This window comes from Protomyctophum bolini (genome assembly GCF_963924005.1).
Source record: "Protomyctophum bolini genome assembly, chromosome: 19".
Taxonomy (NCBI): domain Eukaryota; kingdom Metazoa; phylum Chordata; class Actinopteri; order Myctophiformes; family Myctophidae; genus Protomyctophum; species Protomyctophum bolini.
Window position 1 is genome coordinate 8,902,371 of NC_137880.1, and position 72,089 is coordinate 8,974,459.

Genomic DNA, 72,089 nt, shown 5'->3' on the forward strand with positions numbered 1-72,089 from the left:
AGAGAAGGAGAGCGGAGCAGAGGCTGCGTCCGTTTTGCTGTGTGATCTAAAGTTTTAACTTTACGATGTAAAATACTATTTAGCTGTACTTTCTCTGTGTGTGTGTCTGCTCGACAACTACAGTGAAGCTGCAGTAATCACGTGTGGACTCGGACTGAACGTCTACACAACGTTTTATACCGTGATATGCAGCATATTATGCTGCGTGTGAAGTGATTATCAGTGCTTGCTAAATCAGCGAGGGCAAGTGACTTTTTTTTAGCCGCACGTCTCACTAGCTCAGAGAGACGTTGTTTGGGCTAGAGACCGTCAGCCTTCAAGTCTCTGCTAACGTCGGGACGGGAGGAGAGATGTTTCTGCGGTGAGCTGCCTGCCTGCATGCTCTGAGGACATTCTTCTGCTGTTCTTCGTTTGGACTTCGGCTTCGGGACCGGTTTGCTGCTGGAGAGGAGCTCTGAACTGTTGCATCACCCACAGACACTCGTCACACGAACGAAAGGTACCTTTTTGTTTTCCTGGCTCAGGAGAGTGAAGGGGCCATTCCGTTTTAGGCCACAACGCACCCGAGCATCTACAGACCTGCAACGGGGTTTAATAGTGATTAATTCCTTATCGTCAGGGTGTAAGGTGTGAAAGGCTGTGGGCCCACATTTAAGTATTACCAGTTTCCATTGTTTAATTGTGGTTGAAATCTAAAGTTCTTTGAACAAAGTGTTTTTCTTTTATTTAAGGTAATACACCGGGTTAATATTAGTCTAAACAAGGTTCTTTGTCATTTCATATTTAATCTTAAATGTGTAGTAGGCTAATGTTACAATGTAACCTTACTACACATTTAAGATGAAATGCTATTTTAATGTAACCGTTACATTAAAATAGGATTTAAATTACATTTACAGTCTAAAAAGGGTTTAAATTAGTATTAAAATAGGATTCTAAAAACAGGGTTTTAGTATAGGCCAACATAATTTAAGTAATTTGGTATAGGGTTTAAATCTAAAAGGTATATTGTTTACACTAGTTGGTACTAATACCACAGGTATTTTTCTGGTCGGTGTTATTGTTATTTCTGACTTTAAAGTTTTACAACTAGGGTTGTGATTTTTGAGTTTATTTTGTATGTTATTGTCAGTTTTTTTTGTTTGTCTAAGTAAATATTGTTGTTTTATTATAGGCTACTTAGCTGACTGGACATCTATTTCTTGGTAACAATATTAGTTGAAGTATACTTACCTGTTGATCTGGGGATTAAGATACTTGGCGTTCTAATTACCTGGAGGAAGAGTTATTTACAGTAGGGACTGTAGGGACTGTGAATTAACTTAATTGCTAATACTTACCGGCGTACACCTGAAACACAAGAGGTAAATTAATCTAAACGTATTACGTATTTTAAAAACCTAATGATAGGAACTCAGGGCCCTGCCCTTATTCACTAGTAGGGGAAGGAGCGCTACAATGTCATTTTGTTTTAATGGCTTTGTATTTTGTTTTTAGAATTGCTCTGTTTTTTACACCAGTAGCAATTAGGGGCTGGCGAGCCATTTGAGCCATGCATCTATTCTGTGCTGTCATTGAAGGAATTGTCAATCAAGGCCTTGGTTACCATGGTTACAGGGAGGGGTATTTATCTCTGGCCCTAATCAGGTGCAGGTGTTGCTGAAATGCAGAGGCAAACAGTTTTTAGACTGTGTTTGGAAGGCTCATTGTCTACCGGTATATTCTTTTGACTTATATGTTTATTTATACGTAAAAGTTTAGGGCTTTGGCAGCTAATAAATATACTTCAACTGAATGTTCATGGACTTTCTGGAGCACATAACGTCAATCCTGGCTGTTGGCAACCAGACAGTAACGCCTAATAATGGGGTTTAGGCGCTACACTTACCTTGAGAGCTGGTTTCCGTGTCAGACTTCTTCCTGGTTTCTTTATGATGTATTGCTCTTTTACCTGGTTAAAACACGAACCTGAGTGTCCATTTAAATTTAAGAGTCTAATTGAGGACTTGCACCTCCCCAAAGCAAGTGGCGTAGTGGGCTATACAAGACATTATTGTGTCTCACAGTATACATTACATGCACACGCACTTTAAACAGTGCACTTTAGATGTTACTGTGTTGCTCATGATGTTGTTCCATTGATCGTTTCTTGTGACTTAATAATCGGCCACCGGTCACATATAGGCACTTGACAGAGTGCAGTTCTAGTTAGGCCTATGGTCGAATATGACATCAACACATTTGAGTAATAAGTTGCTAACGCCACCCCGTCCCCTTGGTTCCACACAAATACTTCTGTCCCTCAAATTAACAGTTTGTATTTGATTCTGGTCATCCTAAAAGGGCATCAGCAGCTACAGAACAACAACAGGTAAGTGCTTGTCTATGAAGTCTATGTATTAGTGGCTCTGCAGTGCAGGGTGACAGGTTTGAACTGCATGACCAAATTGTGTTTCTTCATAGACGGAGCTTGAAACAGAACCTGTATTCTCAGTTGAGATTCTGGTTGGTTTACATTACTGGTCAGTAGTCAGACTGCATTCAGGTGTTAATGGCAATACCAAAATAAGTCGGAAGTCCATGAGCCAGAGCTCCAAATTTGGGCTCCTAATCTGAGCATTATATGAAAATATGCCAGAATTTGCATAACTTTCCAGAATCAATATGAGGATATAAGAGGCAACCTTCTTATTTAATTTTGTTTACATGTTGGAATCAAAGGTTTTAAGTAATATGTTGCTACCCCGCTAGGTCGTACCTGCAATCAATTCAAATACAATAAATTAAATCATGTTTACTAAAGGGCAGATGACTAAGGCTGGGACCGAGGCTAACTAAAGGATCAGGATTATCAGGATGGGGCGAGGGACACGTCAATCATCCTGAAAACGACCAATGGGAGCGTTGGTTGAGAGCAGCAGGCCACTCCTATACTGCTCCTACAAGACGTACCAGTGAGCTTGTAGGTCTGCTATTGACATGGGACGTTTGGACCTGAGAGAGTGATTCGGTTAGTGTTGGTTTCTTTTTCCTACATATCTTAGCAAGTCGGTACGCGTTATGCGTTAAACTTAACAGACACATTATTTTACCGAGCTGTCTGTCAGTGACTCATTTTGAGTGACACCTGTCACAATAATGTCACTGTTGAAAGAAATAAGAGGGGTTTCGCCGGATGCCGCTGCTGCTCTGCAAAGTAAGTATAACGACTGACTGACGGTGGAAGTATTAAATCCGTGGCTTGCATTCACTTTTATGATCTTTTAAAATTGTATACATTCTATGAATTTTCTGTCAACAAATTATGTTCTTTTGAGGACTGCAACATTATATCCACTTTGAAAGGTTAGCATCATTAAGTGAGATTGATATTTTAGTAGGATTGTATTTAATTTTGCCTTTAGAATTGTACCCAGCTCGACCAGCAAGTTTGAGTGCTGATCGTGCCCCGGTCGAGCGCCACTCCTCCGGCCAAACTGATGACCACGGTCAAGGTAAGGTCATTTCCAATTAGAAAAGAGAGAAAAAACATTCTGCATGTGGGGTTTTTACCAGGGTAAACTCGGTTTTATAAACTTGAAGCCGTCGTATTAGGCCTACTGTAAATCGGGTGGAAAATCTCAAAACCTCAAACTGTTACTTTTCAGGATTCAAATAAAGAAATAGCAACAGTAGCAGATCTACAGACTACAGTACAAGTACAAAACACCATAGACCCGCCCTACCCGTGTTTGATTAGCTTCGTGGCAGGAATATAGATTTCCTGAGGTTAAGGCTATAAGTTTAAGGTTAGGTTGAGGCATAGTCAGTTACTGTAAACTTCTGGGAGTGCAGGAGGCCTATAAGGTCTGGTCAGTGTGTTTGATCTGTGACTTAAAGTTCTCAAACTCGACCAGGCCCGACCAAGCCCGGGGCGAGCCTCGGGCTCTGTGATTTTCCGCGATACATATATTATAATAATACATTATTATTACATACATCCTTTATTTTGAGTGTTGATTTTGAGACAAGGTGTGCCCCGGTCGAGCGTCAGTTCCACGGTCAAGGTAAGGTCATTTTCAATTAAAGCTCAGAACTAACCTTTCGTGCTGCCCAGGCTGCTAGACAGCGCCTACGTTCTTCCCATCAGAGGATCAATGCGCGCGCCTCCCATAAGGATCCACTCATTGTTGTTTCTTTGCTGCTTGTTTTCTCCGGAAAAAAAAACATTCTGCATGTGGGGTTTTTACCCAGGGTAACTTTCTTCACATGGGGTTTTTACCCAGGGTAAATTCAGTGATAAACTTGAAATGGATGTAAATCGTCTCTGTCGGATTGAAACACAAAACCTCCAAAGCCGTCACTTTTCAGGATTCAAATTCAAAAATAGAAAAAGTAGATCTACGCGCTCAACACGCGTCGCTTCGCGCCATGTTTTCGAGCATGCCGATCTCTTGCCGATGCTTTTGTGTTACGTGTAGTGTGATCAAGAAGGGCCTACATTTGCGAAAAAACTAAAAGTTTGAATACAGCGTTAAGAAATGTCTGCTGTCTGATGAAATGTACAGTAGGTTTGGTACTACCTCCAAATGTGTCTCCCTAAAACAGTGTTCCATTTTCAGGGAGCGTCGCAGCTCAGAGCACGGTGAGGGTCAAAGTGATTGTTAAAGATCAAACCTTCGACTGTCACCACACTCTGTTGCAACGTGTGAGGCAGCTGGGTGGACTTCACGTAGACGAGACCGACAGCGGCCCGGAGGTCGTCATCGTCTTCTGCCCGGTGAAGACGAGCTACATGACAGACATTAAGGCAGCAATGAAAGACGTCGTCCCAGGTAATAGCAGATACGCTTTTCAGTTTTGTTTTATTTATTTTAAATCCCTCAAATTAGTTTTACGGAATTATTGAATTTCACTCGCCATCTGTCACTCGCCATCACTCGCCATCTGTCTCTGCACAGCGAGATTCAGAGTTAATTCAAATTTCAACATATCTCGTTATCACATAAGCATGTGTGTATGAATTAATGTGAGTCAAGAAACTCACCCCATTGGCTTCATGGATGCAAAATTATGGATTCCACCAAGGTTAGAGAGCGAGTGGAATGGAATTACGGACATCACAGAAAAACCCGGCATAACCTAAAGCCCAAACCACACCAGTGGGTCATTTTTCTTTGTGTGCTCTGTGCTGCTTCAATTAATTATCTGTTCACCTCTGCCCTTGTACACTACTGCAGCTAATCTAGTGTTGCCAGATTTTGCTGTGACTAGGCTATGTTTTACCATTACCATCTTGTCTTAAGCCCTAACCACACCAAAGGGTCAAGACGGTTTTAGCGTTGTCCCTGTGGTGTGATATGTCCTGTTGCACGTTGACGCACGTCGTTCCCACGTTGTCCCAAGTGATTCAACACATGGAATTCAATGGCCCAAACCACACCAAAGTGTCACTATGCAACCCCTTGCAACCGTTTGGACCCAAGGAGTTGCATGGTGACCCTTTGGTGTGGTTAGGGCTTTAGTGTTCAAAAACACAATTAAATCGTTAATCGTAATTATTAGTTTGACAATTTATCATCATGTAAAATGTCATAATTGTGACAGCCCTATGTACTCAAATTCTACTATAGTTACTTAGTTTATCTCGGTCATGGTTTCTCTCTCTCTCTCTCTCTCTCTCTCTCTCTCTCTTTCGTCTTCTCAGGAGGGGCGGCCGTCATCCTGGTAGTGATGCATCACACTCACAACGTTGATTACCCGCCTGTGCGGTCGCTGGGCGCCGACCGCGGCTGGGACTTTGTCAACGTTCTCTACCACGAGACCGTGCCCGGCCTGCTGACGTGCGCATCTAACAAGCAGGCAGTGGCACAGCTGCACAGGACGTTGCTGAAGCACAGCAGTGTTGTGAGCCCTGTTGCTGCTACCGCTGCTGCTGCCCAGTATGTATTATGGTAGCTATGGTGGAGGTAGCTCTGGTAAAACCAAAGGTGGTGGCGGCGGCGGTGGTGTTTTCGGATGGTTTGCTGGTGGTAAATGATAAACTCGGGAGTCTTTTTTTTCTTTTTTCAACTTTTTTTGTTTTGCATGTGTCTATGGAGTTAACATTACTCTAATAGACGCCCGGGTGTGGCTAGAATATTAAAATATGTCTTCCCTGTGTATTTTTGGATTCTTCTTGAAAGCTGAAAGCCTTTGAGTCAAAAGGCCCAATCAAAAATACACCGCTTTAGTGACACACTAAAATCCTCGCCCCGCCTCCCCTAACCCCTCCCCCATTATCATACAACAACAACTGTGGGCGAGTTCAGGTGGGGAGTGCTAAGGTAAAAAGAAAGGTATAAAAACTTCACTTTAACACTTTCTGTAATCTGTACACTTTTTTTTATTGAATCTTCCTTTTTTATTTTGCTGTAACCCTACAGGGACTTCAATCCCCAACAAGACGACGGGCGACAACCTAGACACGACCAGCTACATCCCCCCACACCCCCCTCCCACACCCGCGGGGGAGGGGTGTATGCCGAAAAGCAAGAGAAAGGTTAGGATCTTTTCATTTTTTACGATTTATTTGGGGGATTTTATGTCTTTATTGATAGGACACTAGGCTTCTTGCTGACAGGAAATGGGGATAACAATTGGTCTGCGACCCAAAGATGGGTCTATCTCTGCCCAGTGTTTGTACAGTAAACTCATAGAGTTACTGTAAACTTCTGGGAGTGCAGGAGGCCTAAGGTCTGGTCAGTGTGTTTGATCTGTGACTCCCACGGGCAAATTACCCTCCTCACCGAAACATTTGCCTTTAAAATTTGGAGGCAAATGATTAGGCAAATTTATTTTGCATTATATTTTTTTCTTGATCGGTGTAATGATAGTGTTGATAGCTAGGAGCAGTTGAAATGTATTTCTTATACATTTTGGGCCCGGCCCATAAACGTTTGGTCGATTGGGGTCAGAATTTGATGTGACTATGTCATGTTATTTTGAAGACTTTTATTCATGAAGCAAAAGTCTTATTTTCTATTTGAAAGGTTAGCATCCTTAATAGATATCGATATTTTAGTATGATTGAATGTAATTTTGCCTTTAGAATTTCAACCATTTATGCAAAGAAATGTTACATTACTTTTGTCAGCCCGACCCGCAAGTTCCAGTGTTGATTTTGAGACAAGGTGTGCCCCGGTCGAGCGTCAGTTCCACGGTCAAGTTAAGGTCATTTTCAATTAACACGATTTACGCCAAAACGCTTCGGAACCCGTCAGATTATGGGTTCAGATTTAACCCTGGAGGTCGCTGAACCCGTCAGATGGCGGGTTGTAAGGTTTATATCAATACCAAGCAGCCAAAGCTCAGAACTAACCTTTCGTCCTGCCCAGGCTGCTAGACAGTGCCTACATTCTTCCCATCAGAGGATCAATGCGCGCGCCTCCCATAAGAATCCACTCATTGTTGTTTCTTTGCTGCTTGTTTTCTCAGAGAAATACTCCAAAGTTGTTGTTTTAGTCCAAACTGCCCGACGTTCAGATGTAAATAGTGATTTCTTACTGCTTGTGGTGAAGACTAAGGTCACATTCACGCCAGAGAGCTTTGCTGCAATTAAAACGAATCCTGCTCAAGTGGGTCTGTGAGCTGTGCTTTAAAAATGTCTACAGAGGCAGAGGGCCTAAATTTGTGAAAAAACTAAAAGTTTGAATACAGAGTTAAGAAATGTCTGCTTGACAGCGATGAAATGTACGGTAGGTTTGGTACTACCTCCAAATGTGTATCCCTGAAACAGTGTTCCATTTTCAGGAAGCGTCGCAGCTCAGAGCACAGTGAGGGTCAAAGTGATTGTTAAAGGTCAAACCTTCGACTGTCACCGCACTCTGTTGCAACGCGTGAGGCAGCTGGGTGGACTTCACGTAGACGAGACCGACAGCGGCCCGGAGGTCGTCATCGTCTTCTGCCCGGTGAAGACGAGCCACATGAGAGACATTAAGGCAGCAATGAAAGACGTCGTCCCAGGTAATAGCATATACGCTTTTCAGTTTTGTTTTATTTTTAAAAAATCCGTCCAATTATTTTGACGGAATTATTGAATTCCACTCGCCATCTGCCAGTTGCATTCTCCTCCTGCACAGCGAGATTCAGAGTTAATTCAACTTCGTTATCACATAAGCATGTGTGTATGAATTCATGTGAGTCAAGAAACTCAACCCATTGGCTTCATGGATGCAAAATGATGGATTCCACCAAGGTTATAAGAAGACCCACCCTACCTGATTAAATTCCTGGCAGGCAAAGTTTTACTCTGGTTAAGGTTAAAGTTAGGCATATTTTTACTGAGGTTATGGTTAAGGTTAGGTGGAGGCATACAGTAGTTACTGAGGTTAGGGTTGTAAAAGGATAAGTACTTGCATTGAGTCTGTATCTGTAATTCTGTGTGCATATTCCACATACAGAAAGTTTAGTGTTTTGTTCCATCCATACAATAAATGCATTCCTAGAGAGCGAGTGGAATGGAATTACGGACATCACAGAAAAACCCGCCATAACCTAAAGCCCAAACCACACCAGTGGGTCGTTTTTCTTTGTGTGCTCTGTGCTGCTTCAATTCATCATCTGTTCACCTCTGCCCTAGTACACTACTGCAGCTAATCTAGTGTTGCCAGATTTTGCTGTGACTAGGCTATGTTTTACCATTACCATTTTGTCTTAAGCCCTAACCACACCAAAGGGTCGAGACGGTTTTAGCGTTGTCCCTGTGGTGTGATATGTCCTGTTGTACGTACGTTGACCCAAGTGATTCAACACATGGAATTCAATGGCCCAAACCACACCAAAGTGTCACCATGCAACCGTTTGGACCCAAGGAGTTGCATGGTGACCCTTTGGTGTGGTTATGGCTTAATTAAATAATTAAATCGTTAATCGCAATTATTTATTTGACAATTTATCATCACGTAAAATGTCATAATTGTGACAGCCCTATGTACTCAAATACTACTATAGTTACTTAGTTTATCTCGGTCATGGTTTCTCTCTCTCTCTCTCTCTCTCTCTCTCTTTCGTCTTCTCAGGAGGGGCGGCCGTCATCCTGGTAGTGATGCATCACACGCACAACTTCGTTTACCCGAACATTGTGCGGTCGCTGGGCGCTGACTGCGGCTGGGACATTGTCAACGTGCTCTACCACGAGACCGTGCCCCACCTGCTGACGTGCACGTTTAACGAGCAGGCGGTGGCACAGCTGCACGGCGCGTTGCTGAAGCACATCAGTGTGTTTAGCCCCGTTGGTGGTGATAGGCTCATTTGACTGGCTGGGTAGTAAATTATAAACTCAGGAATTGGCTTCTTTTAAGATGGAGTGCAGTGATTTCTTTACTTTTTCTGTTTCGTATGTGTCTATGGAGTTAACATTACTCATTTCTAAGGTTTTTACCCAGGGTAACTTTCTTCACATGGGGTTTTTATCCAGGGTAAATACGGTGATAAACTTGAAATGGATGTAAATCGTCTCTGTCGGATTGAAACCTCAAAACCTCCAAAGCCATCACTTTTCAGGATTCAAATTAGAAAATAGCAAAAGTAGATCTACACGCTCAACACGCGTCTCTTCGCGCCACGTTTTCGAGCCACGTTTTCGAGCTTGCCGATCTCCTACTTTTGATGCTTTTGTGTGACGTATAGTGTGATCAAGAAGGGCCTAAATTTGCGAAAAAACTAAAAGTTTGAATACAGAGTTAAGAAATGTCTGCTTGACAGCGATGAAATGTACGGTAGGTTTGGTGCTACCTCCAAATGTGTCCCTGAAACAGTGTTCCATTTTCAGGAAGCGTCGCAGCTCAGAGCACGGTGAGGGTCAAAGTGATTGTTAAAGGTCAAATCTGAATCTTTGTTACAAACGCACTCGTCCTTGTCTCATATGTGTTTCTTTAATAATTGTCATTATTTTGAATGAGAACCGCTCTTCTTGTAGCTTATGTGTTTGAATAGAAAGAACACTTTGGCCGAGGCCAGTTTATCTAAGTTGATCTAATGTTCCAAGTTTATCTAATGTTCCGCGTTGCACATTTTCTCATGGATTTATTCCCAGAATAAAATGTATACTTTCTCATTGTTATTTATAAGTAACCTATATACGCTTAATTTGTATTGGATTACTTAAACATTACCTTTGGCAACCAAAGGTTATGTTTACTACATAAGTTTACCACATCATGTAAATATTCAAATATTCTTGAGAGAGAGAGAGAGACCAGTTCCTGTTGGTGCACTAACATTTTTCAGCAAAGACTTAGAATTAAAAGCTATACAGAACGGGATAAAGTTACTGAAATTAACAATCAATCACAAAAAGCACAATATCAAAAATATGGAACATGTTGTGGGAAACAGGCGTGCTCAGAGTTGCCAGGCCACAGACACAGGACCCCCCCCCCCCAAAAAAGGGGGGTTTGAACGTTGAATTTATTGGCTAAATGCTTCAGAGTTTGTGCACTTTGAAAAAAGGCAAAACGATAAACAAAACAAAACACCAGAGGCTTTTTTTTCTTCTTTTTTTCTTCTTGTTCTTCTTCTTTGTCCAGGGCATTTGATCCATGGACAAACCACACCATGTTTTGATCAAATATGAGGTCCTCTTCCCGTAAACTGTTGTAACAGTTCTCCCAGGCCAGGCACACCAAAGCCCTGCTGTCTCCGTACCAGTAAACACCACAGTATCATAGCAAAAACATAGACATCACTCAATTCATTGATTGATTGATACTTTGTTACGTTTGCAAATACAAGCACATGGAGAGTATATACAGTTCAATAGAAGGTCTGTTAAGAGGATTTTAAAACCCAAGAAAGCCATTATATGGTTTCCATACTCGATTCATCAAAGTGAACAGTGTGAGTGAACACTTTCTGTATCTAAAGGTATTGGCTCATTGCCATTTCCACAGGGGTCATCATCAATATGTCCCTACAATGTGTCTGTGGCAAAGACTTGGACTTGTCCATGGCAAAATTGAGATTTTACACACTAGGCCTACTATAGTGTATTTTGAATAAGACCCCATGACTGAATGTCAAGTCTCCAGGTTCTCTTCAGAATATGTATGACACTGGTTTACTACAACACCTGCATGGCACATTAGGAGTCCACTGGGACAGTGGTTCTCTAATGTTATTATTTGCAAGGACCCAGAGGCGAAATGTTTTTATAATCGTCATGGGGGCTTGGATGGTTAGAGCTGCGCGTTTACATACAAAGTCAATGCAAAGACGATAATTGCGCGAACGGGCGCGGCGCGACCAGCTGGCGCGGTACAAACGGGACGAACCGACTATAGGTGAATATACTGTACATATTCGGGTCTAATTCATCATGGGGGCTCGAGCCCCGCGCCCCCCCCCCCCCCCCCCCACGGAGTCTTCGTCACTGCAAGGACCCCCTTAACTCTGTGCAAATGGAACCAAATGGACCCATATTAAGGGTCCACACAGACGGGTCGAGACCGTTTTCAACCCATTCAGGACGGGAACCCATTTTGGTGTTTTAAGCATTATGTCATACTTAAGCTATTGAAAAATAGCCGATCTACAAGCTCAAAATAAGTAACCTATTTCACGATTGGAAAAATCGTGAAAATGTGGCTCAAATCTTTGAATATATATATTTTTAGCTCAAATCTTTGCTTCTGGGGGAGTCCCTGGAACAACATATTTTCAGATGGGGGTCTGCAGCCAAATACTGATAATTCTGGGGGTCCTTGACATGAAAAAGTTTGAGCACCACTGAATCATAGAAACATATGTTTTTCAGAAAACTGTCAGGATTTAGAAGACATTCGGGCCTGAATGGGTTGGTGAACCACACCAATGTAACTCAAAGTCATTGAGTTGCATTGGTGTGGTTGTTAAAACGGTTTTGTAAGGAGTCCCTACCGGTGTTTGTTTGGCCTTAGGGTCGCTGCATGTAAACGATTCCACGACAAAACAGATATACTGTACCTTGTGAGCCAGATAAGATATGCTTAGGCTATTGTCACTGTATTCAGAATCAGAATACAACATTTTGTTTAGTGCACCCCCGCTTCAAATAGCAGCCAGAACAGAATATAATGCCATGAACTGTTCGGTCTAACGTAAGTCAACTCGTCAAATGAGTTTGTACACCACTGATCCGTCTATATTACTCAATCTATTTAATCTAGTTTAATCTAGAAAATAGCCGAACTACAAGCTCACAACGCGACGCGTGAGCTTGTAGATCGGCTAGAGATTCGGACAAAGAGATTTTGTGTGGAGAGAAATGCTAATGGTACTACAAGTACATTTAGGGTTAAAGTGGTTAAAATAAATACCAGACTCTACAATCTCACAATGCTCTTCTTTACAACTGGGGGCCCCCTGAGGCCCAGGGGACATGGGGAAACCCTGTGGCGTACAGTATAACATCAACCATTTCAGACCGCCACGCCCCCAAAATGATCATATTTGAACTAGCGACCCCCACACACACACGCACGCATGCACACACACACGCACACACCCTGACAATCACTTGGAATGTATTGAGGCATTACATTTAGTTTGACTCTGTTGCACAGATAAATATAACAATAATTTGGGCACCCCCAAATGAGGGTCCCGATCGAGACTCCCGACCCTCAGGTTGAGAACCAGTGGCAACCAGAGGTGCACATACAGTACAGTCAGGGATGGAATAATGATAATAACAATAAAAGCTGCAGATTTATCCCCAAAGTCGCTTTAAAAGAAAAGGAAGGAATCAACTTTATTAGGAAAACAACCAGGAGAAAAGATGAGTACAAGACTGCAGCCGATAAGAGGTTGAGCATGGCTTGACTCAACTTCATCTTAACTGGAGCTCAGCTGGGAAAAGCAATTTAAATGTGTGGGTTTTGGGTGCGGCTTTGAAGGAAGGGATGAAGGGGGGGCGATTAAGATTTATTATATACCCCCATCCCCGACATAAACTCACTTGTAAGGCACGCACGGATCAAGAAAGCACCTGTAGACGTTCATCATACAGTATTTACAGCTAGAATATATATTTCTTTGCGAGTAATAAAAAGAAAACCTTAAACATAGATTACTTGTCTGCCAGTGTGCTACAGACGGACGTTAGTCAGACGGTTGTAAAGGAGGGTCCTTGCACGGTATAGATTGAGGGGCCCCACAAATACCGCCGTTCCCTATTATTAGAGTAAACAAGACCTGTACATGCCCGTCACAGTCGGACTTGGGAACCTAATGATATGACATACGTTGCCATGGCACTCGTTTTAACATGTCAGCCGGTGTCCCACATGGAGATCTGCGTATGTGCCCGTGTGTGAATTAAGACTGCAAATCTGAAAAGTGTACTTGGCAATCAATTGGGCCCACTGGCAGAGCCTGATTGGTTGAGCCTCAATTGGCTGAAATTTCACAGGTGAAATGAGTTGGCCTCATTAGGCCCACTGGCAGAGCCTGACCAGAACCCTTTTTGGTGGTTCTGGAGAACCGTGGGTCCGACCGACTCGACACCTGGCACTGCACTCCCTGTGGGGTGGTGTGGAACGCGTGTGTCGAATGTGAAGTCGGTGGGTCAAACGGTTCTCGAGTTACGTGCATTACAACCACACACACACACACACACACACACGCACACAGAGACATGGCGCATTTATAGTAGGATTGTTGATCGGCCTGCATGGCAGCTGTGGATCCCGGGCACTGCGAATGAAAATAGTAATGATACCGGATTGGCCACGGACGGTATAATTACTAGAGCGTTGCCCGTTGGGCACTGGCCTACTTGGTACATGCAAGTGGGAAATGCATATTACTTGCGCAAGCAGAGCACGCAAGTACTGTGGTCGGCTGCGCATGTACAGTATGGTATGCATGGTATGTACAGTATTATGTACGGTGGTCCCTAATTGGCTGTTGATGGTGACGTAATTAAGATATGTTCCAATGTTATTGGCTGTTGATGGTGACATAACTAGGGTACGTTTCAATAATATTGGTATAAGGTCAATAACGGGTCTAAAGGATTTAGAACAGCAGTTGCAATGGACATTAGTTAGTAGCAGTACTTAATTGGGCGCTCTGCTTGTGCACAAGTAGGCCATGCATGGCCTACTTATGTGCGAGGCGCAAGTTTGCACCTCGACATAGTGCATTTCTAGTTATGTCTACCTGCATGTGTCCCTTTTATGACTATATATGGAGTTCTTTGTCAGGCATGCCCAAATATCTGTGCAGATGTCAGCAAGACATTGTGGCGTCAGAACAGGCCAGCTCCATATTATGGGGATCTAGGGGCGAGCAGGTGTGATCATTTGGCCGATTTGAGCCCTGTCCAGAGCCTATGTAGGCAGGCAAGGCGACTCAAGGCCGGGCACTGCACTCGCTCCCTGCGGTGGTTGTGGAACGCGCGTGTCCAATTTGAAGCCGGTGGGGAGAGCGGCTCTCGAGTTACGTGGATTACAGACGTCCGCATGCAGACGCACAGAGACATGGTGCTGGTGCATTCATATAGATATATTGCCATTGCTATTGCAGCACAATACTGTGTGGACCTCACACAAACTGCATTTGTACACACACACACACACACACACACACACACACGTGCACGCACACACATGGCGCCAGCAAAGATTTAATAGCAAAGAAAGATGTCGGGCCGACGTACGTCTTGCCATTATACTGTGAGAGATTTAGGAGTGGGACAAGTCATTAATCATCAACACCTGTTGATGATTTAGGCCCGGCCGAGACGAGACGCTTGTCCAGCTATAAGCTCCACTTTCTTTCTCGCAGATAAATCACATGCTCTGTAATGTGCCGCGCAAAGCTCCCGCTGAGTCCTCCTTTGACACGTATCCAGGCAAGGCAGGGCAGGGCAGGCGCAAAGGAAAGGTACTATGTTTACCCAGGGTAACTGGACTAAGCTCAAGAACTTGTTTACAGCCAGGCCCTGCTCATAGAACATTTCATGGTAGGGGTTCAATGCCTTGTTCCAAGGGCACTTCAGCGGTGGTAATTTTAACGTGCCGGTCCGGGGATACGAACTAGCGACCTTCCGATATCAAGACCGCTCCGCAAACCGTTCGGCCACCGCTGCCCGCAGAGAACCAAGAGAGACACAGTTTATGATGATGATCTTCTGGTGAAGAGGAGATGATTTCTAATATTCATCAAATGTATTTAAATCTCTTAAATTAATATAAAAATGCCATTGCAAATATTTAACCAATGACTTAAAATGTATTTATTATCGCACATGACTAAACGGTAAACACTTCTTGTGCATTGAATGATTATTTTTAAAATCTATTCTGGTTATGTTTGGTATTTATGCATTGTTATACCTGCCTCAAAATGGCTTCCCAATCACTTGATTGGTTTTTCCTGATGACGACCACACCCACTATGGAGTCAAGCGAGCAAAATCTGTGAGACCCCACCACAAAATATGGCCACCATTAACAACCTATGTAAGGCGACGTTTTCTACATTTCATTATGCTTTAAGTAGCATGTGACGTGTCAAACTAGGGGGCTAATTCCGTGATTCTGAACGCATTCCAAGCATTAGTTTTGCACGGAAAACACTCCTCGGGCTAAAAACGGCCAGCCGCCAAATGTGATGACATCATCACATTTGTTATGACGGCTATGGCCAATTTGCTCGCATTTTTGCGAGGGGCGTGGGAGCTCAATTTGCTATTTAACCTTCATAGATGATATATCCACTGAGAAACGGACCTGTCACGGAAATATCAGAAATGTATCGATAGATTTTAACAGCGATACGATACTATCACGATACATGGTTGACGATACGATACATATGGATGATATTGGTTAATTCATGGTGATACTGTTTGATTCAAGCAAAAGTATCTATACCACTCTATAGAAATGCTTAGTTATGCTCTGTCTGGTATTCAGAATGAAAGTTCCAAACGTTAAAGTGCTTATTTTTGCAGAATGTCCCAGTTTTCAAGATGTATGAAAAGCTTTCTGCAAGCGCACAATGCATCACATCGCAACACATTGTGGGCTTGTAGATGAGATTTTTCAAATGGTTGAAATATACACCGGTATAGGGCTGAAGTGGTATGCTTTCTAACGACAATCAAAATCTACAATGCGACTATTAGCTAAAGTTTTCAAGTAATTGTAGTGGAGTAAAACAAGGTACAATATTATTTGCCTCTGAAGTCAAAGTATTGAAAATTGAAAATATTCCAGTAAAGTACTTACTATAGCCTACTCGCAGTGGTTCCCAAACCTTTTCATGTCAAGGACCCCCATTTGAGAATTTATGCCAGGGACATAAGAGAAGATGTTTAAGGCTCTAGCAGTGATTTTCAACCATTTTTGTTTCAAGGACCCCCCCCCCCCCCCCCGGTTTGACCTGAATTAGGCTACGGACCCCCATTTGCGCATTTACATCTCTGGGAATTACGGTTAATTTAACTCTGAGTGTAACTGTTAATGTAACTCAGGGAGTGTACAAATGGAACCAAATGGACCCTATAACCGGTCCATTTGGTTCCATTTGTACACTCTCTGAGTTACAGACCCATTTGGTTCCAAACTATCATTTAGCTATATATAAAGGACCCCCTGGAACTCCCTCAAGGACCCCCGGACCCCACTTTTGGAACCACTTGGCCTACACGGTACGTACATACTTAATTACTTTCCACCTCTGCCAAAGAGCTCATCTGATATTCTGCAGTGAAGAAGAGACACATGGTTCAGAGCGCCCGTACACCCCCCCGTCCCCCCCGTACACCCCATCCCATCCTACCTCTCTGCTTATCCATGCAGTGAGTGAGCATGACCTCGTTTGTAATGCCATGCTTTCATTTGTCGTTTTTCAATATCAACGCGCAGAGATTGACTTACTGCCCGAGCCCTCAAACACCATACAGATGGCTGCAAATCACCCAAGAGAGCAACGGGATGAAGCAGGATTATGCTGCTGCTGCTGCTGCTGCTGTTGCTGCTGCCGGGCAGGCAGAAAAGCTTGTATCTCCATTTTTTTTTTCATAAATTAAATGAAGACCCCATTTTATGCTTTGCCGTATGACGTCGCCTGGCCCGCACGCATGCACACCAAAACAAAATGCTGAAAAACAAGTTGAAATTTGAAAAGTCTGTGTGTGTGGGTTGCATACATATTTCACTAATGAAAAGGATTAACGAGAGCTTGTGTCAAAATGATAATACATTGGATCCAGTGCTGTGGAACGTTAACGGGTTATTTCTTTCGCCCCCCCCCCCCCCCCCCCCCTCATTTCCTGAAAAGTAAACAGTTTTGTCCCTGACCATTCTTTGTGTACTGTGACCAGCAGGCATAACATTATGTGAATAATTGAACAATCACAAACTGTGTAATGCCTCAGTTATGCTCCATCGCGCGTCGGAGTATGAACAAGGCGTAAGAAGGCAACGAGGAGAGCGGAGAGGACTTTGAGGTATACAGAGGTCTTCAACTTTTTCTGGATCAGGGCACTTGAAAATGTTAAAGATGGAGTGCCGTGATTTTAGCCTCTGGCCATGAGAAGAAAAAAAACCCACACCTTTTATTTACAGTATTGCCAATGACTGGTACTGGATGCCAATAACGGATCTGTCTGAAGTTGAACTATACTCGCCCTTTGTCTTTTTTGTTCACACCCTATACTAACCACAATTACATTTATTGACCCTTGTTATTAATTATTTCTTTCCCATGTCCGTATATAATATATATCCAGGAGAGCTCATGTCCTTGGTGAATCTTCTGCCATCCAAATTTTGGATTTAATTTGTGCCTTTGTACCGCTACGCTCCCGCCATGTAAAAGCTTCTGACGAAAGGTAAACAGTGTGTGCTTTTTGCAATGATACTCAAGTGTGTGTATAGCGAGTGTGTGTGTGTGGGGGGGCCGGGCAAACTCTGACTTATAAAGTGAGCGTGTATGGTGGCACCTGGAACTGGGATTGAAACAGCTAATAAATTAGTTAATTAGAAGCTGCCTTGCTCTCACGTAGTGGTCTTCTCAGCCACAGCAGAACCATGACCTAACTCCTAGGCACGATATATCTATGGTCTTCTCTTCTGAGACTGCGATGCTGATGAGTATGATAAAGATACTAGTAATATGAAGTTGGCTGTGGCTCAGGAGGTAGAGCAGGTCGTCCAATGATCCCTGCAGGTCGGCGGTTCGAATCCCGACTCCTCCTGTCCACATGTCGACGTGTCCTTGGGCAAGACACTGAACCCTACATTGCCTCCAATGAGTTGGTTGGTGTGAGCTCGCCACCATTGGTGTGTGAATGTGGGGAAGTGAGGACGCTGGCGTCGACTGTTCGCCGCTTCACCTCCCAATGTATGAATGAATGAACCATTGTAAAGCGCTTTGAGCAATGCAATTCATTATTAAGTTAAAAATGACCCAAAAATCTAGGGCTGAGACCAGAGCTATGGCTTGGCTCTGGTCTCAGGTGCCAATGCCATGTCATTGTTCCGACCTCCCATTGTTCCGAAGTTACTAACAACAATTCCCCTTATAAAATCGTCACTGTTGTGGATTGAAAAAAATAAAATAATAATCATCATGGGGGAAAACAACATGTCTGTTCCATGAAGGGGGAAATTCACTGACAAGTACCCCATCTGTTTTGGAGAAAGTGGCTTGAGCATTGTGGAACCACACGTTTTTCCCCAAAACATGCGATAGCGCATGCAGACTGCGATCCCAAACAAATGTTCCCTCTGGAAATCCAAAAACCATCACCACATGTCAGCGACCCTCTTGACGAAGAGCCCCGGGATCTCCTCACACCTCCGGCCTGGAGTGTAGTTTTGCGCTCCATCGGGATGTGGTGAAATCACTGCTTTTCATTTGAACCGAAGACGTTAGGAGTCCACTTGATGACAGAAGTTTGGGTCCGACTCCGATGCAGATTTTTGGAGAGTCAGTGTTTCTCAAGCTATTTCCATTTCAAGGACACCCAGATTTAACCCATTTAGGCCTGACATCGACATTTTAAAAAAAAAAGCCTTTTTTAGATTTTATTTTCTGAAAAACCTCTTGTTTCTACTGTATAGGCTATATCAGTGGTTCTCAATATTTCATGTCAAGGACCCCAAAAATGATATGTAATATGCCGCCGACCCCCATCCTGAAAATATGTTTGTTCCAGAGACTGAAAACTGAATCTCTGAAATATTCAAAGATTTGAGGCACATTTTCACGATTTAAAGAAAATAGCTGATCTACAAGCTCATAGCGCGGCACCGAGTCCCACGCTATGAGCTAGTAGATCTGCTATTTTTCAATAGCTAAAGCATAACCTAATGCTTAGGTCCAGATATGCGCAATGCGTGCACGCGCGTGCCGTTTCTTTGTTTACAAAGTCACAGAGAGACGGGCAGCAAGCCTTATAATTTTTATCCCACGATTTTGTAACCCATTTTTTCACCCTGCCCTGTGTCAATTATCTAATGTGATCCTGGGCTCTACACACCCTCCGCCAACCTGGGGAGAGCAACGGACTTGAACTCATATGCTTCCTTCATGTCTGAGTGTGCAAGTTGCTCCTTATGTTGCTCCAAGCCTTATTTCTAACCTAAAATGTTTTCAGATACATATTCTAGCGTGCTGATTAAGTTTAAAATGAGTAATACACTGGCTGGATGTCATTTTAATGAGATTAATAATAACTGAGTAGTTCTGTAATCATCATCAGCTGTGTTTGGACCGACGCGCCAAAATGGGAATCAAACAGGTGAATGAAATCAAGCTTCATTTGTATTCATGCAGGACGTCATCACGCATCACGTTTTCAATCAAAGGAAGTAATTAGAATTATATATTTATTGACTTTTGATATAAAAATACAAACTTTCCCATTGTTTTGGCATCCATTGTTACTAGGTATGCCCATATGATAACCACGGATATGGTCTGAAAAGTGTGAAAAACATATTTTTCATTTCACTAGGTATTTAACTCTGACAGCGTGTATAAATGGAACCAAATGGACCCTTATGTGTCCGTGTGGTTCCATTTATATATTGTCAGAGTTGCACACCTGGCTGCAACCTTCTGTAATCTTCATAGAATTGGTCCTCACTTAATGTTCATTATTGAGATGCCACCATTTCTGTCTGTTCAGAAACCTGCCTATACCAGTGACATCATCGATAGGGATTCCCAGCCAATAGAAACTACAGCCGCCTATAACCCTAACCTTTAAAGGATGAATTCATGGCTTCGTGCAGGGTGTGTATAGAAAATAAGTCATTTAACGTTAGCATTCTGAAATAGAAGCCATTGTTCTTGCGTGAATAAATCTAATACAAGTTTGACAGTGAGTGAGTATAGACAGAAATACACTGAGCATTATGAGAAACGATGGTTGTATATGAAGACGAGGTCGATAATGGGTGATGCGCGGTCCTTTAAGCCCTATTAAAACAAATCACAAATATCCAGTCTAGTCCAAAGCTTTCGGCACCATTCGATGTTTCCCTCACAGAGCCCCGGATATCTTCTCACACCTCCGGCTGTGAGTTCTGTTTTCTCACTGGGATATGATCACGTAACTGGTTTTCATTTGACATGAATACATCTTTAATGAAAAACACACACACAACCCTTAAGCATGCAGCAGCCTGGGCAGTGGTGGTAAGTAACTAAAGTGCATGCACATTTAAGTACGTGCATATTGTACTTGAGAGTACATTTTGAGGTACTTTTACTTTACTTCAGTATGTCACTTTTTCAACATTTTGTACTACTCAACTTTCAGAGGCAGATATTGTATCTTTTACTCCACTACAATTACTTGACAGCTTTAGTAACTAATATAGACACATACATCTCAGTTGAATACAATGCATTAACCAATCAAGCAGCACCATTTCATACTTCTACAAGCTTTAAATATTTGAGCTTGTAGATCAGCTATTTTCCAAAGAAAATGACACATTTTGAAAAGCAAAGTTGTGCTTTCACGTTTATCCAGTAAGTACTATACTTTTACACAAGTAAAGTGTTGAATACAGCTCCTTTTACTATAGATGGAACGGAGTATTTCTACATTGTGGTATTGATCGTTTTACTTGAATCTGAGCAGATCAACTTCTCCCACCAGAGGAGGGTTTTAACCCATGCAGTAGACACGGGGTGGACCAATGAAAGCAGAAAGTCAGGGGCAAGTCGGGAGATGTTGGCTATAGCTTTAGATGTGGGTCACAATAATGGAGCGTGGGGGCTCATGGGAATTGCAGTTTTTATGCTGTGGTATTTGGGGTTTCTGCCCTCAAATCATTTTACAACTCAATCCAGCTTGCATGGACAGATCGAGACACTGGAAGGCTATTGTTGATGCTGTGATCACAGATTCTGTACCTCCAAAACATCTCCTTCAGTTTAAACCATTAAATCTGGGAAACCATATATGTGCCATTTTGGACTTTAGCTATGAGTGTGTGTGTGTGTGTGTGTGTGTGTGTGTGTGTGTGTGTGTGTGTGTGTGTGTGTGTGTGTGTGTGTGTGCGTGTGCGTGTGCGTGCGTAAAAATGTAACCCTAACCCTAATGCAAATGTTATACTTTAGCTATTGAAAAATAGCAGATCTACTCTGTAGCTCGTAGCGTGCCACTCGGTGGTCTGAGGTCTGCTATTTTTGAAAAATCGTGAAAATGTGGCACAAAATCTTTGAATATAATATTCTTTCAGAAGACTTTTTTATTTATTTCGACGTCAGGCCTAAATGGGTTTAAGTTAATGGCAGGGTGGTAACTAGCCGCAATTTCCCATTGACAGCCCATACATCCAAACAGAAAGGTCCTCTCTGATTGATTGTATTAATTAAACAACGTCACGCTCACCGACATTGCAGCTGCATGAAAAGCCTGAATGATCCTCTTTCTATCTGCAAAATGTTTGCTTCATATAAATCCACGTAGACACGTAGCAGCAGTGACATCACCTCTCTCCCTTTCTCTCCAGCTCTCAGTTTGTATTGTTATCTCTGAGCCTATTAATAACCACTTAAACTCTTAAACTATATATAGATCGCTTATACCGGAGTTGCTCTATACCTGGTCCGCTCCCTTTTTCGCCTTATATATATTCGCTGAAAATGGCCGATATACGATCGACAAGCACATGCATGCAGGTCCCATGCAATTATTGAATGGTCAAACGGTTTTCACCACAGGTGAGGAAAAAAAACTGCCGGAATCAAATTCAATATGCTACCTAAATGACAATGTTAACATTGACACAGATGAACAATGGACCTATATGGCATCTGTCTAAATAACATGGTATCTAAATTACATTTGGTCGAGAGAAACAAACCTATAAGAAAGAAAACATATGAGAATAACGAGTGACCAAAGATGTGTCAATCTGCATGGTATAGCCATCTTGGGTCAGTCTTTAACACCAATCAAAATAGAAGGCATCACCCCTGTCTGTTTCCTTCTATCCACAGGGAAAAGTGTGGGTGAGCTGGGTGAGCTGGATTCAGAAGAAGTGAGTCTTCAGATTAACACTCACTCACTCACTCACTCTCTCTGAGGTTTCTTCCCGACCGTTAAAGGGGAGTACGTGTTTTCCTTGCCAGCAAATGCCAGGTGCTTGCTCAGTCATCATCATCAGGGTCACGTAGAGCAGTATCTCAAACTGCTCATACGCGTCTAAGTGTCTCGGCGTGACTTGTTAGGGTTTGGCTGGCACTATGCAAAATAAACCAGCTCAGTATGGCCTTGTGGTGGAGTGTCCGCCCTGAGACTGGGAGGTCGGGGTTCGATCCCCGGCCGGGGATCATGCCAAAGACTGGGACCCAGTGCCTCCCTGCTTGACACTCAGCATCAAGTCCCTGCGACATACTAGCGTCATGTCCAGGGGGTGTACTTGTACATCAAGCTGCCCCATGGCTCGGCAAGGATGCAAAATAAACATTCAGTTGGTTGAAATTGAACCCGGAGAGTGTAAGAATGGACCCGTATGGGTCTTTAAGTGTATATATGTCCCTATTCTCGTCGCGGACATTATAGCATGTTATAGCGGATCCACAAGACCACGCGGCCTCACAACAAGCCGCGTTTGTGAGCTTGTGGATCTACTTTTCACCAAAGAGATTTGGTGTTGAGGGGAAAAGCCAGGGGAGCTACTGTATAGACACCTGTAGTATATGGTTTAATAACTGGTCAAATCAACACTGTCACTGAGGATTTTACAGTCACAATGGAGGTTGTGGTTGAGAAAAGACCCAGAGGGGTTGCAGGGATTGGGAGAGAGAGAGAGAGAGAGAGAGAGAGAGGGGTGTGTGTGTGTGTGTGTGTGAGTGAGTGTGGGAAACGGCACAATCTCACAGCAGCTATAACCCAAACTCCACGTTTGATCCGTGTTCGCTACTATCATGATAGTTTCTCCTATGTTTGCATTCCTTATTATGGCATTCTACCGGCTTGGCTGATCTGCATGGAATGCACACGCATGGGACTCTCTTTTCTTTTTTTCTCTCCTTCTCTTCCCAAGCAACAAAACATTTGCTCCGCAACTCTATCCTCTATTAATTGCTCCTTAGAGTTAGGCTATAGAGTTCCTGCAGGGATGGTTTCTTTTGTGGTGGTGGGGACTCATGGGGGGGGGTATAATCTTGGTTTATTCTGTTGGAATTAACACATTATATATAGGATGCGATGTAGCGTGCCATCACCATTGAGCGTTTACTGCAGGAAAATGCTGCAGGTACTGCTTTTCATTTGGATTCTGCACTTGATGGAATTCTGCAACGGCCAAGATCATCACGCAAACATTCTGCGATACAAACGTAAGTATTAAACCATTCTTGGCGGGAACCCCTTTTGGTGTTCTTAGCAGTATGTTATAGGCTTTAGCTGTTGAAAAATAGCAGATCTATACATGTAGATCTGCTATTTTTGAAAATGTGAAAATGTTGCGCACATCTTATATGTATATTCTTTCAGAGTGAACATTTTTAACTCAAACCATTGCTTCTGTGGGGAGGTCCCTGGAACAACGTATTTTCAGATGGGGGTCGGCGGCCAATTATATAATCTTTTGGGGTCCTTGACATGGAATAGTTTCAGAATCACTGATATATAAACATAGGTTTGTCAGAAAACTGTCAGGATTTGAGAAGGCATTTGTAGAATCGTCCTCAGGTCTAAAGGGGTTAAAACAATCCCCATACATACAACGTTTTGTATAATTCATCCCGGCAACTAGTACGTGGAATTCATTTTTCATGTTTTTCCTCTGCATGGTATATATACACTGCAGAAAATAAGACTTACATGTGGAGACAATAAGTGTGCTGTTTCAATTCTTGGGGGGGGGGATGTAAAGCTCAAAAGGAATTCCACGGGTCTCATAACCACATCCAAAACAATAAATTGTTGAAAACATCATAGGTGTAAGGAGGAGAGCACTCTGACATGGCGATAATCTCGGGACTGCCATGCTTTAAAGCCATGCGCATTATTCTGTGATATTTTACGACGGGCTGTAAATTTAAGACAGGCAGAGCAAATCAAGGGTTAACCATGCAGTTAAACCCTATAGGCTATAGTTCAGTGGTTCCTAAATGTTTATGTTCAGTCGTGGCCCAAAAGAGAGATTAGACATTTGCCCAGGACCAAAATGAGTGAAAATAGCTGATCTATACAAGCTCAAAATGTGTGCTTCGCACAGCGTTGTGAGCTTGTAGATCGGCTATTTTCACTACTTCTTTAAACATTAGTTTTCTAACATAGCCTACATGGAATTCCTTCTATTTTTCTTTGATTTCTTCATGAAATTACAAAAAAATAATGAATGAAAATGTTTGCTTTTTTTGGGAATGTTTTTTGAAAATGTTTTGAAATAATAATAATTAAAAAACGAAATGTTGTAAACTAAAATAAATATAGGGACCCATAAAAATGTCTCCGTGACCCACAAATGTAGTCCCGACCCACTGTTTGGGTGCATTAGTTGACCCAGAGTGTAGACTAGGAGAGTGGCGACACGCTTTGATCTCGCGGCAAAGCGGGTGCCTATGGGCTATAGTTCCAAACATTGGAACTATCCCATTGAGATAGAACGAGCACCTTCGCATTCCATTGTTACAATGGGAGTCAACGCTAGTGTCGCCACTCTCTTACTATATTACTCTGAGTTGACCAGAGTCACCTGCACTGCTCTATACTACTATAGGCCCGAAGCTCCTTTTAAAAGTCTTGTATGACATGACAAAGACCCGTCAATTGGTCGAAACGTTGTGTCTTATGCTTTAATTAACAAAGTAACCTGGGAGCTTCAGAACAGTGTGCGGACTGCTTTCCTTTTTCAATGTACGTATCTTTTGTTTTGTTCAGCACCTGTGGAATTGTTTTGAGATGTGTGTGCATGCTTCCCTTTGGACTCTTATTTTAACCAGTAGGACTTTAACTTTACATTCTCCTGCTCTTCAACAAACAGAATATACATTTCCAGGTGGGCCAAGCAGGAGAGAGTAGCCATTTATTGGTTTGAATTTTATAGGTTTCTGTTCCAATTTTGAATGCTCATTAATTCCGTTTCATTACTTTGGTATGTGTTCTCTCTCTTGATTGGATGACCGACCTGTTATCTGTTTACTAAAGAGCTAGAGAGATGGAGAACACTCCTGTTACTGAACAAACACTCTATTCTATAAGAATGATTATCCAGGACGTGGTCTGTGCCATTTTGAAATATGGCTAAACAGTCAGTTGAAACCAGTGGGAACCGGTGCGGAAGACGTAAAAAGTTGGGGGGTTTTTTGTGAAAATTCCTAGTTTTCGTCGTTAGTTTCATTAAACTGTTGTTTTAGCGACTTTTCCGTTTTTAAATGTCGAATGTCATGTATTATTTGAGCACAACAACAAAACAAGCACCTGTCATCTCTCCGTTATTCCCCTGCCAGGAGGCTCCGCGCTGGGCAGGCTGTGTCAGCCTGGGTGCGCCGCATGCTCCGCCCTGAACGGCTGTCTGTCCTGTAAGCCCCGCCTCTTCTTCCACCTGGTGGCGGACGGCGTGAGGCAGAGAGGGGTGTGTCTGTCGTCCTGCCCTCGCGGCCACTACGGCGTCCGCTCCCCCCACGTCAGCACCTGCACCAGTAAGTATATGGCCTATATACGGCGGCTGGCTGGCCTATAGTATAATACGCCCTGTACGTTGTTCAAAGTTGTCCAATGTGCTGATGAGCCAATCAAAAGTAGCTCTGGGAAAAATGTAACGGAACTGGAAACAACAAGCACGGCACCTTCTGGGAACACACTTAGGCCTCACTCACTTATAGGCCACACGCACGTGTCTTCTGTGTGTTATGGCCGCCTCAATGCATTTCCAATGGGAGTCACATCATGGTTTCATGACACAACCTTGTTGCATGGTGGGGGGGGGGGGGGGGGGGGGGGGGGGGGGGAGGGCAGAAGACAGCCAGCCATGCACAGGCAGCCATGGCACACAGACCTATGCAGTCATGCACAGAGGCTGTATTATCTTCTTCACCCTGGACTGGGACTGGGAGCACCCCAAGATCACCCAGTTATAGTTCAAGTATAGCCATAGGGTGGAACTGTTACCTGTATAGGGATGTCCCCATCACATTTTCTTTGCTCCCGTTTGGATTTAAGTTTGAGTTATAGGCTTATCTGCCGATACAACTTTTTCCGGAATCCAACATGTGCATTCCGATCAATTGAAAATGACGTGATCGGCGTGGGACAACCCTATAGTTACCTCTGTGACTCGATTCAGGATAAGTGGTAGAAGATGAATGGACACATACTCATCCACTAAAATAGCTACTGTATGTGTTATGCTACCCCCATTTGAAAATGTTTCAAATCTACACATTTGAGCGAGCTTTTATTGGCATAGGGTTAAAGTGGTTGAACTGATCTTGATGCTATGTTTACCAACTCTTGCTGGGGGTCACCTGGGACCCCCTCAATGACCCCCAGGGGTCCACACAGACCCCACTTTGTGAACCACTGGAATTAAAACATTTTTGAAATCTTGTGCAGTGTATCCACACTTTTGTGTGCTCCAGTTTCTGTCGATTTGATCCAATGAAAGCCAATGAAACTGGTCAGATGACCAATGATATCCAATGAAATCAACAGGAACTGGAGCACACACAGCCCAGGAAATGTGTGGATAGGTGAAATAATGAATTCATCCATGAGTGTCTTTGACCCTTTCTCGTGTCTTGCGCTATAGGGTGCCGGGAGGATTGCACTTCCTGTTTCAACAAGAGCTTCTGCACGCGTTGCCACGCCGGCCACTTCCTGTTCCGGGGCAGGTGTCGGGGCAGCTGTCCGGAGGGCACGGCTCCAAACACTGCACTACGAGAGTGCACTGGTATAACACTATGTTCCAAACACTGCACTACGAGAGTGCACTGGTATAACACTATGTTACTATGCTCCAAACACTGCACTACGAGAGTGCACTGGTATAACACTATGTTACTATGCTCCAAACACTGCACTACGAGAGTGCACTGGTATAGACGAATCCACAGAGGGGTGCCCTGGGCGCAGCCATTGCTGAGTTGTAATCAGCACTGATTAGCTACACCTGACCAACAGGGCACTGAATCCATGCTGTTGGCCAGGTGTATCTAATCAGTGCTGAGTACACCTCAGTAATGCCTGCGCCCAGGGCACCCCGTGGATTAGAAAGTAGCAAGTGGCAGAAAGTAACTAAGTAGGCTACATTAAGTGTTGTAACTTGTAGCCTACTTTTTTTTAGGTATTTGTAATTTATTTTAGTATTTCCAATTGCCAATACTTGTATATCAGTGGTAAATATTGTATAAATTGTACTATAGTTACTAGATTTTGATTATTTAAATTATTATTTTAATGTGATATAACATACAGTAACCTTGTATTTCAGGGCCTTGTATTTCAAAAGATGTTTAAAACATTTGAAAACTTGAAATGGCACATTCTGCCAAATGGGTACACTTTAGTACTTTAACTTTTGTAAAGTTTCACTCAAGTCAATTTTGAATTCCAGACTTTTACTCGTAACGTTGTATTTTTGCAACTGCAGTATTGATACTTTTACTTAAGTACAAAATGTGAGTACTTTTTTCTACGACTGGTGGTGGTACTTAAAGTAAATGTATACTTTAGTTACTTTACACCGTGCTACTTGTGTTCCTTCTCTCTCTCTCTCTTTCTCTCTCTCTCTCTCTCTCTCTCTCTCTCTCACACAGAGTGTCCGTCAGGCTGCGAGCTGTGTGAGCAGAGGGATACTTGTGCCAGGTGTAGACCACACCTGTACCTCCTCCAGGGCCAGTGCCATAACACCTGTCCACAGGGCTCGGAGGCTGATGTACAGCTCATGCAGTGCAGCCATACAGGTAGGTGAGATATCAGTGTTTGCACCCAAGCACCATGTGACTGACTGATGGTAGCTCATTCGGTAGAGCTCTCGCATTTAGACTACAAGCAAGGTCATGGGATTGATCATATGAGTAGTATAAAGACCATATTCATACGGCGGCCATCTTTCCAATAAGTTAATGGCAGGGTGGCAACTAGCCACAATTTGCAATTGACAGCCCATACATCCAAACAGGAAGGTCCTATCTGATTGTGTTAAACGTTAAACTCACCAACATTGCAGCTGTACAAACAGTTTAAATTATCTTCTTTCTGCAAAGCGTTTGTTTCATGAAAACCCACCGTAGACATGATATTATGAGCTACTTTCTGTCAGTACATTCCGTGCAGGTGATCATTTTCCAAAAGGTTCAAGTTTCGAAGCGCTTGTTGGATAGCACTCAACACCCTGCGTACCACCTGTTTGAAATCACACATAATGCAGGAGGCAGCATGAGGACGGTTGCTTTGCTGAAAGCGAGAACTTCCAAACTCCAACACTTATAATAGTGTCAAATATACAATATAAAATATAAACAAATTAATCACCTGCAATAAATTTCTGACAGAAAGTAGCTCATATTTCTACGGTGGATTTTTAAGAAACAAACACTTTTGTAGATCATAGAGGATAATTCAAGCTTTTCATCTACAGCTGCAATGTTGGTGAGTTTGACTTTGACGTCTCAGGCTTTTTTCCAAGGACCATGTGAGGTTGTAAATCTGCTATTTCTTGCAACTTTTATTTTTTTACGATAATAGTAGTATGAGGTAGGCTATTGTTTTATGGGGGGTTGCAAGGTTTTTGCCCGGCAGCGGTGAAATACAAGTTACAGTGTCTCTTCCACAACTCCCCCCTATATTTATCTACAATTTGCAATTTTGTCATTTAGCAGACACTCTTAATCCAGAGCGATTTACAGTAAGCACTGCAGGAACAATACTTGATAATAGGCGTACATCAAATACATAGAAATAGTCGTCAAGAATCTTAAGCAAGCTAAGAACCTAATATATGTCTAACAGTAGATTATCTGTGCACTACAGTGAAGCTATGTGAGTATACAGTACATTGTAGAGTGCTATGTGCCACATTTACATAAATGATAACTTATAAATGTAATGAAATGCTAAATTATAAATGTAAATTACATAAGTTTCCGTCGAGGCTATAGTCAGTGCAAATGCTATACGACAAGCGCTACCGGCCAAGATGAGAGTCTGAAGAGGTGGGTTTTCAGACGACGGCAGAAGATTGGTAGTGAGTCTGCAGTTCTGATTGCAACTGGAAGAAGTTCATTCCATATAGTTTGGGAGCCAGAAGGGAGAAAAGTCTGGGACGTGTGGAGCCTGGAGCGTTGTCCTGGCGTTTTTAACGAATGTTCTGCCAGCTTCCCTGTGTTGGCTGATCTGAGCTTGCGGCGGATTTTTTAGGGTGAAATATTTATTAGCAGTTTGCAGAATTACAGCACATTTCAAGCACAACTCAATACAAAGACTGCAACTGCGAGTGGACGACCCAATAAAGCATTACACTTGTGTACAAGAGGGTCCACCTTGTTCAATTCATCAAAACATTTAAAGACGTACAGATAGACACTTCTATATGGCCAAAGAACAGAACAGGAATTGGTCATAAAGGAGGTAAAAAGGGAGAAGAAACAAATACAGTGAGGGCAAAAAAGGGATGGGTGGGTGGGGGGGATTCAGATTTTACGGGGGCCAGTTTCGAATTGCAGCCCTTGTTGTAGGTGCCTTTTGAGAGCGGTTTGGAAGGAGTCAAGGGATTTGCATGTCTTAATGACTGTTGGTAGGGCGTTCCACAATTTGGTGGCATAGGAGCGAAAATAATTTAGTCCCTTGTTTGTGCCGAATCTGGGTTGCACATGGTTTGTTGCACTCCCTCTGGTGTTGTGGGTGTGGACTTCGTTAACATTAAGGAAGTATTTAGACAGGTACATGGGTATCTTGGTGGTGTATTGAATCTTGGCCCAGATCCATTGCAAGATGCTGTACTCTATCGTCGACCCTAAGCCATTCCAGCTTGTCAAAGTGGGCAGGGGTGAGGTGGGTTCGGGGGGTGAGGCCAAGTAGGAGCCTGACCAGTTTGTTTTGGGAAGTCTGGAGCCTTGTTTTAAAGGCCTTTGAGCCGGTGCTGTGGTACCAAGAGGTGCATGCATAGTCGAAGAAACCTTGTACGAGGGCTCCTGTTAAGGTCTTCAAGGTGTTTTTGTTGACCAGTGATTTATTTATTTCTGCCACTGAGTCCATTGCCTATAAACCCTCATAGATTGTCTCCTGTCCGTCTCTGCAGTGCACTGTGTGGTAGGGGAGTGGGGACACTGGGGACCGTGTCTTCGCAAAGGAGGCAGCACACACCACCCTGCCTACAGGAGGGGAGAGGAGACGCGCGCGCGAGGTGTCCTTCAGCCGCCCGGCGCTCACCTTCATGGTGGCTCGTGCCCGCGTGTCTCGGAGTGGAGGAAGTGTGTCGTCAAAAAGCGTCCAAGTGAGTGCAATGTTTATGACGCCCAATCTGGTTCTCAACCTTTTTCACGCCTTACGGCTCCCCAAAATAATCAAAATGAATTAAAGAGTCCTTAAATTGACACTTAACTGTCATGTTGGGGACCCCCCAAAATCCATGCAGGATCCCACAGACATAACAAACTAATTAAATTATAGTTTTTAATAGAAAAATGTGATTTGAGGTTCAATATTAACGTCTTCTTTTCCTTCCCTATAGGCTGACATTTTACAGAATGAGAGAAGATGGTGGGAACCACGACTGCAATAACATCAATCTAAAGCGATGCATTCTAAAAACGTGTTGCAATTCACATGCAGACTAATGTGAATCTTGGTCGACAAATCAACAGCTGACTAAAGTGACCTATTGTATACAGTATAGCTTAATGCCTTTCTGGGTGGTTGCTGACCCTAGCCTAATGTATCCAAACTAATGAATATTCTACTAATTGGAGAATGTGAAATGCATAATGGATGGACTTCTCATGAAAGATGCTGTGTTTTTCTGTGTCTATAGTGAAAATAATTCACCAGACAGCTTTCACCCCCCGCAAAACAGTTATTTTTACTTTCTTGTATCTATATGTAAGTTACATCTGATGTTCTGATTTTCATTGAAAATATTACACGCTCCTCAAATCATCTTCATCTTCTTCAGTAGATGTTTAGATTGGGCAGACTGGTCAATTCGATTTGATTCGATTTGATTCGATTCGATTTGATTCGATTCGATTCGATTCGATTCGATTCGATTCGATTCGATTCGATTCGATTCGATTCGATTCGATTCGATTCAATTCAATTCAATTCAATTCGGCTGTATTGGCATGGCAAACTCATGCCAAAGCAAGTATCAAATAAAAGTAGGCTAATAAAAACAAAGAAATGGTATAAGTAATGGTTATAAGTAATAAAATAGAATAAAGCTGCAATATTTATAATATAAGCACAACCGAGCACAAAAGACAATAATAGGACCGTCTCGTGCCCTGTACAGTATGTCGCTTCACTTGCTTAGTGTAACAACATTGATATTATTACTGCTCACTCCATTTTCGCAAAACACGAGGCCTTAAAGGTAGCCCACTGTGACATTTCTTGGTTCAAATAAAATTATAAAGCTCTATATTTTGTTAATCATTGATTTGTATGTTTTTTCAGTAACAGGAGTCCCCCCCCCCTCCCCCCTCTCCGGCTCTCTTTAGTAGGCCTAAACATAAAATGCATTTTCAGGTTACAAATGACCTCCAATCAGGAAAGAGAATTTGTTGTTTAACTGACATCTCAGTGAATGTGTGTGTGGATTGCGGAGTAAACCAACAGAGCAGCCATTTCATCATGAAATTTCATATATCAGTGTATAGGCAACCTTTTCCTCGATTCAATTAATACAAATTATGTATTTTTAAATTGTGGAAACAGCAGATCTACAAGCGTGCAACAGGAAACAAAAGGTAGGATCATATGCGCCCTGGGGGACCCCGGTCAACTAAATATTGGGTTTAAGTGGATACGGTTGTGTTCCATATTTTATTCTGGTCAAACAGTGTCAGCCTGTCAGGGTGCTGCTATTGTGCATGTTTGCTCACTGGAAAGACTCTGCGACAAATACATGGAACAGAGCCTTAATGAATTGTCTAATTAATAATAAGGTTTTAGCTGCTTGCAACGTTCTGCATACTGTTGAAACAGGAATGTAGCTGTTCCCTTGACCTGTTTGCATCGTGTTCCCTGGTTTGTTACATCCAGTACCTTAAAAGTCCACACGGGGGCGGCATTGTATAAACGTAGGTAATCGGCAAAACTCCAGTTACAGTCCTTCTGTGTTTTATTTATTTTACTGTTCAAATGTTCATTTAATAGAAAAGTGCGCATGGAGTTTTAATTCTAATGGATTTAACCTTTTGTTAACTCCCCACTAGCACCTTAATTAGTGTGTTTTAGGGTAAACAGTCTCAAAACATCTGCTGTCTCATTTTAGTAACATTCCTTATCATGCAAACTTTGCATGATTGCAAAGGCATAATTATTCATAATAACTTTATATAACAAGGTTTATGAATGATTATAGGCTAGTGCTCATCATAACTGTATCAAAGCTTAAAGCTCGTAGTATCTGTATATTCCAGACAAATAATTGTGTTTGAACTGGGGACCCCCACAATAATCATGTTTGAACTGGGGACCCCCCAAAATAATCATATTTGAACTGGCACCCCCGAAAATAATCATATTTGAACTGGCACCCACAAAATTTCATGTTTGAACTGGGGACTGCCCAAAAAACTGGGGACTGAAGGCTTCTCCCTGCACGAAGACACGGACAGCGTGCGTGCGCTTGTGTGTGAGCGTGTGTGTGCGTGTGTGCGTGTGCGTGTGTGTGTGCTGTGTGTGTGTGTGTGTGTGTGTGTGTGTGTGTGTGTGTGTGTGTGTGTGTGTGTGTGTGTGTGTGCGCGCGTGTTGGTCCATGCGAGGTGACGTAGGCGTCTGTCTACAACGCGCGCGACGTCATCACGTTTTAATGGCAACATTGAAAGAAGCATCCAAAGTTTATTTAGGTTTTGGAGAAACTCGAAGTAAGTCACTCTTAACGCTTCATTAAACCCTCTGACAAAGTGGGAAGAATATATACAGTTTCAGTGTACAATACTTACTCATATAGCTCATTACGGCAGAGTAGAACTTAACTCGCCACATGCGCGACGGGCTGTGAGAGTGAGCTTGTAGGTTTTGTAGTATTGTAATTATGCTGCATTAATGAGGGCAGACCAGTGGGATTTCCGAAGAAATGTGGTTGGAACTGGCCACATCGTGCAGAAAAAAACATTCTTCTTTCAGTAGCAGTTGTACATAAACCCGATTCATACTCATGTTATTTACTTATTAACTCGCCACATGCGCGACGGACTGTGAGTTTACTATTTCCATCGCGCGGCGAAAATGGTATTAATAATTATGCTGCATTAATGATGGCAGTCCAGTGTTATTTCTGAAATAATGTGTTTGGAACTTAAAGTGATCACATTGCTACGAAGCCATTTTACATACTTCAAAGTTGCTGAATCTGGGGGAAAAAACATGTTTACCCAAGGAGAGCAACATTTTTTGTTTTAACCTATTTTTATATAACAATTAAAATGGCGTATGCAGTATTTCTTGTATCGAGCTGTATTTTGTTAACAATACTATTGTTGAAAAAGAAAACGGAACAATGTGTAGGAGAGTATAAAATGTGTAGGAGAGCCTAAGTTGATTGTGAATATTGAGGATATGAGATTCATGATTGAAGTGAAAGTGAAAAAGAGAAAATAAATGAAAATGAGATTCTGTGAATAAACTGACAGATTGCAGCCTGCTTTTTCAAAGAATGCCATCTATTCCCTGTACAAAACAGGACACATATTCTGCTAAAGGTAACTCGTGCCTGATGCCTGTAACAGTAACACTGGCACTCCCTTTTTTCACTAGTGCAATGACAATGACATGTGCTGGCAGAGCTCGTCTGTGTCATTGATGCCAATTGTTTTAATTAGCGTTGTTAATTCTATTTAGCAATATGTTTATCATATTGCCCCAGGCATACACATTCACATTTCCCATATTGCCCCAGGCATACACATTCACATTTCCCAGTGTCCCCTTCAAACTCTAAATGTAGACATGTGGTCTTTGAACCATAGCCAATGCTTTAGGGGCCAGTGTTGCCTTCCACTCCAATAATATTCTTCTTCCCGTGTGTGTGTGTGTGTGTGTGTGTGTGTGTGTGGTGTGTGTGTGTGTGTGTGTGTGTGTGTGTGTGTGTGTGTGTACTTTGCAATAGGTGTCAGAGCTCTGCTTCACCCCCTGCCAGACTCACTGGAGGTCGATAAGATTGACGTTCAGTTCGAAGCCACAACTTCCAGTGAGGAGGACAGACTGTCTTTCCATTCACAGCTACAGGAGGGAATAGTGACCCAGACCACTGGCACCTGCTGCTGACTCTTGTCAGCTGAATGGACTTTATCAACAACCACCATTCACAGTCAAAGTAAACTTTGGGGAACATTCTTAGAGGAGGGAGTGTTATCGCCACTCACTGACTTCCCCTATTGAGCAGAGTGTTTGTGTAGCTTCACTCGGAGACAGAATGGCTTCCAAGTCGTCTCGTCCAGAAGAAGATTATTCCTGTCCTGTGTGTCATGACATCTTTAAAGATCCTGTTATCCTGTCATGTAGCCACAGCTTCTGTAAAGAATGCCTGCAGAATTGGTGGAGACAAAAAATTATAAATGAATGTCCAGTTTGTAAGGAAATACATTTGCGGGGTGATCCACCCCGCAACCTGGCTCTGAAGAACCTGTGTGAGGCCTTCATATACGAAAGTCATCTGAGAGCTTCAAAGCGCCAGCGAACTTCATCAGGATCGGAGGAGCTCTGCAGTCTGCATGCTGAGAAACTCAAACTGTTCTGTCAAGAATGTCAACAGCCAGTGTGTGTCGTGTGCCTTCATTCAGAAAAACACACCAACCACAGTTTCAGACCCATCGATGAAGCTGCTCTGGAGCACAAGGAGGTAGTCCAGAAATTAATGAAGCCTTTACAGGAGAAACTGGAGGTCTTTAATAAAGTCAAAAGGAAAAGTGACCGAACAGCAAGACACTTTAAGACTCAGGCCCGGCACACAGAGACACAGATTAAAGAACAGTTTAAGAGACTTCATCAGTTTCTACAAGAGGAAGAGGAGGCCAGCATCGCTGCACTGAGGGAGGAAGAGCAGCAGAAGAGTCGGATGATGAAGGAGAAGATTGGGGTTCTGAACAGAGACATATTAACCATTTCAAACAACATCAGATCCATAGAGGAGGAGCTGATTGCTGAAAACGTCTCATTCCTGCTGAACTACAAGACCACAATGGAAATAGTCCAGTTCACACTGCAGGACCCACAGCTGGTCTCAGGACCACTGATGGACGTGGCCAAACACCTGGGTAACCTGACCTTCAGAGTCTGGAACAAGATGAAGGACATTGTCTCCTACACTCCTGTCATTCTGGACCCCAACACTGCCCATCCACGTCTCAAGCTGTCTGATGATCTGACCAGTGTGAGCCGTGTGAGTCAAGGAAGTCAGAAGCTTCCCAAAAACCCGGAGAGGTTTGCCCACCGGAGGTTCGTCCTGGGTTCCGAGGGCTTTAAGTCGGGGACTCACAGCTGGGATGTTGAGGTTGGAGCCAATAATACAAACTGGTCTCTAGGTGTGGTAACGGATACTTTTCACAGAAAAGCATATGGTGTGGGTCAATTATGGAGACTAATGTTATCTAAGGGTAAATACACCACATCCTGGAGAGTCAACAACAGCAGGCCAGTGACCACTGTTCTCTCCGTGGAGCAGAAGCCTCAGAGGATCAGAGTCCGGCTGGACTGGAACGAAGGAAAGCTGTCCTTCTCTGATCCTGACACTAACACACACATGCACACCTTCACGCACACCTTCACTCACACACTCCTTCCATGTGTTGGCACGACTTCAGATACGCCTCTGAAGTTTTTACCAGGGAAGGTTAGTTTTTACACAGTTAGGTGAGGCTTTAATCGATTTTAGGATCTTAATGATGATTAAGTGATGATTCAACACATAATACAGTCCTATAATTGTATCTAAGGTCTATATTATACATTTCTGATCATTACAGTATATAATGTTAATGATGGTTAGTGATGGTGGTGATACGGTGAAGTGTTGCTCTGGGTTAATTTAGGGCTTCAACAGTTAATCACACTACTAACATTTGTAAATGGCAGATCTAAAAGCCCACAATGCTTTGCCATATGATGTGACGTGATCGTGTCGATCGCCTATTTTCACCATTTGTCGTCTCGTCTCGCTATTGTTTGACAAAGTATAAAATAGGGCTTATATCTTATCAGAATAATTGATATGGGCCATTAAAGCATGATGTATGTTGTATGTTACCAGCGAAGGTCTGTAAGTGTGGAACAACACATTTACTACATTTTAGGATTTTAAGGATGATTAATGGTCTTAATGTCAACCTTGAACCTTATTCACACTCCAGGCATACCTCTTGAAGCTCTTTCCAAGCTCCTCACACTGGGACAAAGCAGTGGTGGATGAGTTTTTTCTTCTTTTTTTTTTTTAAATGTTTTTTTTATGGCTTTCGCCTTTTTAATTTTATATTTTCTACAGAGGAGGGACAGACAGGAAATGGGGAGAGAGAGAGAGACATGCAGTAAAGGCTGCCAGACTGGACTACCAGCCAAGGTGCCTGGACCGCTGAGCCACGTCCAAGGTGGATGAGTTTTGTAACGACTTCTTCCAGTGACACATTTCAGGCGTAGAAGTCAATGCAGTTCCATAACGGGCTACGGCTGCCTTAGATTTGGATTGGGAACAAACTAAGATGCCCTTGACTCTTTTTTTTTTTGTTGTCAAATATGTTTTTATTGAACAGAAAAAGTTCCACCCATATATAAGTCTCCAATTGTGCGTATACCCAAACTGTAGCTCTCTCAAAAGTGGGAGAAGATTTACGGATGTAGTTCCTAACCTGTAGAAACCTAAAAAAAGTTACTCCTAGGGAGTCTATATTTTTCCTGCAGTTGAGCAAATGAGGCAAAAGTTCCACCCATATATAAGTCTCCAATTGTGCGTATACCCAAACCCTTCCACTGTGCAAACGTATCATCCAGTTGGGATGGTAGAAATGAGGGGTTATCAGCTATAGGGAGCAGAAGGTGCCCTTGACTCTTGACGCGGTTTACAATTTACAATTTACAATTTAGGCATTTAGCAGACGCTCTTAATCCAGAGCGACTTACATTAAGCAAGAACAAAAGCATGGGAATACATCACATAAAAACATTCATCATGAAACATGCGTAAGCTAAGAAAGTAACAGTGGAATATCTATATAATGAAATTTATACGTATAAACTTTACATATATACTACTATGCTATTATGTACTATGGCGTGCTATGACTATATACAATGCAATTCTAGTGCTGTCTACATAACATGCTATAAGTCTGTTTCAAATGCTATCTTAAGTCTACAGAAGTGCTATCTAGGGTAGAGTAAGTGCTATGGGCCATGATGGAGTCTGAAAAGGTGGGTTTTCAGACTACGGCGGAAGATTGGGAGTGATGCTGCAGTTCTGACTGCCATGGGAAGTGCATTCCACAGTTTTGGAGCCAGAAGGGAGAAGAGTTTGGGACGTGTGGAGCGTTGTCCCGGCGTTTTTAGTGAGGGTACTTCCAGCTTCCCTGCGTTAGCTGATCTGAGTGCGCGGGAGGGTTTGTAGGGTTAAATCATACTTGCAAGATATGGGGGAGCCATACCTTTGGTTGCTTTGAATGCCAGCATCAGAGTTTTGTATTCTGTGCGGGCAGCGACCGGGAGCCAGTGGAGGGAGCGGAGCAGGGGGGAGACATGTGAGAATTTTGGCTGGTTGAAGACGGTTTAGTTGGGCGGTTTAGTTGGGCATATGTATATAATGTTAATGATGGTTAGTTATGTTATTGGTGATAAAGTGAAGTGTTGATCTCGGTTAGGCCTTCAAAATGTAATCACACTACTACATCAAACAAATTGACATTTGTAAATAGCAGATCTACAAGCCCACAATGCTTTACCATATCATGCAACGTGATCTTGTTGATCGCCTATTTTCACAATTTATGAGTGTGGGTGACAAAGTATAAATCAGACCAGATTTGCTCCTCATTGTTTATGCAATTGGCCTAATCAAAAACATTATCCATAGAAAGTAACATTGCTAAGAAGATAAGCCGTAGTTTGTGTTAGTTTAACTTAAGTGTACACTGAAAGTTGTCCACAGACCAGTGGTCCCCAGGCCTGATGTTGAGAAACGGTGGTTTCTGGTCCCTGCACACTGCTGTTTTGGGGATTTTTTTGTGTTGCTTTTTCTTTAAAAACAAGAAAGAAAACTTTTTACAAGACCTTGTTCTATACATTCCTCTGTTCCAGTTCAAGTATGAGGTTACGTTTAACATTGTTTATTAATTTGATTCCACATGCCATGTGACCCTTCTCACATGACCACTTTGAATTATTATTGAAGATTGTACACCTGTACAAACGAGCAAATAAAATCTCTAAAACGTATGTGTTAAGTTGGTTGTTACTATATGTTCTTCTCTGTTAACTGTTCTTTACTGTACATAGCCATTTAAATGAGTTGACATAGTGTTAATGATGAACTGCATTCCATGTCAAAGTCTGACTAATTTATTGGTTTTATAGTGAGGTTGTGGATTTGAGTGTTTTTAGAATATTTTTTAGGGATGATCACTGATCAGTATTTTAGAATAGGAAGTCAACAGGGCTCCAATCTGAACGAAACCTTGCATAAATGTCAATGTCATAATAGTCCTTACTTATGCGGCCATATTTACTTGGGTCTTTATATTCCTTTTGGAACATAGGCCATTGATGAAGCGTTTCAACCCTTGTCTGTCTTGCGCCATCTTCTCCAGCTGTTTCCACGGCCTAATGCATATAAATATGGGGGTTCTTAGCGCCACAGTTTGAGAACTACTGAACTAGAAGACATTTGTATCAATCGACCTCAGGTCTTAATGAGTTACAAAAAGACAATATGGACTGTGTCTCGTGTCCTATATTATGTCGCTTCGCTTGCTTAGTGTAACAACATAATATTTGACTTTTAAGTCACTGCCTACATTTCAGCAACACAAGGCCTTAAAGGTGCTGTAAGTGGCAAGGACTTTTGTTTTTGCATTTTCAGCCATTTAGCCTCTCACTCATATTAATTTCTGCCACTACAAACCACAATCAAAAAGTATACCTTTCTGCATACTGTGGAAACAGAAATGCAGCTGTTGTTACGTCCATTGCCTTAAAAGTCCACACGGGGGCGGCATCGTATAACCTTAGGTAGTGCCCATAAAACTCCCGACAGTCCTGTGTTTCATTTATTTGAGCGTTCATTAAATTAATGGCTATTGGATTTATCCTTTTGTTAACCTCCTCACTAGCACCTTACTTTACTGTGTTTAGCAGTATCAAAACATCTGGGGTCTCTATGTTTGGTCTATATGTTTCTATTTACTCATAATGTTTATTTTGAGTTTTTTCATTATGTTTAATATTTATTAATGAATTATAACTATAAACTACCATTATGTTTAATAAATGTATAATACGCTATATAAGTTATAAATAAAGTGTCCATATAGGCTATACAGATTCAGAAAAATAATCATGTTTGAACTGCCCCCCAGTCAGTCAATCAAAAAGCTGGTATATTATTTTCAAAAGATTTGTAGGCCTATAGGCCTACATTTGAAAACTTAAAATATTAGACATTCTGCATAAAGAGTACCGGTAGGCTACTTTCTACTTTTGGTACTAAGTACATTTTTAATTCCGGACTTTCACTACAATGCAATGCAGTATTGATACTTTTACTTAAGTAAAACAGAATTGAGTAGCCTACTTTTTCCCCACCACTGATTTTGAACCCTCTCACATCAAGGCCCATTATTTATTCGGCATACACTCTCAACTCTAAACATCTATAAGGGTCCATTTGGTTTACCATTATACCAACTCTCCGTCATTTGGCTGGGGACCACCTGGAACCCCCTGAAGGACCACTGGTGGTCCGCGGACCACTCGTTGAGAACCACTGGATCTATAATGAGAGTCTGTCTGCTGCGTGCTGCCTACGTCATCACGTTTTAATGGCGGCGTCCTGTGGCCACAAGATGCATCACCAATTCCACAGTTAATTTCTGATAAAACTCAAAGTGAAACGTAAGTAAGGTCTTAACGCTTCATTAAAACCCTCTGACACGTGTGAAAACAACCACATATATTGCAGACATAATGTAGAATACTCGTCTTTCAGTAGAATGGCTGATAATAGCCCTGAAACATGACTTGTGAACCATGGCTAGGCTGATAAGTGATACATTGCATGTAGGAGAACTTTGCCTTTTCTGTGTACATAATCAGTTCATATCATAGATTTAGATTCTCGTAATGTATTTTATTTTACAGTAGATTGATACTGTCAGAACCGATAAAATATATATCTACGAGGGTCTAAACTCTAAATCTTAGGCTATCTTCATCACACAACGGTGCTGCTCCTCGAAAATGGCAGATGTAGGCATGATACAATTATACAAGCCCACGTACGTCATTTTATTTATTTATTAAAACTATGATGATACAAGCAGCTCTCGGCTACTATATTTTCATCGTGCGAATAAGGAGCATAAATGAAGGCAGACCGGGTGGGATTTCTGAGAAAAACAAGCAAAAGTTACCCAAGCAAATGTTCAATTTCTTCAATAACTCTTTAACAAAGCAAGCAAAACCGACAAATTGAGTGTATATAAAATATCTATGGTCTGAGGACCAGTCAGACAATGTGATGCAAAGCTTACTCCTAGTCCTACATATGGCAAACTGTTTAGGGGTCCATAATATGCATCCCCCTTATTTAATTTAATTTTCTACTTTGGCATTCTTACGTCATCTGAAATACACATTTAGAATATTATATATAGATTTAGATTCATATTTACTACTGTACGAGGCGTATGAACTGTGATTGTCTGATATTTTATTAAAATAATGATTAGTCGTGGAGCTCAAGCACATGGCTTTGAAGGGTAGCAGATCTACATGCTGCAATGCGTTGTGGGCTTGTAGCCTTGTAGGACAGGTAGGGTGGTAAAACATGAAAAAAAGAAAACGTTCAAATTTCATGCCATCGAACGTAGCTTGAAATTATTCTACTTTTTTGGGTCAGCCCTAAAATGTACTGTCCCGATGTGACATCAAAATATTAGCTAATCAGGTAGCCTGATTACCCCATATTTGCTGTTTCAAATGGGTATTTTACTTACTTCATTTTCAAGATTACTTTGACTGTTGAGTGCACCTCAGACCGTAATATAAGTTCCTTGATTCAATTTAGATTTCATATTAAAGGATCACCTTTCAACCTATCTTCTTATAATTGGTCCTCACTAATGATCATGATAAAATGGCACAATTTCTTCTCTACTCTCCCCATGGGCACACTTTAGCGGACAGCCGCAGACAGAAGAAGCTGTGTTTTACGTCATTTCCGAGTTTTTAGACAATTTTTATTGACCTTGTATATAATTTCTTAATATTTTTGTATGTGAAATAAACAAACTAACAAACAAAAAAAGGGGTAGGCAACCTTAGGCACGGGGGCCAACATTGGCACAAAGGAGGGTGATCACTGGCATAAGACAGACAGACGAATATTTCTATGGTTGTTAATGTGTTGCTTGTTATGTGTATCCTTATGGACAATCAAAATCAATATTTCATTTAGATGTGGTCTCATAATTATACACAGCACACAGACTATCACGAAAATTAAATCATGCCACTTCAGCCCTTTACACATTTCGGCCCATTTGAAAATAGCCGATCTACAAGCTCACATTGCAAAACATTTTTATACATTTGAAAACTTGAAATGGGACATTACTTATTGGTGCTTTTAGTACATTTTGATGCCAATATTTTGTACATTATGAATATGAATAATTTTTCTTGCAATGGAGTATTTCTATATTGCAGTATTGATACTTTAACCTAAGTAAACAATTTGAGTACTATTTGCATTTAAAGCATCCCCGTAGAAGCAAAAAGCTGCTTCCCCGTATTTTTTAGTTGCCATTTTTTTTGGCAAAGCGAGTAGGCCAGCAGTGGAAGACCTTTAGGGGGCGGTTTGGGACATATTTAGGCAGGCAGTCATGTAGGTAGGAAGGTGCGAGACCATTGAGAGCTTTATAGACAAGTAAAAACAACCGGAAGCCAGTGCAGTGATGCCAAAACTGGAGTAATATGTTCTCTCATCTTAGTTCTAGTTAAAACTCTGGCTGCTGCATTTTTTGGCAAATATCACAGGGTGTTTCAGTGAACATGCATTATTTGGCTACTGTATTACTTGTGGCAGCACCTTTTTAAGAAAGCCAACCAAGATATTTACAAAATATTTACAAATGCTGAATGTGATTTCTATACATAACATCCAATAATATAATCGTGAAACCGTGTTTTTATTTCTCACACTATAATTCAATCACCACACCTGTTGGCAGCAGTTGAACTGACTTCATATCTGAATTTTCTCACTGCCACAGAGAGAGAGAGAGAGAGAGGTCTTCCAAAAGATATTCAACGTTGTCGGAGGAACAGCGAGAGATGGACGAGGGCCGTGGACCGTTCGATGCAAGGATGCAACCCGTAGTGAAGTTGTACAGGATCGGTATGTACCGTTTTTAATCACTGGTGCTATAAACCTTGTTGACTAGTTGACTAGGTCAATGTCAGCGGGTGGACCTGCTGCTCCACCACATCAGAATCGGAATCGCCTTTATTGTCACATCACAGTTTTACGTTAAGTTTTTACGTTTAAGTAAAAAGGTGGGTGAATTTCTTTTTTGGGCATAGGAGATCAAGCTCGTTACACACACACACACACACACACACACACACACACACACACACACACACACACACACACACACACACACACACACACACAGCACACTCGTAACTATGGTCTGTTATGGTTCAGCTTGTCCATGTAGCAGGTGATCATCAAGTACATTAAACTTGATTAAAGCATAACCATCACCACCTACAATAGGGATGGGCAACTTTGATGGAGAAGGCCACTATATTTCAACTCGCTCCAGAGGGCCACTATATTTCGACTCGCTCCAGAGGGCCACTATATTTCGACTCACTCCAGAGGGCCACTATATTTCGACTCACTCCAGAGGGCCACTATATTTCGACTCACTCCAGAGGGCCACTATATTTCAACTCGCTCCAGAGGGCCATTATATTTCGACTCACTCCAGAGGGCCACTATATTTCGACTCACTCCAGAGGGCCACTATATTTCGACTCACTCCAGAGGGCCACTATATTTCGACTCACTCCAGAGGGCCACTATATTTCAACTCGCTCCAGAGGGCCACTATATTTCGACTCACTCCAGAGGGCCACTATATTTCGACTCACTCCAGAGGGCCACTATATTTCGACTCACTCCAGAGGGCCACTATATTTCGACTCACTCCAGAGGGCCACTATATTTCGACTCGCTCCAGAGGGCCACTATATTTCGACTCACTCCAGAGGGCCACTATATTTCCACACTCACTCCAGAGGGCCACTATATTTCGACTCACTCCAGAGGGCCACTATATTTCGACTCACTCCAGAGGGCCACTATATTTCGACTCACTCCAGAGGGCCACTATATTTCGACTCACTCCAGAGGGCCACTATATTTCAACTCGCTCCAGAGGCCCACATTGCATTGTACTGTTGAGCAGCAACCTCTTATCTCTGTATTTTAACTTTTTTCGTAATGAATGCCATACTATGAACTAGATGATCAGACACACGCTTATGGAGTCTCTCATTTATCACCAAAAGCCTGTGAATATGATTAAGGATTACTGTCATTATGGTAAGCTCACATTTCATAACCCACACACCATACCTGTAATTTTCATTAGCCCCCCTATTATCACTTTAATTGCCCGGCGTTATTTAATGTTACTACTCTGAGAGACTTGCGGCTTCTCTATACATCTGCTTACAACAGTGGTTCACCGGATTTCGCCGTTTGTGCTAAATAACACCGTAAAACCGCATTTACCCTTTTCATGTCACGCACCCCCTAGAGGGCGTTCGCGCACCCCAAGGGGTTTGCGCACCACAGTTTGCGAACCACTGGTTTAGAGCTTGCCCCAGTCTAACTTCGACGAGAGGGGGCGAGAAAACAAGAAAAACAACAAAAGAGAGCCTACTTCGGAAACCCTTGTGCATGCAAATTTCTGTTAAGTAGCAAACCACAGCATGCGTTTTAAAAGGTCCCCCAATAGCATGTCGGCAAAACCGTTCACACCTTTTGGCTGGAGATGCGCTGCGCTACCCAACCCCCTACCCCCCGCGATGCTAATTTGCCCAGTCAGTCATTCTTTCCACGCTATGCGCATGGTCAGTAGTGCCAAATATCACAGGGTGTTTCAGTGAACATGCATTATTTGGCTACTGTATTACTTGTGGCAGCACCTTTTTAAGAAAGCCAACCAAGAAAACATACATTTACAAATGCTGAATGTGATTTTTATACATGACATCCAATAATATAATTGTGAAACCGTGTTTTTATTTCTCACACTATAATTCAATCACCACACCTGTTGGCAGCAGTTGAACTGACTTCATATCTGAATTTTCTCACTGCCACAGAGAGAGAGAGAGAGAGAGAGAGGTCTTCCGAAAGATATTCAACGTTGTCGGAGGAACAGCGAGAGATGGACGAGGGCCGTGGACCGTCCGATGCAAGGATGCAACCCGTAGTGAAGTTGTACAGGATCGGTATGTACCGTTTTTAATCACTGGTGCTATAAACCTTGTTGACTAGTTGACTAGGTCAATGTCAGCGGGTGGACCTGCTGCTCCACCACATCAGAATCGCCTTTATTGTCACATCACAGTTTTACGTTAAGTTTTTACGTTTAAGTAAAAAGGTGGGTGAATTTTTTTTTGGGCATAGGAGATCAAGGCAAGACTGAAGCTCGTTACACACACACACACACACACACACACACACACACACACACACACACACACACACACACACACACACACACACACACCCACACAGCACACTCTTAACTATGGTCTGTTATGGTTCAGGTAGCAGGTGATCATCAAGTACATTAAACTTGATTAAAGCATAACCATCACCACCTACAATTGGGATGGGCAACTTTGATGGAGAAGGCCACTATATTTCCACACTCACTCCAGAGGGCCACTATATTTCGACTCGCTCCAGAGGGCCACTATATTTCAACTCGCTCCAGAGGGCCACTATATTTCAACTCGCTCCAGAGGGCCACTATATTTCAACTCGCTCCAGAGGGCCACTATATTTCAACTCGCTCCAGAGGGCCACTATATTTCCACAAGCTCCAGAGGGCCACTATATTTCGACTCACTCCAGAGGGCCACTATATTTCAACTCGCTCCAGAGGGCCACTATATTTCCACAAGCTCCAGAGGGCCACTATATTTCCACAAGCTCCAGAGGGCCACTATATTTCCACAAGCTCCAGAGGGCCACTATATTTCCACAAGCTCCAGAGGGCCACTATATTTCGACTCACTCCAGAGGGCCACTATATTTCGACTCACTCCAGAGGGCCACATTGCATTGTACTGTTGAGCAGCAACCTCTTATCTCTGTATTTTCTTTTCGTAATGAATGCCATACTATGAACTTGATGATCAGACACACGCTTATGGAGTCTCTCATTTCTCACCAAAAGCCTGTGAATATGATTAAGGATTACTGTCATTATGGTAAGCTCACATTTCATAACCCACACATTTTCATTAACCCCCTATTATCTCTTTAATTGCCCGGGGTTATTTAATCCATTACATTATAGCATTATCGATTTATAAACACGGACCCCTTTTCCGGACGGACCGGATGTTGTTGTGAATGTGTGTGTAGCATCTAACAATAGCCACACCACTCTAGAGTCGATCGACAACAACGGGAGGTGAGAATAAATCTATCGTGACTAGCTAGACTGGATGGCCGTCAAACACAGGATTTTTTAAAATTATAATTAGATGGGATGATTTAGATCGAGAGTTATTAATGTTTTAAGATTTTCGTTTTCATCGGCTAAACGGGGGAGGGAGTTTTTCGATGACATCTCAAAATAAAAGTCTCGGCTGTGAAGGGACTGCAGACTGAAACAATTCTGTCAGTCAATGTGTTAACCCATTTAGACCTGAGGACGACTTCTAAATCCTGACAGTTTTCTGAAAATTGCATGTTTCCCATGTCAGTGGTTCTCTAATATTTTCATGTAAAGGACCGCCAGAAATTATATGGAATTGACCCCCATCTGAATATATGTTGTTCCAGGGACCCCCCCCCCCCCAGAAGCAAATATTTGAGTTAAAAATGTTCTGAAAGAATATTTTTTGTGCCACATTTTCAAGATTTTTCAAAAATGGCAGATCTACAAGCTCGTAGCGCTGCACTCGCTATGAGCTTGTAGATCTGCTGAATGGGTTAATGTAAATGCCTAAAATACGGTGTCCTTCTACCTCTCATCTATCTTCCATTTCGCTTTGTTTTCAATCCAGAGTCGCATCATCAGTCTGGCATCCCTGTCCTACCAGCAGTAAATAAAAAAAGAAGGTTGGCTACACCAAAACACCACTACTGTGGCCAGTGTGGGAAATGCTTCACTAAGCCGTCTGGACTTAAAGCACACCAGAAAATACACACAGGAGAGAAACCCTATGGATGTGACACGTGTGGAAAACACTTCCGTACTATTCATTGTCTTAAGTCACACAACAAGCGAGTTCACATGGGAGAAAGACCACACCACTGTGACCAGTGCGGTAAAAACTTTCAAACAAAAACTCACCTCCGTCTACACCAGAGAGTTCACACGGGAGAGAAACCCTGTGGTTGTGACCAGTGTGGAAAATACTTCAGTCAAATTTCCAATCTTTACCTACACCAGAGGTTAGTTCACGTTGGAGAAAGACCATACCACTGTGACCAGTGTGGGATCACCTTCAAAGAGAAATCTCACTTACAATCACACCAGTTAGTTCACACGGGTGAGAAACCCTACAAATGTGGTCCGTGTGTGAAAAGCTATCAATCCAGATCTGCTTTAAATAGTCATATTAAGTACAAGCACAATGGAGAGAAGCGCTTCCGTTGCGAACAATGTGGGAAATGTTTTTTTACAAGAACAACTCTGAAGGGACATGTGCGTGTCCATACAGGAGAGAAACCTTACCACTGTGTTGAATGTGGACACAGTTTCAACAGCATTGGTAATATGTATGTTCACCAGAGGCTTCACAGAGGTCACAAGCCTTTCCATTGCGATCAATGCGGGAAAAGCTTCAATTCGACAACTGGCTTAAAAAGACACCAGAAAACTCACACAGAGGAGAAGCCCTTTTTCTGTGACCAGTGCGGAAAGGCTTTTAAGCACTTGGAGGCTTTAAAACTTCACAGAATGAAGCCCTTTCACTGTGTCCAGTGCGGAAAGACTTTTACTCAATTGGGTCGTTTTAAAGCTCACGGGATTAAGCACGCAGTAAGGAAACCCTTTCAGTGTGACGAGTGTGGAAAGACTTTTACTTTCTTATCCAGGCTAGAATGTCACTGTCTTATGAATACAGGAGATGTGAAACCCTTTAAATGTGGTACATGTGGAAGTATATTTACTCGGATACAGTGCCTTCATCATCATGAGCTCACACATATGAAAGAGAAACTATCATTATCGTGGACAGTGTGACAAGAGCTACAGTATGGATTCTCTCAAAAGACATCAGCACACCCACATGTGTAGCATGATGCTCCATACATTGCCTACTAGTGTATTTTGTAATGATCATTCATTGTTTATAAATGAGGAGACTTCTGAACTGTTTGCATTCATTAAGTCGAGTTTTTGTGTTGTGATTTTATTTTATTTTTTACATTTGACACAACAGTTAGTCAGTTACATTAATACGCCAAGTATCCTACAATTTAACCATACTCTAGTCTATAGTCCAGTGGTAACCAACCTTTTCAAGCCCAAGAGCCCATTTTATTCCCAATTGTAAGCCAAGATCTACCACTAAAACATGTTAGAAAAAACACTTGTTTTTTTGCTATTTCTGACAGGCTCAATGCATGTACATACACACATCCACACAAAGACTAAAGCTTAAATTAGAATAAATACTTATAGTAAGTTATATTATCAATGTCAAATAATATTAAGACAAATGTATTAGAAATAAAAAATATTAGGACAAAAATACAAATAAACTTCTTTGTTGAGTTTTTTCTTCTTTTTTTTATGGCTTTCGCCTTTTTATTTTATATTTTTTATAGAGGAGGGACAGACAGGAAATGGGGAGAGAGAGAGACATGCAGTAAAGGCTGCCAGACTGGACTACCAGCCAAGGTGCCTGGACCGCTGAGCCACGTCCCAGGTGGATGGGTTTTGTGACGACTTCTTCCAGTGACACATTTCAGGCGTAGAAGTCAATGCAGTTCCATAACGGCCTACGGCTGCCTTAGATTTGGATTGGGAACAAACTAAGATAGAGAACGACTCGGTGCCCTTGACTTTTTTTTTGGGTCAAATATGTTTTTATTGAACAGAAAAAGTTCCACCCATATATAAGTCTCCAATTGTGCGTATACCCAAACTGTAGCTCTCTCAAAAGTGGGAGAAGATTTACGGATGTAGTTCCTAACCTGTAGAAACCTAAAAAAGTTACTCCTAGGGAGTCTATATTTTTCCTGCAGTTGAGCAAATGAGGCAAAAGTTCCACCCATATATAAGTCTCCAATTGTGCGTATACCCAAACCCTTCCACTGTGCAAACGTATCATCCAGTTGGGATGGTAGAAATGAGGGGTTATCAGCTATAGGGAGCAGAAGGTGCCCTTGACTCTTGACGCGGTTTAGTTGGGCATATGTATATAATGTTAATGATGGTTAGTTATGTTATTGGTGATAAAGTGAAGTGTTGATCTCGGTTAGGCCTTCAACATTTAATCACACAACTACATCAAACAAATTGACATTTGTAAATAGCAGATCTACAAGCACACAATGCTTTACCATATCATGCAACGTGATCTTGTTGATCGCCTATTTTCACAATTTATGAGTGTGGGTGACAAAGTATAAATCAGACCAGATTTGCTCCTCATTGTTTATGCAATTGGCCTAATCAAAAACATTATCCATAGAAAGTAACATTGCTAAGAAGATAAGCCGTAGTTTGTGTTAGTTTAACTTAAGTGTACACTGAAAGTTGTCCACAGACCAGTGGTCCCCAGGCCTGATGTTGAGAAACGGTGGTTTCTGGTCCCTGCACACTGCTGTTTTGGGGATTTTTTTGTGTTGCTTTTTCTTTAAAAATAAGAAAACTGTTTACAAGACCTTGTTCTATACATTCCTCTGTTCCAGTTCAAGTATGAGGTTACGTTTAACATTGTTTATTAATTTGATTCCACATGCCATGTGACGCTTCTCGCATGACCACTTTGACTTATTATTTAAAATTGTACACCTGTACAAACGAGCAAATAAAATCTCTAAAACGTATGTGTTAAGTTGGTTGTTACTATATGTTCTTCTCTGTTAACTGTTCTTTACTGTACATAGCCATTTAAACGAGTTGACATAGTGTTAATGATGAACTGCATTCCATGTCAAAGTCTGACTAATTTATTGGTTTTATAGTGAGGTGGATTTGAGTGTTTTTAGAATATTTTTAGGGATGATCACTGATCAGTATTTTAGAATAGGAAGTCAACAGGGCTCCAATCTGAACGAAACCTTGCATAAATGTCAATGTCATAATAGTCCTTACTTATGCGGCCATATTTACTTGGGTCTTTATATTCCTTTTGGAACATAGGCCATTGATGAAGCGTTTCAACCCTTGTCTGTCTTGCGCCATCTTCTCCAGCTGTTTCCACGGCCTAATGCATATAAATATGGGGGTTCTTAGCGCCACAGTTTGAGAACTACTGAACTAGAAGACATTTGTATCAATCGACCTCAGGTCTTAATGAGTTACAAAAAGACAATATGGACTGTGTCTCGTGTCCTATATTATGTCGCTTCGCTTGCTTAGTGTAACAACATAATATTTGACTTTTAAGTCACTGCCTACATTTCAGCAACACAAGGCCTTAAAGGTGCTTTTTCGCATTTTCAGCCATTTAGCCTCTCACTCATATTAATTTCTGCCACTACAAACCACAATCAAAAAGTATACCTTTCTGTATACTGTGGAAACAGAAATGCAGCTGTTGTTACGGCCATTGCCTTAAAAGTCCACACGGGGGCGGCATCGTATAACCTTAGGTAGTGCCCATAAAACTCCCGACAGTCCTGTGTTTTATTTATTTGAGTGTTCATTAACTTAATGGCTATTGGCTTTATCCTTTTGTTAACCTCCTCACTAGCACCTTACTTTAGTGTGTTTAGCAGTATCAAAACATCTGGGGTCTCTATGTTTGGTCTATATGTTTCTATTTACTCATAATGTTTATTTTTTATGTTTAATATTTATTAATGAATTATAACTATAAACTACCATTATGTTTAATAAATGTATAATACGCTATATAAGTTATAAATAAAGTGTCCATATAGGCTATACAGATTCAGAAAAAGAATCATGTTTGAACTGCCCCCCAGTCAGTCAATCAAAAAGCTGGTAGATCTGCTATTTTCAAAAGATTTGTAGGCCTATAGGCCTACATTTGAAAACTTAAAATATTAGACATTCTGCATAAAGAGTAGGCTACTTTCTACTTTTGGTACTAAGTACATTTTTAATTCCGGACTTTCACTACAATGCAATGCAGTATTGATACTTTTACTTAAGTAAAACAGAATTGAGTAGCCTACTTTTTCCCACCACTGATTTTGAACCCTCTCACATCAAGGCTCATTATTTATTCGGCATACACTCTCAACTCTAAACATCTATAAGGGTCCATTAACTCCATTTGGTTTACCATTATACCAACTCTCCGTCATTTGCCTGGGGACCACCTGGAACCCCCTGAAGGACCACTGGTGGTCCGCGGACCACTCGTTGAGAACCACTGACGTATATCTATAATGAGAGTCTGTCTGCTGCGTGCTGCCTACGTCATCACGTTTTAATGGCGGCGTCCTGTGGCCACAAGAAGCATCCACAATTCCACAGTTAATTTCTGATAAAACTCAAAGTGAAACGTAAGTAAGGTCTTAACGCTTCATTAAAACCCTCTGACACGTGTGAAAACAACCACATATATTGCAGACATAATGTAGAATACTCGTCTTTCAGTAGAATGGCTGATAATAGCCCTGAAACATGACTGTCGTGAACCATGGCTATATTGATAAGTGATATTACATTGCATGTAGGAGAACTTTTGCCTTTTCTGTGTACATAATCAGTTCATTTCATAGATTTAGATTCTCGTAATGTATTTTATTTTACAGTAGATTGATACTGTCAGAACCGATAAAATATATATCTACGAGGGTCTAAACTCTAAATCTTAGGCTTCATCACACAACGGTGCTGCTCCTCGAAAATGGCAGATGTAGGCATGATACAATTATACAAGCCCACGTACGTCATTTTATTTATTTATTAAAACTATTTCTGAGAAAAACAAGCAAAAGTTACCCAAGCAAATGTTCAATTTCTTCAATAACTCTTTAACAAAGCAAGCAAAACCGACAAATTGAGTGTATATAAAATATCTATGGTCTGATGACCAGTCAGACAATGTGATGCAAAGCTTACTCCTAGTCCTACATGGCAAACTGTTTAGGGGTCCATAATATGCATCCCCCTTATTTAATTTAATTTCCTACTTTGGCATTCTTACGTCATCTGAAATACACATTTAGAATATTATATATAGATTCATATTTACTACTGTACATCTCATGGTCTCAGTGAAAACGGTCTGAAAACAGGACGAGGCGTATGAACTGTGATTGTCTGACATTTTATTAAAATAATGATTATTCGTGGAGCTCAAGCACATGGCTTTGAAGGGTAGCAGATCTACAAGCTCGCATGCTGCAATGCGTTGTGGGCTTGTAGCCTTGTAGGACAGGTAGGGTGGTAAAACATGAAAAAAAGAAAACGTTCAAATTTCATGCCATCGAACGTAGCTTGAAATTATTCTACTTTTTTGGGTCAGCCCTAAAATGTACTGTCCCGATGTGACATCAAAATATTAGCTAATCAGGTAGCCTGATTACCCCATATTTGCTGTTTCAAATGGGTATTTTACTTACTTCATTTTCAAGATTACTTTGACTGTTGAGTGCACCTCAGACCGTAATATAAGTTCCTTGATTCAATTTAGATTTCATATTAAAGGATCACCTTTCAACCTTTTGTACATTATGAATATGAATAATGTTTCTTGCAATGGAGTATTTCTATATTGCAGTATTGATACTTTAACCTAAGTAAACAATTTGAGTACTATTTGCATTTAAAGCATCCCCGTAGAAGCAAAAAGCTGCTTCCCCGTATTTTTTAGTTGCCATTTTTTTTGGCAAAGCGAGCAGGCCAGCAGTGGAAGACCTTAGGGGGCGGTTTGGGACATATTTAGGCAGGCAGTCATGTAGGTAGGAAGGTGCGAGACCATTGAGAGCTTTATAGACAAGTAAAATAATTTTAAAATCAATCCTAAAAACAACCGGAAGCCAGTGCAGTGATGCCAAAACTGGAGTAATATGTTCTCTCATCTTAGTTCTAGTTAAAACTCTGGCTGCTGCATTGGCAAATATCACAGGGTGTTTCAGTGAACATGCATTATTTAGCTACTGTATTACTTGTTGGCAGCACCTTTTTAAGAAAGCCAACCAAGAAAACATTTACAAAATATTTACAAATGCTGAATGTGATTTTTATACATGACATCCAATAATATAATCGTGAAACCGTGTTTTTATTTCTCACACTATAATTCAATCACCACACCTGTTGGCAGCAGTTGAACTGACTTCATATCTGAATTTTCTCACTGCCACAGAGAGAGAGAGAGAGAGGTCCTCCAAAAGATATTCAACGTTGTCGGAGGAACAGCGAGAGATGGACGAGGGCCGTGGACCGTTCGATGCAAGGATGCAACCCGTAGTGAAGTTGTACAGGATCGGTATGTACCGTTTTTAATCACTGGTGCTATAAACCTTGTTGACTAGTTGACTAGGTCAATGTCAGCGGGTGGACCTGCAGCTCCACCACATCAGAATCGGAATCGCCTTTATTGTCACATCACAGTTTTACGTTAAGTTTTTACGTTTAAGTAAAAAGGTGGGTACATTTATTTTTGGGCATAGGAGATCAAGGCAAGACTGAAGCTCGTTACACACACACACACACACACACACACACACACACACACACACACACACACAGCACACTCGTAACTATGGTCTGTTATGGTTCAGCTTGTCCATGTAGCAGGTGATCATCAAGTACATTAAACTTGATTAAAGCATAACCATCACCACAATACTACAATAGGGATGGGCAACTTTGATGGAGAAGGCCACTATATTTCCACACTCACTCCAGAGGGCCACTATATTTCGACTCGCTCCAGAGGGCCACTATATTTCGACTCGCTCCAGAGGGCCACTATATTTCAACTCACTCCAGAGGGCCACTATATTTCGACTCGCTCCAGAGGGCCACTATATTTCGACAAGCTCCAGAGGGCCACTATATTTCAACTCGCTCCAGAGGGCCACATTGCATTGTACTGTTGAGCAGCAACCTCTTATCTCTGTATTTTAACTTTTTTCGTAATGAATGCCATACTATGAACTTGATGATCAGACACACGCTTATGGAGTCTCTCATTTATCACCAAAAGCCTGTGAATATGATTAAGGATTACTGTCATTATGGTAAGCTCACATTTCATAACCCACACACCATACCTGTAATTTTCATTAGCCCCCCTATTATCACTTTAATTGCCCGGGGTTATTTAATGTTACTACACTGAGAGACTTGCAGCTTCTCTATACATCTGCTTACAACAGTGGTTCACCGGATTTCGCCGTTTGTGCTAAATAACACCGTAAAACCGCATTTACCCTTTTCATGTCACGCACCCCCTAGAGGGCATTCGTGCACCCCAAGGGGTTTGCGCACCACAGTTTGCGAACCACTGGTTTAGAGCTTGCCCCAGTCTAACTTCGACGAGAGGGGGCGAGAAAACAAGAAAAACAACAAAAGAGAGCCTACTTCGGAAACCCTTGTGCATGCAAATTTCTGTTAAGTAGCAAACCACAGCATGCGTTTTAAAAGGTCCCCCAATAGCATGTCGGCAAAACCGTTCACACCTATTGGCTGGAGATGCGCTACCCAACCCCTACCCCCCGCGATGCTAATTTGCCCAGTCAGTCATTCTTTCCACGCTACGCGCATGGTCAGTAGTGCCAAATATCACAGGGTGTTTCAGTGAACATGCATTATTTGGCTACTGTATTACTTGTGGCAGCACCTTTTTAAGAAAGCCAACCTTGAAAACATACATTTACAAATGCTGAATGTGATTTTTATACATGACATCCAATAATATAATCGTGAAACCGTGTTTTTATTTCTCACACTATAATTCAATCACCACACCTGTTGGCAGCAGTTGAACTGACTTCATATCTGAATTTTCTCACTGCCACAGAGAGAGAGAGAGAGAGGTCTTCCGAAAGATATTCAACGTTGTCGGAGGAACAGCGAGAGATGGACGAGGGCCGTGGACCGTTCGATGCAAGGATGCAACCCGTAGTGAAGTTGTACAGGATCGGTATGTACCGTTTTTAATCACTGGTGCTATAAACCTTGTTGACTAGTTGACTAGGTCAATGTCAGCGGGTGGACCTGCTGCTCCACCACATCAGAATCGCCTTTATTGTCACATCACAGTTTTACGTTAAGTTTTTACGTTTAAGTAAAAAGGTGGGTGAATTTCTTTTTGGGCATAGGAGATCAATGCTAGACTGAAGCTCGTTACACACACACACACACACACACACACACACACACACACACACACACAGCACACTCTTAACTATGGTCTGTTATGGTTCAGCTTGTCCATGTAGCAGGTGATCATCAAGTACATTAAACTTGATTAAAGCATAACCATCACCACCTACAATAGGGATGGGCAACTTTGATGGAGAAGGCCACTATATTTCTACACTCACTCCAGAGGGCCACTATATTTCCACACTCACTCCAGAGGGCCACTTTATTTCCACACTCACTCCAGAGGGCCACTATATTTCCACACTCACTCCAGAGGGCCACTATATTTCGACTCGCTCCAGAGGGCCACTATATTTCAACTCGCCCCAGAGGGCCACTATATTTCAACTCTCTCCAGAGGGCCACTATATTTCAACTCGCTCCAGAGGGCCACTATATTTCAACTCGCTCCAGAGGGCCACTATATTTCAACTCGCTCCAGAGGGCCACTATATTTCGACTCACTCCAGAGGGCCACTATATTTCAACTCACTCCAGAGGGCCACTATATTTCGACTCACTCCAGAGGGCCACTATATTTCGACTCACTCCAGAGGGCCACTATATTTCAACTCGCTCCAGAGGGCCACTATATTTCGACTCACTCCAGAGGGCCACTATATTTCGACTCACTCCAGAGGGCCACTATATTTCAACTCGCTCCAGAGGGCCACTATATTTCAACTCGCTCCAGAGGGCCACTATATTTCAACTCGCTCCAGAGGGCCACTATATTTCAACTCGCTCCAGAGGGCCACTATATTTCAACTCGCTCCAGAGGGCCACTATATTTCAACTCGCTCCAGAGGGCCACATTGCATTGTACTGTTGAGCAGCAACCTCTTATCTCTGTATTTTTTTTCGTAATGAATGCCATACTATGAACTAGATGATCAGACACACGCTTATGGAGTCTCTCATTTCTCACCAAAAGCCTGTGAATATGATTAAGGATTACTGTCATTATGGTAAGCTCACATTTCATAACCCACACATTTTCATTAGCCCCCCTATTATCACTTTAATTGCCCGGGGTTATTTAATCCATTACATTATAGCATTATCGATTTATAAACACGGACCCCTTTTCCGGACGGACCGGATGTTGTTGTGAATGTGTGTGTAGCATCTAACAATAGCCACACCACTCTAGAGTCGATCGACAACAAGAATAAATCTATCGCGACTAGCGACTGGATGGCCGTCAAACACAGGAATTTAATTTTTTTTTATAATTAGATGATTTAGACCGAGAGTTATTAATGTTTTAAGATTTTCGTTTTCATCGGCTAAACAGGGGGAGGGAGTTTTTCGATGACGTCTCACTCTTACGCAACACCAAGGATTGCCGAACAGGCAGTCCCAGGCTGTGGAGCCATGCGATCCGTTCTCATAGCAATAGACTTTGTCTTTTGGACAAAACTTTGTCCTGTGCGTCGGGCGTTACTAATAGAAAAGACAAAGAACTTTGTCCTGGGTAGGTTATTATTAATTATGAAAGCTCTCCAAAGTTATTATCATCTGGTTAGCTTGTGGTTGTTATAGCTCGTTAAACCGGCATAGTGTCCTGAACAAGATGGCCATAGACTTCTGTGATAACTACAATCTTCTCTGAATCCTTAATCCTATATCGTCGCTACCTCTCGGTTACAATATTAACGCTTCGGAAGACAGCAGCCAAATCGGCTTTAGGAGGTTTAGCTTCATTTTGGGGTCTTCAAAATAAAAGTCTCGGCTGTGAAGGGACTGCAGACTGAAACAATTCTGTCAGTCAATGTGTTAACCCATTTAGACCTGAGGACGACTTCTAAATCCTGACAGTTTTCTGAAAATTGCATGTTTCCCATGTCAGTGGTTCTCTAATATTTTCATGTAAAGGACCGCCAGAAATTATATGGAATTGACCGCCGACCCCCATCTGAATATATGTTGTTCCAGGGACCCCCCCCCCCCAGAAGCAAAGATTTGAGTTAAAAACGTCCTGAAAGAATATTATATTCAAAGATTTGTGCCACATTTTCAAGATTTTTCAAAAATGGCAGATCTACAAGCTCGTAGCGCTGCACTCTGTGCCACGCTATGAGCTTGTAGATCTGCTGAATGGGTTAATGTAAATGCCTAAAATACGGTGTCCTTCTACCTCTCATCTATCTTCCATTTCGCTTTGTTTTCAATCCAGAGTCGCATCATCAGAGTCGCATCCCTTTCCTACCAGCAGTAAATAAAAAAAGAAGGTTGGCTACACCAAAACACCACTACTGTGGCCAGTGTGGGAAATGCTTCACTAAGCCGTCTGGACTTAAAGCACACCAGAAAATACACACAGGAGAGAAACCCTATGGATGTGACACGTGTGGAAAACACTTCCGTACTATTCATTGTCTTAAGTCACACAACAAGCGAGTTCACATGGGAGAAAGACCACACCACTGTGACCAGTGCGGTAAAAACTTTCAAACAAAAACTCACCTCCGTCTACACCAGAGAGTTCACACTGGAGAGAAACCCTGTGGTTGTGACCAGTGTGGAAAATACTTCAGTCGAATTTCCAATCTTTACCTACACCAGAGGTTAGTTCACGTTGGAGAAAGACCATACCACTGTGACCAGTGTGGGATCACCTTCAAAGAGAAATCTCACTTACAATCACACCAGTTAGTTCACACGGGTGAGAAACCCTACAAATGTGGTCCGTGTGTGAAAAGCTATCAATCCAGATCTGCTTTAAATAGTCATATTAAGTACAAGCACAATGGAGAGAAGCGCTTCCGTTGCGAACAATGTGGGAAATGTTTTTTTACAAGAACAACTCTGAAGGGACATGTGCGCGTCCATACAGGAGAGAAGCCTTACCACTGTGTTGAATGTGGACACAGTTTCAACAGCATTGGTAATATGTATGTTCACCAGAGGCTTCACAGAGGTCACAAGCCTTTCCATTGCGATCAATGCGGGAAAAGCTTCAATTCGACAACTGGCTTAAAAAGACACCAGAAAACCCACACAGAGGAGAAGCCCTTTTTCTGTGACCAGTGCGGAAAGGCTTTTAAGCACTTAGAGGCTTTAAAACTTCACAGAATGAAGCCCTTTCACTGTGTCCAGTGCGGAAAGACTTTTACTCAATTGGGTCCTTTTAAAGCTCACAGGATTAAGCACGCAGTAAGGAAACCCTTTCAGTGTGACGAGTGTGGAAAGACTTTTACTTTCTTATCCAGGCTAGAATGTCACTGTCTTATGAATACAGGAGATGTGAAACCCTTTAAATGTGGTACATGTGGAAGTATATTTACTCGGATACAGTGCCTTCATCATCATGAGCTCACACATATGAAAGAGAAACTATCATTATCGTGGACAGTGTGACAAGAGCTACAGTATGGATTCTCTCAAAAGACATCAGCACACCCACATGTGTAGCATGATGCTCCATACATTGCCTACTAGTGTATTTTGTAATGATCATTCATTGTTTATAAATAAGGAGACTTCTGAACTGTTTGCATTCATTAAGTTGAGTTTTTGTGTTGTGATTTTATTTTATTTTTTACATTTGACACAACAGTTAGTCAGTTACATTAATACGCCAAGTATCCTACAATTTAACCATACTCTAGTCTATAGTCCAGTGGTAACCAACCTTTTCAAGCCCAAGAGCCCATTTTATTCCCAATTGTAAGCCAAGATCTACCACTAAAACATGTTAGAAAAAACACTTGTTTTTTTGCTATTTCTGACAGGCTCAATGCATGTACATACACACATCCACACAAAGACTAAAGCTTAAATTAGAATAAATACTTATAGTAAGTTATATTATCAATGTCAAATAATATTAAGACAAATGTATTAGAAATAAAAAATATTAGGACAAAAATACAAATAAACTTCTTTGTTGAGTTTTTTCTTCTTTTTTTTATGGCTTTCGCCTTTTCATTTTATATTTTTTATAGAGGAGGGACAGACAGGAAATGGGGAGAGAGAGAGAGAGAGAGACATGCAGTAAAGGCTGCCAGACTGGACTACCAGCCAAGGTGCCTGGACCGCTGAGCCACGTCCCAGGTGGATGGGTTTTGTGACGACTTCTTCCAGTGACACATTTCAGGCGTAGAAGTCAATGCAGTTCCATAACGGCCTACGGCTGCCTTAGATTTGGATTGGGAACAAACTAAGATAGAGAACGAGTCGGTGCCCTTGACTTTTTTTTTTTTGGTCAAATATGTTTTTATTGAACAGAAAATGTTCCACCCATATATAAGTCTCCAATTGTGCGTATACCCAAACTGTAGCTCTCTCAAAAGTGGGAGAAGATTTACGGATGTAGTTCCTAACCTGTAGAAACCTAAAAAAGTTACTCCTAGGGAGTCTATATTTTTCCTGCAGTTGAGCAAATGAGGCAAAAGTTCCACCCATATATAAGTCTCCAATTGTGCGTATACCCAAACCCTTCCACTGTGCAAACGTATCATCCAGTTGGGATGGTAGAAATGAGGGGTTATCAGCTATAGGGAGCAGAAGGTGCCCTTGACTCTTGACGCGGTTTAGTTGGACATATGTATATAATGTTAATGATGGTTAGTTATGTTATTGGTGATAAAGTGAAGTGTTGATCTCGGTTAGGCCTTCAACATTTAATCACACAACTACATCAAACAAATTGACATTTGTAAATAGCAGATCTACAAGCCCACAATGCTTTACCATATCATGCAACGTGATCTTGTTGATCGCCTATTTTCACAATTTATGAGTGTGGGTGACAAAGTATAAATCAGACCAGATTTGCGCCTCATTGTTTATGCAATTGGCCTAATCAAAAACATTAGCCATAGAAAGTAACATTGCTAAGAAGATAAGCCGTAGTTTGTGTTAGTTTAACTTAAGTGTACACTGAAAGTTGTCCACAGACCAGTGGTCCCCAGGCCTGATGTTGAGAAACGGTGGTTTCTGGTCCCTGCACACTGCTGTTTTGGGGATTTTTTTGTGTTGCTTTTTCTTTAAAAATAAGAAAAAAAACTGTTTACAAGACCTTGTTCTATACATTCCTCTGTTCCAGTTCAAGTATGAGGTTACGTTTAACATTGTTTATTAATTTGATTCCACATGCCATGTGACCCTTCTCACATGACCACTTTGAATTATTATTGAAGATTGTACACCCGTACAAACGAGCAAATAAAATCTCTAAAACGTATGTGTTAAGTTGGTTGGTTGTTACTATATGTTCTTCTCTGTTAACTGTTCTTTACTGTACATAGCCATTTAAATGAGTTGACATAGTGTTAATGATGAACTGCATTCCATGTCAAAGTCTGACTAATTTATTGGTTTTATAGTGAGGTGGATTTGAGTGTTTTTAGAATATTTTTAGGGATGATCACTGATCAGTATTTTAGAATAGGAAGTCAACAGGGCTCCAATCTGAACGAAACCTTGCATAAATGTCAATGTCATAATAGTCCTTACTTATGCGGCCATATTTACTTGGGTCTTTATATTCCTTTTGGAACATAGGCCATTGATGAAGCGTTTCAACCCTTGTCTGTCTTGCGCCATCTTCTCCAGCTGTTTCCACGGCCTAATGCATATAAATATGGGGGTTCTTAGCGCCACAGTTTGAGAACTACTGAACTAGAAGACATTTGTATCAATCGACCTCAGGTCTTAATGAGTTACAAAAAGACAATATGGACTGTGTCTCGTGTCCTATATTATGTCGCTTCGCTTGCTTAGTGTAACAACATAATATTTTACTTTTAAGTCACTGCCTACATTTCAGCAACACAAGGCCTTAAAGGTGCTTTTTTGCATTTTCAGCCATTTAGCCTCTCACTCATATTCATTTCTGCCACTACAAACCAAAATCAAAAAGTATACCTTTCTGCATACTGTGGAAACAGAAATGCAGCTGTTGTTACGTCCATTACCTTAAAAGTCCACACGGGGGCGGCATTGTATAACCTTAGGTAGTGCCCATAAAACTCCCGACAGTCCTGTGTTTTATTTATTTGAGTGTTCATTACATTAATGGCTATTGGCTTTATCCTTTTGTTAACCTCCTCTCTAGCACCTTACTTTAGTGTGTTTATCAGTATCAAAACATCTGGGGTCTCTATGTTTGGTCTATATGTTTATATTTACTCATAACTTAATGTTTATTTTTTATGTTTAATATTTATTAATGAATTATAACTATAAACTACCATTATGTATAATAAATGTATAATACGGTATATAAGTTATAAATAAAGTGTCCATATAGTCTATACAGATTCAGAAAAATAATCATGTTGCCCCCCAGTCAGTCAGTCAGTCAATCAAAAAGCTGGTATATCTGCTATTTTCAAAAGATTTGTAGGCCTATAGGCCTACTTTTGAAAACTTAACATATTAGACATTCTGCATAAAGAGTACCGGTAGGCTACTTTCTACTTTTGGTACTAAGTACATTTTTAATTCCGGACTTTCACTACAATGCAATGCAGTATTGATACTTTTACTTAAGTGAAACAGAATTGAGTAGCCTACTTTTTCCCCACCACTGATTTTGAACCCTCTCACATCAAGGCTCATTATTTATTCGGCATACACTCTCAACTCTAAACATCTATAAGGGTCCATTTGGTTTACCATTATACCAACTCTCCGTCTGGGGACCACCTGGAACCCCCTGAAGGACCACTGGTGGTCCGCGGACCACTCGTTGAGAACCACTGGCTGACGTATATCTATAACGAGAGTCTGTCTGCTGCGTGCTGCCTAGGTCATCACGTTTTAATGGCGGCGTCCTGTGGCCGCAAGAAGCATCCACAATTCCACAGTTAATTTCTGATAAAACTCAAAGTGAAACGTAAGTAAGGTCTTAACGCTTCATTAAAACCCTCTGACACGTGTGAAAACAACCACATATATTAGCAGACATAATATAGAAAACTCGTCTTTCAGTAGAATGGCTGATAATAGCCCTGAAACATGACTGTTGTGAACCATGGCTAGGCTGATAAGTGATAGTACATTGCATGTAGGAGAACTTTGCCTTTTCTGTGTACATAATCAGTTCATATCATAGATTTAGATTCTCGTAATGTATTTTATTTTACAGTAGATTGATACTGTCAGAACCGATAAAATATATATCTACGATCGGGTCTAAACTCTAAATCTTAAGCTTCATCACACAACGGTGCTGCTCCTCGAAAATGGCAGATGTAGGCATGATACAATTATACAAGCCCACGTACGTCATTTTATTTATTTATTAAAACTATGATGATACAAGCAGCTCTCGGCTACTATATTTTCATCGTGCGAAGGAGCATAAATGAAGGCAGACCGGGTGGGATTTCTGAGAAAAACAAGCAAAAGTTACCCAAGCAAATGTCAGTTCAATTTCTTCAATAACTCTTTAAAAACAAAGCAAGCAAAACTGACAAATTGAGTGTATATAAAATATCTATGGTCTGAGGACCAGTCAGACAATGTGATGCAAAGCTTACTCCTAGTCCTACATATGGCAAACTGTTTAGGGGTCCATAATATGCATCCCCCTTATTTAATTTAATTTTCTACTTTGGCATTCTTACGTCATCTGAAATACACATTTAGAATATTATATATAGATTTAGATTCATATTTACTACTGTACATCTAATGGTCTCAGTGAAAACGGTCTGAAAACAGGACGAGGCGTATGAACTGTGATTGTCTGACATTTTATTAAAATAATGATTAATCGTGGAGCTCAAGCACATGGCTTTGAAGGGTAGCAGATCTACAAGCTCGCATGCTGCAATGCGTTGTGGGCTTGTAGCCTTGTAGGACAGGTAGGGTGGTAAAACATGAAAAACTGAAAACGTTCAAATTTCATGCCATCGAACGTAGCTTGAAATTATTCTACTTTTTTGGGTCAGCCCTAAAATGTACTGTCCCGATGTGACATCAAAATATTAGCTAATCAGGTAGCCTGATTACCCCATATTTGCTGTTTCAAATGGGTATTTTACTTACTTCATTTTCAAGATTACTTTGACTGTTGAGTGCACCTCAGACCGTAATATAAGTTCCTTGATTCAATTTAGATTTCATATTAAAGGATCACCTTTCAACCTATCTTCTTATAATTGGTCCTCACTAATGATCATGATAAAATGGCACAATTTCTTCTCTACTCTCCCCATGGGCACACTTTAGCGGACAGCCGCAGACAGAAGAAGCTGTGTTTTACGTCATTTCCGAGTTTTTAGACATTTTTTATTGACCTTGTATATAATTTCTTAATATTTTTGTATGTGAAATAAACAAACTAACAAACAAAAAAAGGGGTAGGCAACCTTAGGCACGGGGGCCAACATTGGCACAAAGGAGGGTGATCACTGGCATAAGACAGACAGACGAATATTTCTATGGTTGTTAATGTGTTGCTTGTTATGTGTATCCTTATGGACAATCAAAATCAGCTGGGAATATTTCATTTAGATGTGGTCTCATAATTATACACAGCACACTGAGTATCACGAAAATGAAATCATGCCACTTCAGCCCTTTACACATTTCGGCCCATTTGAAAATAGCCGATCTACAAGCTCACATTGCAAAACATTTTTATACATTTGAAAACTTGAAATGGGACATTACTTATTGGTGCTTTTAGTACTTATTTTGTACTATTTTGATGCCAATATTTTATACATTATGAATATGAATAATTTTTCTTGCAATGGAGTATTTCTATATTGCAGTATTGATACTTTAACCTAAGTAAACAATTTGAGTACTATTTGCATTTAAAGCATCCCCGTAGAAGCAAAAAGCTGCTTCCCCGTATTTTTTAGTTGCCATTTTTTTTGGCAAAGCGAGCAGGCCAGCAGTGGAAGACCTTAGGGGGGCGGTTTGGGACATATTTAGGAAGGCAGTCATGTAGGTAGGAAGGTGCGAGACCATTGAGAGCTTTATAGACAAGTAAAATAATTTTAAAATCAATCCTAAAAACAACCGGAAGCTAGTGCAGTGATGCCAAAACTGGAGTAATATGTTCTCTCATCTTAGTTCTAGTTAAAACTCTGGCTGCTGCATTGGCAAATATCACAGGGTGTTTCAGTGAACATGCATTATTTGGCTACTGTATTACTTGTGGCAGCACCTTTTAAAGAAAGCCAACCAAGAAAACATTTACAAAATATTTACAAATGCTGAATGTGATTTTTATACATAACATCCAATAATATAATCGTGAAACCGTGTTTTTATTTCTCACACTATAATTCAATCACCACACCTGTTGGCACGGCAGCAGTTGAACTGACTTCATATCTGAATTTTCTCACTGCCACAGAGAGAGAGAGAGAGAGAGAGGTCTTCCAAAAGATATTCAACGTTGTCGGAGGAACAGCGAGAGATGGACGAGGGCCGTGGACCGTTCGATGCAAGGATGCAACCCGTAGTGAAGTTGTACAGGATCGGTATGTACCGTTTTTAATCACTGGTGCTATAAACCTTGTTGACTAGTTGACTAGGTCAATGTCAGCGGGTGGACCTGCTGCTCCACCACATCAGAATCGGATTTGCCTTTATTGTCACATCACAGTTTTACGTTAAGTTTTTACGTTTAAGTAAAAAGGTGGGTGAATTTTTTTTTTGGGCATAGGAGATCAATGCTAGACTGAAGCTCGTTACACACACACACACACACACACACACACACACACACACACACACAGCACACTCGTAACTATGGTCTGTTATGGTTCAGCTTGTCCATGTAGCAGGTGATCATCAAGTACATTAAACTTGATTAAAGCATAACCATCACCACCTACAATAGGGATGGGCAACTTTGATGGAGAAGGCCACTATATTTCCACACTCACTCCAGAGGGCCACTATATTTCAACTCGCTCCAGAGGGCCACTATATTTCCACACTCACTCCAGAGGGCCACTATATTTCAACTCGCTCCAGAGGGCCACTATATTTCGACTCACTCCAGAGGGCCACTATATTTCAACTCGCTCCAGAGGGCCACTATATTTCCACACTCACTCCAGAGGGCCACTATATTTCAACTCGCTCCAGAGGGCCACTATATTTCAACTCACTCCAGAGGGCCACTATATTTCCACACTCACTCCAGAGGGCCACTATATTTCAACTCGCTCCAGAGGGCCACTATATTTCAACTCGCTCCAGAGGGCCACTATATTTCGACTCGCTCCAGAGGGCCACTATATTTCAACTCGCTCCAGAGGGCCACTATATTTCAACTCGCTCCAGAGGGCCACTATATTTCGACTCACTCCAGAGGGCCACTATATTTCGACTCGCTCCAGAGGGCCACTATATTTCAACTCGCTCCAGAGGGCCACTATATTTCCACAAGCTCCAGAGGGCCACTATATTTCGACTCACTCCAGAGGGCCACTATATTTCGACTCGCTCCAGAGGGCCACTATATTTCAACTCGCTCCAGAGGGCCACTATATTTCGACTCACTCCAGAGGGCCACTATATTTTGACAAGCTCCAGAGGGCCACATTGCATTGTACTGTTGAGCAGCAACCTCTTATCTCTGTATTTTTTTTCGTAATGAATGCCATACTATGAACTTGATGATCAGACACACGCTTATGGAGTCTCTAATTTCTCACCAAAAGCCTGTGAATATGATTAAGGATTACTGTCATTATGGTAAGCTCACATTTCATAACCCACACACCATACCTGTAATTTTCATTAGCCCCCCTATTATCACTTTAATTGCCCGGCGTTATTTAATGTTACTACTCTGAGAGACTTGCGGCTTCTCTATACATCTGCTTACAACAGTGGTTCACCGGATTTCGCCGTTTGTGCTAAATAACACCGTAAAACCGCATTTACCCCTTTCATGTCACGCACCCCCTAGAGGGCGTTCGCGCACCCCAAGGGGTTTGCGCACCACAGTTTGCGAACCACTGGTTTAGAGCTTGCCCCAGTCTAACTTCGACGAGAGGGGGCGAGAAAACAAGAAAAACAACAAAAGAGAGCCTACTTCGGAAACCCTTGTGCATGCAAATTTCTGTTAAGTAGCAAACCACAGCATGCGTTTTAAAAGGTCCCCCAATAGCATGTCGGCAAAACCGTTCACACCTATTGGCTGGAGATGCGCTGCGCTACCCAACCCCCTACCCCCCGCGATGCTAATTTGCCCAGTCAGTCATTCTTTCCACGCTACGCGCATGGTCAGTAGTGCCAAATATCACAGGGTGTTTCAGTGAACATGCATTATTTGGCTACTGTATTACTTGTGGCAGCACCTTTTTAAGAAAGCCAACCAAGAAAACATACATTTACAAATGCTGAATGTGATTTTTATACATGACATCCAATAATATAATCGTGAAACCGTGTTTTTATTTCTCACACTATAATTCAATCACCACACCTGTTGGCAGCAGTTGAACTGACTTCATATCTGAATTTTCTCACTGCCACAGAGAGAGAGAGAGAGAGGTCTTCCGAAAGATATTCAACGTTGTCGGAGGAACAGCGAGAGATGGACGAGGGCCGTGGACCGTCCGATGCAAGGATGCAACCCATAGTGAAGTTGTACAGGATCGGTATGTACCGTTTTTAATCACTGGTGCTATAAACCTTGTTGACTAGTTGACTAGGTCAATGTCAGCGGGTGGACCTGCTGCTCCACCACATCAGAATCGGAATCGCCTTTATTGTCACATCACAGTTTTACGTTAAGTTTTTACGTTTAAGTAAAAAGGTGGGTGAATTTCTTTTTTGGGCATAGGAGATCAAGGCAAGACTGAAGCTCGTTACACACATACACACACACACACACACACACACACACACACACACACACACACACACACACACACACACACACAGCACACTCTAACTATGGTCTGTTATGGTTCAGCTTGTCCATGTAGCAGGTGATCATCAAGTACATTAAACTTGATTAAAGCATAACCATCACCACCTACAATTGGGATGGGCAACTTTGATGGAGAAGGCCACTATATTTCCACACTCACTCCAGAGGGCCACTATATTTCAACTCGCTCCAGAGGGCCACTATATTTCGACTCGCTCCAGAGGGCCACTATATTTCGACTCGCTCCAGAGGGCCACTATATTTCGACTCACTCCAGAGGGCCACTATATTTCAACTCGCTCCAGAGGGCCACTATATTTCAACTCGCTCCAGAGGGCCACTATATTTCGACTCGCTCCAGAGGGCCACTATATTTCAACTCGCTCCAGAGGGCCACTATATTTCGACTCGCTCCAGAGGGCCACTATATTTCAACTCGCTCCAGAGGGCCACTATATTTCGACTCACTCCAGAGGGCCACTATATTTCGACAAGCTCCAGAGGGCCACTATATTTCGACTCGCTCCAGAGGGCCACTATATTTCAACTCGCTCCAGAGGGCCACTATATTTCAACTCTCTCCAGAGGGCCACTATATTTCGACTCGCTCCAGAGGGCCACATTGCATTGTACTGTTGAGCAGCAACCTCTAATCTCTGTATTTATTTTCGTAATGAATGCCATACTATGAACTAGATAATCAGACACACGCTTATGGAGTCTCTCATTTCTCACCAAAAGCCTGTGAATATGATTAAGGATTACTGTCATTATGGTAAGCTCACATTTCATAACCCACACATTTTCATTAGCCCCCCTATTATCACTTTAATTGCCCGGGGTTATTTAATCCATTACATTATAGCATTATCGATTTATAAACACGGACCCCTTTTCCGGACGGACCGGATGTTGTTGTGAATGTGTGTGTAGCATCTAACAATAGCCACACCACTCTAGAGTCGATCGACAACAAGAATAAATCTATCGCGACTAGCTAGACTGGATGGCCGTCAAACACAGGAATTTAATTTTTTTATAATTAGATGATTTAGATCGAGAGTTATTAATGTTTTAAGATTTTCGTTTTCATCGGCTAAACAGGGGGAGGGAGTTTTTCGATGACGTCTCACTCTTACGCAACACCAAGGATTGCCGAACAGGCAGTCCCAGGCTGTGGAGCCATGCGATCCGTTCTCATAGCAATAGACTTTGTCTTTTGGACAAAACTTTGTCCTGTGCGTCGGGCGTTACTAATAGAAAAGACAAAGAACTTTGTCCTGGGTAGGTTATTATTAATTATGAAAGCTCTCCAAAGTTATTATCATCTGGTTAGCTTGTGGTTGTTATAGCTCGTTAAACCGGCATAGTGTCCTGAACAAGATGGCCATAGACTTCTGTGATAACTACAATCTTCTCTGAATCCTTAATCCTATATCGTCGCTACCTCACGGTTACAATATTAACGCTTCGGAAGACAGCAGCCAAATCGGCTTTAGGAGGTTTAGCTTCATTTTGGGGTCTTCAAAATAAAAGTCTCGGCTGTGAAGGGACTGCAGACTGAAACAATTCTGTCAGTCAATGTGTTAACCCATTTAGACCTGAGGACGACTTCAAAATCCTGACAGTTTTCAGAAAATTGCATGTTTCCCATGTCAGTGGTTCTCTAATATTTTCATGTAAAGGACCGCCAGAAATTATATGGAATTGACCGCCGACCCCCATCTGAATATATGTTGTTCCAGGGACCCCCCCCCCCCAGAAGCAAAGATTTGAGTTAAAAACGATCTGAAAGAATATTATATTCAAAGATTTGTGCCACATTTTCAAGATTTTTCAAAAATGGCAGATCTACAAGCTCGTAGCGCTGCACTCTGTGCCACGCTATGAGCTTGTAGATCTGCTGAATGGGTTAATGTAAATGCCTAAAATACGGTGTCCTTCTACCTCTCATCTATCTTCCATTTCGCTTTGTTTTCAATCCAGAGTTGCATCATCAGTCTGGCATCCCTGTCCTACCAGCAGTAAATAAAAAAAGAAGGTTGGCTACACCAAAACACCACTACTGTGACCAGTGTGGGAAATGCTTCACTAAGCCGTCTGGACTTAAAGCACACCAGAAAATACACACGGGAGAGAAACCCTATGGATGTGACACGTGTGGAAAACACTTCCGTACTATTCACTGTCTTAAGTCACACAACAAGCGAGTTCACATGGGAGAAAGACCACACCACTGTGACCAGTGCGGTAAAAACTTTCAAACAAAAGCTCACCTCCGTGGACACCAGAGAGTTCACACGGGAGAGAAACCCTGTGGTTGTGACCAGTGTGGAAAATACTTCCGTCATATTTCCAGTCTTTACAAACACCAGAGGTCAGTTCACGTTGGAGAAAGACCATACCACTGTGACCAGTGTGGGATCACCTTTAAAGAGAAATCTCACTTACAATCACACCAGTTAGTTCACACGGGTGAGAAACCCTACAAATGTGGTCCGTGTGTGAAAAGCTATCAATCCAGATCTGCTTTAAATAGTCATATTAAGTACAAGCACAATGGAGAGAAGCGCTTCCGTTGCGAACAATGTGGGAAATGTTTTTTTTCAAGATACACTCTGAAGGGACATGTGCTCGTCCATACAGGAGAGAAGCCTTACCACTGTGTTGAATGTGGACACAGTTTCAACGACATTGGTAATATGCGTGTTCACCAGAGGCTTCATAGAGGTCACAAGCCTTTCCATTGCGATCAATGCGGGAAAAGCTTCAATTCGACAACTGGCTTAAAAAGACACCAGAAAACTCACACAGAGGAGAAGCCCTTTTTCTGTGACCAGTGCGGAAAGGCTTTTAAGCACTTGGAGGCTTTAAAACTTCACAGAATGAAGCCCTTTCACTGTGTCCAGTGCGGAAAGACTTTTACTCAATTGGGTCCTTTTAAAGCTCACAGGATTAAGCACGCAGTAAGGAAACCCTTTCAGTGTGACGAGTGTGGAAAGACTTTTACTTTCTTATCCAGGCTAGAATGTCACTGTCTTATGAATACAGGAGATGTGAAACCCTTTAAATGTGGTACATGTGGAAGTATATTTACTCGGATACAGTGCCTTCATCATCATGAGCTCACACATATGAGAGAGAAACTATCATTATCGTGGACAGTGTGACAAGAGCTACAGTATGGATTCTCTCAAAAGCACAATCAGCACACCCACATGTGTAGCATGATGCTCCATACATTGCCTACTAGTGTATTTTGTAATGATCATTCATTGTTTATAAATAAGGAGACTTCTGAACTGTTTGCATTCATTAAGTTGAGTTTTTGTGTTGTGATTTTATTTAATTTTTACATTTGACACAACAGTTAGTCAGTTACATTAATACGCCAAGAATCCTACAATTTAACCATACTCTAGTCTATAGTCTATCTATGCCATCCAGAGGCCAACTTTAGATTACTACTTGCATGCTGTCTGTGCGTGTGTGCACACGCATTTCTGTTGCCAGACACAATCGCTCAACAAGTACATCCAATGTTGCTTGATGAAAAGCACTGTAACGTGTTGTGAGCTTCTATTGTGTAAGCTTTCCTACACAACGGTTCAAATAAAATGACTCCATGAGAGGGACTCTTAAGTGTAACATTTTCAAATCCGGATTACAAGACGGATATTGTGGTTTATTTTCATCTTTTGTGACATGGCCAGTCAACGAATGTCAACTTTGCTACATGAGTGCATCATGCCTTCCCCTTAAAATGAAGGTGAAGTGCTTTTACGTTTTTTTTCCCCCCTTGAACAATGATGAAATAGACCATAATGAAAATATAGGTTGTTTCGAGAAAGCAATCTGATTTATTTTGGCTGCAAGATTTGTGAATTGTTGCGTTAACCCATTTAGGCTTGGCTTTGAAATTTAAAAAATGTCTTCTAAATCCTGACAGTTTTACTGAAATGCCTATGTTTCTAGGTCTATATCACTCAATATTTCATGTCAAGGACTCCAAAAATGATATGTAATTGGCCGCCGACCCCAATCTCAAAATATGTTGTTCCAGGGGCACCCCTATAAGCAAATATTTGACTTAAAACCGGTCACTCTGAAAGAATATTCCAAGGATTGCGCCACATTTTTCAAAAATGGCAGACCTACAAGCTGCTATGAGCTTGTAGATCTGCTATTTTTCAATAGCTAAAGTATAACTTAATGCTTCAAACACCAAAACCATGCAGGTTAGCCAATGCATGGAATAAAGTCATTTGGATTCCATAGAAGCCAGCGTGTATGCGCACCGAAAAATAGCAGCTCTACAAGCTCGCAACACGTCGGTCATGTGAGTTTATAGATTGGCTATTTTCGGTCATTAGTTATTTTAAGATTAAAGAGTATTTGAAGTGATCAAACTAGCAATAAAGTATAAGTTTAGAAACATCTTCCAGGAACATGCATGGCCTAAAATATATTTCTAGAAAAAAAATAAAAAAAAATAAAACCTCAAGACTGAAAATCTTATGATGTTTTAGGCCCTAAAATGTAGGGCCTAAAACATCATAACATTTAACAGCCT

General features: G+C 41.7%; 2 protein-coding genes across 2 annotated transcripts; both read left to right on the plus strand.

The window, feature by feature from the left end:
• Positions 1 to 23,664: 23,664 nt before the first annotated feature.
• LOC308333806 (R-spondin-3-like) lies at positions 23,665 to 32,005 on the plus strand. Its single transcript, XM_080790289.1, has 6 exons — positions 23,665 to 23,820; positions 25,939 to 26,130; positions 27,240 to 27,380; positions 28,246 to 28,392; positions 30,729 to 30,923; positions 31,161 to 32,005. The coding sequence occupies exons 1-6, from the start codon at positions 23,685 to 23,687 to the stop codon at positions 31,163 to 31,165; spliced, it is 816 nt and encodes a 271-aa protein (XP_080646415.1). The 5' UTR covers positions 23,665 to 23,684; the 3' UTR covers positions 31,166 to 32,005.
• A 1,474-nt stretch (positions 32,006 to 33,479) lies between these two features.
• LOC308333793 (E3 ubiquitin-protein ligase TRIM35-like) lies at positions 33,480 to 36,513 on the plus strand. Its single transcript, XM_080790273.1, has 2 exons — positions 33,480 to 33,519; positions 34,764 to 36,513. Exon 2 carries the CDS (start codon positions 35,070 to 35,072, stop codon positions 36,507 to 36,509), a length of 1,440 nt encoding a protein of 479 aa, XP_080646399.1. The 5' UTR covers positions 33,480 to 33,519; positions 34,764 to 35,069; the 3' UTR covers positions 36,510 to 36,513.
• The last annotated feature ends 35,576 nt before the right edge of the window (positions 36,514 to 72,089 follow it).

What these genes read in the sequence shown, in the direction of transcription:
- LOC308333806 (XM_080790289.1), top strand. Translation starts at nt 23,685, where the DNA reads ATGCGATGTAGCGTGCCATCACCATTGAGCGTTTACTGCAGGAAAATG. An exon ending in AAACATTCTGCGATACAAAC is followed by an intron (nt 23,821 to 25,938) that starts GTAAGTATTAAA and finishes TTCCCCTGCCAG; the next exon opens with GAGGCTCCGCGCTGGGCAGG. An exon ending in CCACGTCAGCACCTGCACCA is followed by an intron (nt 26,131 to 27,239) that starts GTAAGTATATGG and finishes CTTGCGCTATAG; the next exon opens with GGTGCCGGGAGGATTGCACT.
- LOC308333793 (XM_080790273.1), top strand. Translation starts at nt 35,070, where the DNA reads ATGGCTTCCAAGTCGTCTCGTCCAGAAGAAGATTATTCCTGTCCTGTG.